The sequence below is a fragment of the Gymnoscopelus microlampas genome (genome assembly GCF_963454915.1).
Source record: "Gymnoscopelus microlampas genome assembly, chromosome: 7".
NCBI classification, from domain to species: Eukaryota; Metazoa; Chordata; class Actinopteri; order Myctophiformes; family Myctophidae; genus Gymnoscopelus; species Gymnoscopelus microlampas.
This window is the reverse complement of record NC_139944.1, coordinates 5,430,738-5,502,826: the sequence shown is the minus strand read 5'-3', so window position 1 is coordinate 5,502,826 and position 72,089 is coordinate 5,430,738. Positions and strand designations below refer to the sequence as shown.

The window sequence follows — 72,089 nt, the reverse complement described above, 5'->3', positions numbered from 1 at the left end:
TCAAGGACCCCTGGGGGTCCCCGGACCCCACTTTGAGAACCAATGCCCTAGAGCAGCAGGCATGGTAAGCTCGGGGTCTGGCTTTGGCCTCCTGGTTGCCCCAGACATCCACGCGTATAGCAGCTCCGGGCAGAGGCTATATAAGACAGAGGCCCGTCTGTGCTATAGCACAAGAACCAGAGGAGCGCCAGGAGCCTGCGGAGCAGATAAACGCGCTGTGAAAAAAAAAGTGCGTTTAAGAGGGGTGTGAAAGGGGGCCGGGAGGGCGACACACTGGGTTTTGTGTGCGGGCCTCCCCCAGTTACACATGGTCTCTCACACACACACACCCTTTCCCTTTGTCGCACACAGACACACGCCTCACACGGAGCCGTTCACAGTTCAAATAAACACAGGGCGGACAGCTAAGCTAGTGGCAGGCTGGTCCTGCTGTAAACAGCAGTGGGGGCCTGGGTCGTTTGGTTTCTCTGGTGGTTTGTGTTTTGCTGCCTTCCTCTCACTGCCTCTCCTAATGGGCCATGCTCTGAAGACGCTGAAAAGGACTCAGGAACTCGCCGGTGAGGCTGCTGCAATGCAGCCTCACAGCCGGCGAGTTCCTGAGTCCCTCAATTTTTGGGGGAAAAGTCATGAAAATGTGTGCAAATCTTAGAAGCAAAGATTTGAGTTAAATATTCGCTTTAAAAATGTAAATATATATATATACAGTATATATATATATATATATATATATATATATATATATATATATATATATATATATATATATTCAAAGATTTGCACAATTTTTCAAAAATAGCAGATCTACAAGATCTAAGAGCTTGTATATCTGCTATTTTTGAATAGCCCAAAGAAGTCAGAAATGGCATGCGTTCCCGGTCTTAATGGGTTAAGACATTGTAAACTCTGAAAGTCTTACCTTCTGTGTGTGTGTGTGTGTGTGTGTGTGTGTGTGTGTGTGTGTGTGTGTGTGTGTGTGTGTGTGTGTGTGTGTGTGTGTGTGTGTGTGTGTGTGTGTGTGTGTGTGTGTGTGTGTGTGTGTGTGTGTGTGTGTGTGTGTGTGTGTGTGTGTGTGTGTGTGTGTGTGTGCGTGCGTGCGTGCGTGTGTGTGATCCAGTCTAAAAAACAGCCGTGGGAGAGAGTATTTTTTAAATACAAGTGCAGCATTGTGAAACTGTGGGCCCACCAACATTGTTATGGAATGTTTCCGGTAACGTCACTTTGCAAAGAAGTGCCATTTGATCAAGTGCGATCCAACACTATAATGCACAGCGACCTTTGACCTCTATCACTGCCGTAGAACCCGTCTCATTCAAATTGGACTCTGCGTCCGTCGGTGGTGGAAAGCAACTAAGTACATTTACTTAAGTACGGTACTTGAGTACAATTTTGAGGCCTTTGTGCTTTACTTGAGTATTTCCAATTTCCAATACTTTTACTCCTACTCCACTACATCTCAGAGGCAAATTTTGTACTTTTACTCCACTACAATTATTTGAAAACTTTAGTTACTAGTTACTTTTCAGATATAAATTATGATATTATGAAACATACATTAACTTTAGCCCTATTTTATACCTAGGCTATTTGAAAATAGCAGATCTACAAGCTCACAACGCGTCTCTAGCTTGTAGATCTGCTATTTTCAAATATGTTAGTACTTTTACTTTTGGTACTTTAAGTGCATTTCGATGCCAATACCTTTGTACTTTTACTCAAGTCAATTTTGAATTCTGGACTTTCACTTGTAACAGAACACTTCTACATTGCAGTATTGATACTATTACTTAAGTTAAACATTTGAGTACGCTTTCCACCACTGCCGTCCGTCCGTCCGTGGTGCGACCTCGGTGCGTGCCAATCATCCCGCGTGAGTGAAGCTGCCTGGAGTCTCAGCCCTCTTGTCAATGATGTGATCAATACAGCCTGCGGCTCACCATCCTCATGATCAAACACGCCGTGAGCTGCTCACGTCCTGGAAATGCCATCGTCTCCCATCCATTCCATAACCTCTGCAAGTCCTTCAAAGACCCTATATATGGAGACTGAGAGTGCTCCGGTGGCTGAACCTGTATTGGTGTGTGACTGGGTACATACACACATGTCCTTTCGTGACCGTTCCGCGACCGTTTCCGTTCGCCGGAAGTCCCATCCACTCCCATGTTAAAAAAAAACGGGACCGTACGGTCCCGTTTTTTTTTAACATGGGAGTGGATGGGACTTCCGGCGAACGGAAACGGTATGAAACGGACGCGAAACGGTCGCGAACGGACATGTGTGTATGTACCCACTGAGTGACTGTGTGTGTGTGTGTGTGTGTGTGTGTGTGTGTGTGTGTGTGTGTGTCTGTGTCTGTGTGTGTGTGTGTGTGTGTGTGTGTGTGTGTGTGTGTGTGTGTGTTCATCATCTACCTTCCACAGTGGCACTGGATAAAGTACTAATTTTTTAAACACAAGTAAAACTATCAGTACTGCAATGTAGAAACATCTCTGTTACAAGTAAATGTCCGGTAATCAAAATGTACCTGAGTAAAAGTACAAAGGTATTGGCATCAAAATATACTTAAAGTGCCAAAAGTAAAAGTGCCCATTATGCAGAATGTCCCGTTTCACAAGTTGGCATATGTCTAAAATGTTTTAAGATATTTTTGAAAATAGCCAAAGTTTATCTATGGCTGAAGTTGTTTATATGTATGTTTTGTAATAATAATCTACAAAGGAACTAGTAACTAAAGTTTTCAAATAATTGTAGTGGAGTAAAAGTACAATATTTGTCTCTGAGATATAGTGGAGAGTAGAAGTATAAAGTATTGGAAATAAGGAACCTAAAAGTACCTAAGTACCTAAAAATTGTACTTAAGTACAGTACTTGAGTGCATGTACTTAGTTACTTTCCACCACTGATCTTCCGTTGTTTTCCCCAACTGCAACAAGATTAAATGTTTCAAATCTTTTTTTTATGTGAAGCACAGGGTAGGATTATACATTTCTGTTCATATACATGGATGGCTTCCTTTCTTTAACAAAAACAAACAGACATATAGATTAAAGGAAGAGAAGAAAACAAAAATCCAGTCTAAACCCACCGTGGTTATTGAGTATTGTTTTTTTTAGTATTCAGAGTCTGTGAATTTGCATAGCAGCCTCATCGGGTTATTCGTCTTAGGTTATTGGTTGACATGAAACAAAGCCAACGGGATTAATCTCTTAGTTGTGTTTACACTGAACAATCACGTTTCCTTCACAAACTAAAGCGATTATCCTTATCTTTTCCTCTTTTCTGCACAACTCTATAGTGCTGAATCAACTGACCACCCACCTTGGCCTCCGCTCTACAGTAGCCTGTACAAAAACACAATTACCCCGGGAGATACACATCGTAATGCACTGCTCTGTCGGGGGAACATTGGGGTGAGTGTGTGGGGGGCCGTTTCCAATGAAAGTGCAGTTCCCATTGCTGCATTTTCACCTGCGAAGTGAAGCTGTGATATCTTTGAAATTGAGTTGCCTTTAGGCAGTGGTGGAAAGTAGCTAACTAAGTACATGTAGCTAAAGTAGTGTACTTATAAGGACAATTTTGAGGTATTTGTACTTTACTTGAGTATTTCTACTTTCCAATACTTCTACTCCACTACATCTCAGAGGCAAAGGTTGTACTTTTACTCCATTACTATTACTTGACCACTTTAGTTACTCGTTACTTTGTAGATTTAGCTTACAAAACATACACGCCACTTCAGCCCTTAGACTTTGGCTATTTGAAAATAGCCGATCTACAAGCTCACAACGCGTCACATCGCGACACGTTGTGAGCTTGTAGATCTGCTATTTTCAAAGGATTTTTGTACATCTTATATACTCTAGAAAACTTGTGAAATGGGACCTTCTGCATAATGAGTACTTTTACTTTTGGTACTCAAGTACATTTTGAATTCCGGACTTTTACTAACAGAGTATTTCTATATTGCAGTATTGATACTTTTACTTAAGTAAAAAATGTGAGTACTTTTTCCCACCAATGCCTTTAAGTGTTCCCCTTTGCACATGAAAATGAAGCTGAGATCAATGTTTTTCTAACCACTTTCAATATGCACGGTACCTATTTTGGGCAGGTGTAGATAGAACTTGTCATTCATTTTCAGGGAAAAACGTGTCATTTTAGATTTTAGCGTTGGCTATTAAAAAATAGCAGATATGCAAGCTCACAGCGAGCTTGTACATCTGCTATTTTTGACATTCTTTGAATAATTTGAATTAAGAAAAAGTTTGAGAAGGCATTGGTAGAATCGGCCTTAGGTCTTAATGGGTTAAAAGATTACTGAGAATAGCAGCTCTACAAGCAACAATGTAACTTACGGGTCAATTTCACCACTCGGGTATTTACCGTGCAGCTTGTTGTAATTCGGTACTGTATAGTCAAATTGAATTGAATTAAGTGGTTAAATGAAATCAAGTTGTGGAATTCAATGTGAAATTTCATTTTTCCCCCTTAATGGACTGCAGAACATTATAAGCCAAAGGGTTATGTTTCTCCTTCAAAACATCTGTGAATTTCTTCCTGTTTCTTCTCTCTCTCTCTCTCTCTCTCTCTCTCTCTCTCTCTCTCTCTCTCTCTCTCTCTCTCCCTGCTTTGCCCTCTCCTTTCTCTCACACTCTGTCATATCGTTGCTGTCAGAAACCTCATATCTCCATATTTCAACTTTTAATTTCTTTTCGTTAGTTAATGCCCTACTTCATCATGCGTGAGTGCATGAAATAGCAGATCTACAAGCTCACAGTGCGTTCTGATGCGACGCATTGTGAGCTACTGTAGTAGAGCAGTTTTCAGTATTTTAAATCTGTTTTTAAATAATAAAAAAAAATGAAACAGTTATGGATTTACAAGGTTTTCACCCGACGGCAACAATATGTAACAGGAAACTACAGTAGTTCATCTTGGCCCCAGGTCCACACCCTCCCAGATCCCTTGTGCAGATTCACTGTGTGTGTGTGTGTGTGTGTGTGTGTGTGTGTGTGTGTGTGTGTGTGTGTGTGTGTGTGTGTGTGTGTGTGAGAGAGAGTGTGTACGAACACACACACGCGCGTGCCGTGTGTGGGTGCACCATTCTGGACAGACAAAAATGTTACTGATTATATTGTTGCCAAGATGCAGCCTATATTGGAGCTACCGTATCATTGTTGTCGGGTAGACCCCTCTAATCTCCATATATATATTCTAACTTTCTGTGTTTTTATGTAAATGAACGCCCTACTTGATCATACTACGCGAAGCGACGCGTTTAGAGCTTGTAGATCTGCTACGTTTGACGCTTTTGAATTTCAATCCTGACTAGTAACAGTGTTGGATATATGAGGTTTCCATCCGACAGAGACGATATGTAAGATTGATGATCAGTTCTCTATATTCCAAAGTTTATAGGTTCTGTGGAAATGGCTCAAATGAAAACACGACAGCCTGTAGAAGGCACATTAGACTAGTGTCTAAATATTTTGGTCTCATTCATATTTTTTGGTTGAACGCCACACACACACACACACGCACGCACACACACACACACACACACACGCATACACGCACACACCCAAACATTTAGCCAGCTGTATAGGTCATGCGAGGGAGAAGTCAAACGGCGAACATTCAACGTGCCGAAAGAAGAAATGTTCTGCCACTGGGTTCAATTGTGTTGATAACAAATTGCAACGCTAAACCCGAGGGCTGGAGGTTGACATGGAGGTTGACATAAGCGGAGCGCTGTGTTCTCGACCCGAGATTCTACGCCATTACAGAATGGATGGCGGGCCCTCAGGCCAGGCTCTAGCTGTCTGGCAGACCCATTCTCTCTCGCTCTCTCTCTCGCGCGCGCTCTCGTTCTCGCTTTCTCTCTCTCGCTCGCTCTCGCTCTCTCTCGCTCTCTCTCGCTCTCGCTCTCGCTCTCTCTCCAAGTGGTGTAAAGTAACTGTACTTAAGTACAGTGTTGAGGTATTTTTATTTTTACACAATACTTTTACTTCCACTCCACTACACCTCGGAGGCAGATGTTGTACTTTTACTCCACTACAATTGTATGAAAACTTTAGTTAGTTCTTTGTAGATTTTGAATTATTTTTACAAAACATACATTAACCACCTCATCCCTATCTAAACTTTGGCTATTTGAAAATAGCCGATCTACAAGCTCAGTGCGTAGCGGTGCGACACATTGTGAGCTTGTAGATCTGCTATTTTCAAAAGATTGTATTACATTCGATTTTATACATGATACATTCTGCATAATGAGTACTTTTACTTTCGGTACTTTAAGTATATTTTGATGCCGATACTTTTGTACTTTTACGCAAGCAAATTTTGATTACCGGACTTTACTTGTGTACTACATTGCAGTATTGATACTTTTACTTAAGAAAAGCATTTGAGTACTTTTTCAACCACTGCTGTTTGGCAGACCGATTCTCTCTCTCTCTCTCTCTCTCTCTCTCTCTCTCTCTCTCTCTCTCTCTCCCTCTCCCTCTCCCTCTCCCCTCTCCCTCCACCACCGGCCCTCTCAAACTAAATATTTAAACATGGCAGCGTCGAGTGTTGAGGGTTTATTTAAGTCAAAGTTTGGGCTTAAAACCATTATAGGAGAACACTCTGGAGAAACTGCAGCCCAAAACCACCGCCTTGGCATCTAGGGTTTAATGCTATAAAACCCTGACTGTTTAGGTCGTCAGTTGTCTTTATTTTTCATCTCATCTCATGTCTGAAGTTATAGTACCTGACTTCAAACTTTGTCGTATACGACTGTGTCCCTCTATGGTACAGTACTTAACAGATTTTCGACTTTATTGCTCATTCCCCTTATTTTTTTTTTATTCATTGCATACTGTACCAATCTTAGTATTCTTACCGTGTGTGTAATGTATTGACAAAATGTTTATCCCACGATTTTATAAACCATTTTTTCACCCAGTGCCAATTGCCTATGTAATCATGGGTGCTACTCTCCCTCTTCCAGCCTGGGGAGAGCCCAGAACTGAGCTCATGCTTCCTTCGATGCATGAGGAGTGAGCAGGCCGCTTCTTATCACCTAACGGGGGGGAGTTTCCCCGGTAGGACGTAGCGCGTGGAAGGAACACGTTATTCCAACCAGTTCCTTTTCCCCTCCATCAGGCGCCCTGGCTGACCAGGGGGAGGCAGTATAGAGACCAGGATTACTGCATGTTTTTTGTGAGGGTACCTACCCTAGGGGACACGCGGAGAAGCATGCAAACTCCACACAGAGTAGGCCGTTTCACCAACCCCACCCAGGGTATGGGTGAAGATGACGCGGAGGAGAGAACACGCCCCCCAGAGTCCCCGGCGGGAATCAAACCCAGGACCCTCTAGCTGTGAATGTTGCACATTCTTGCGGACCAACATTTTACAGCTTTTTCCTGGACGCATGACCTCATGATTCTTGATTCTTTACCCTTTCCATCCTCCTCACTTTTGTCTCTTAAATTATTTGTCTTTGTCCTACTTTGAAATGTCCAGTATTACGGATCTTTGATTTAACACAAAATTCACTCTATCGTGCAAGCCTCTTCGGACGCTTAATCAACAACGTTTTTCCACATTCAACACGCGCTGCTCAAATAGCGTCTTCTCACCTCACGTCCTCATAGATAGGTTTGACTCGCCTTTGCTTCTGCCATTGTACTTTTAATGTGTCGAGGAAAAAGGCTATCAATGGCTATTGTGTTGGCTTAGCTTCATGTGGGCCCTCCCTCGCACAAAACAACAAGACTGGGGTAAGCTCACGTTTCAACGCGCCGCGGTGGCTGCCACCGCGTGGCGACCGTGGTCCGACTTAATGAGGATGCTAATATCCATTATTAATGGAACATCTGGTCACTCCGCATGGCGAGTAGCAGCCGCTCGGACGAGGGCATGCATGGTGATTTGTTACCGAGGGCTAGAAATAGAATTCAGCCAAGCCTTGTGGTTAATGACAGAAGAGCAGCCGTGGAAAAAGTAGGCTGCTAAATGTTTTACTTAAGTAAAAGTATCAATACTGCAACGTAGAAATGCTCTGTTACAAGTAAACGTCCGGAATTCTAAATACACTTGAGTAAAATTACAAAAGTACAATATTTGCCTCTGAGATGTAGTGGAGTAGAAGTAAAAGTACTGCAAATTGGAAATACTCCGGTGAAGTGAAAATACCTCAACATTTTACTTAAGTACAGTACTTGAGTACATGTACTTAGTTACTTTACACCACTGCAGAAGAGCCAGCACTGTGGTTAGAGGGACACTTTCAACCGTATCTTCGTATAGTAACTGGTCCTCATTATAGGATTGCCCAACTTCAACTCTGTGTGTCATCGGTGGGGCCGGGGACAGTTCAGAAACATGCCAATGACATTATCGACGGGGATTCCAAGCTAATGGAAACTTCAGCCTTTCTCTCCCTGGAAAAGTTAGAATGCTGAAATTAAAAAAAAGCCATTGATCTTGCATTAATAATGATGATGTCACTGGCAGCTATCAACCGTCCACAGCCCTCCCATGAAGACGCAGGGCGAGTAGACGCAATAATTGGTTGACATCTTATAACGAGCGTTAGTGACGTTCAATTATGTGAAGGTAGGTTGAAAATGGGTGAAGTGGTCCTTTAACCCAGTGGTTCTCAACCAGTGGTCCTTGGAAGGGATTCCAGGTGGTCCCCAGCTAAATGACAGATAGTTAGGAACCAAATGGACCCTTATGGGTCTGTAACTCTGAGAGTGTACAAATGGAACCAAATGTGTGCCGCGCTATGAGCTTGTAGATCTGCTATTTTTGAAAAATCGTGAAAATTAATTTTGTATATTTTTTTCAGAAAAATTGTTAGGATTTGGAATTTTTTTAGATGCGGCCTCAGGTCTTAATTGGTTAACCCATTAAAAGCTGGAAAGCATCAGTGACATTTTAGATTTGAGCTATATATATATATATATAGCAACATACTGTAGGTTTTTCTGAAAACTCTTAGGATTTAGAACAGTGGTTCACAAAAATAGCAGGTATACAAGCTCACAGCAGGAGAGAGAGAGAGAGAGAGAGAGAGAGAGAGAGAGAGAGAGAGAGAGAGAGAGAGAGAGAGAGAGAGAGAGAGAGAGAGAGAGAGAGAGAGCGTTGGCTAACTCCCACGGCTCTCATCTGGGCCTCATAATCACTAGGTGAGGGAGATGAACATCAGCGGAGGCTGAATGAATGAGCGCGCTGAGTCAGAGACGTGGCTGTATGGGGCCGGTGGGCGCGAGATGTGGGAGGACGTTATATGAGCTTCAGTTTGACTCTGGCTGTGTAAAAATGGAGCCGTAAGGGTCCATTACGGGTCACTTTTCACACTCCCATATACCCTTATGGGCTCCATTTTTAGACACCCATTTTCTGCTGTGCAGTAAGTAGGCGGTTCATTCAGATATTTCTGTGTCATGGGAAAGGGAAATGAGATTCTGTGTTATGCTTATATGAGAGGCGTCTTTTCTCGCGCAAAACGGGAGAGCTGCAATTATCTGTTCTTTACAAAGGTCTCTTTGCATTCTTTAGGTCGATCTTTTTCATGTCAAGGACCCCCAAGTTCGTGTGTATTTGACTGCGGACCCCCCCCCCATCAGAAAATAGTGTGTGCCAGGGACCCCCATTATACACGATTTGTGTTGTAAAATGTTTCAAAACATACATACAGATGTGTCAAGATTTCTTTGAAAACGGCAGCTCCAGCTATCAACAGGCGTTGTGAGCTTGTATTTGAACTCAGATTTAGCGTAGGCTATTCCAAAATAGCAGATGTGCAAGCTCGCAGATGTGCAAGCTCGCAGCGCGGCGCGAAGCTTGTACATCTGCTATCTTTGAACATTTTTGAAAAATCTTGAAAGTGTGAGAACTATACTGATTTAGAATCGGCCTCAGGTCTTAATGTGTTAAAATAGCAGATGTATGTATAGGGTTAAAGTGGCTGAACTGATTTTGACGCTATATTATCATACTTGGCTGGGGGGGGGGCCCCTGGAACCTCCTCAAGGACCTCTGTGTGGGTGGGGGGGGGTGCCCGGACCCCACTTTGACAACCACTGCCTAAAGATGTGAATATGGGGGAGCAATATAAATGTCAAACTCATTTTTCATTGTCTCTCGCTCGGCCATTCCTCGTGTCCCCGTGCCTCCTCTACATAAAGTCCTCACACCCCTATGACCCTGTTCCCAGTGGCGGAAAGTAACTAAGTAACATTTACTTAAGTACTGTACATAATTACAATTTTGAGGTATTTGTACTTTACTTGAGTATTTTCAATTTCCAATACTTTTACTTCTACTCCACTACATCTCAGAGGCAAATATTGTACTTGTTACTCCACTACAATTATTTGAAAACAGTTACGAGTTACTTTGCAGATACAAATTATTACATTACAAAACATACATTAACCACTTTAGCCCTATTCTATAAATAGGCTATTTGAAAATAACCGATCTACAAGCATCGCGACGCGTTGTAGATCTGCTATTTTCAGAGATTTTAGTACTTTTACTTTTGGTACTTTAAGTACATCGTGTTACCAATACTTTTGTACTTTTACTCAAGTACATTTTGAATTCCGGACTTTTACTTGTAACGGAGTACTTCTATATTGCAGCATCGATACTTTTACTTAAGTAAAACGATTGAGTACTTTTTTCCCACCACTGCCCGTTCCTCACTACTCTTCAAAGAACATGCAACGTTGACCCAGTTGTGCTTTACGAATCAGAATCCACACGCCTGGGTGAAACGCTGCCGTTGAAGGGTGTGCGTATGTGCGGCAGAAACCTGGAGAACGGAGCCTTGTACTGTAGCCTAAGCCAGTGGTTCTCAAACTTTTTCATGTCAAGGACCCCCAAATTGACACTTATTACCCCACGGACCCCCATTTGAAAAGATAAGCCAGGGACCCCAATAAGAGAAGGTTTTTATGGCTCTCTAGCAGTGATTCTCAACCATTTTAATTTCAAGGACCCCCAGTTTAACATGCATTAGGCTACGGACCCCCATTTAATGGCATTTATATCTCTGGGACCCCAATTCATATTGTAAAATTCAATGTTAATTTAACTCTGAGAGTGTACAAATGGAACCAAATGGACCCGTTAGGGTCCATTTGGTTCCATTTGTACACTCTCAGAGTTACAGAACCATAAGGGTCCATTTGGTTCCTGTCCATCATTTAGCTGGGGACCCCCTGGAACCCCCTCAAGTACCCCTAGGGGTCCCCGGACCCCACTTTGAGAACCAAGGGCCTAAGCCCACGGAGGCCCGCTGTTATCTGTCTACCGGTGGAGATGGATAGCCTGATGGACAGACGGACGGACGGACGGATGGAGGGAATGGGAGTTCGTTTCTCCCCTCTGCGCTGTGGTGGAGAGAGAGAGAGAGCCCTGGTGGAAGTGGGCCAGGAGGAGCCGAAATAGCCCCGGTCCCCCTTGAGGAGTCAGTCCGCAAGGTCACCCGTGTGCCCTCGGCCAGCCCCTCCAATGTCCAAGCACTCGCTCTTTATTTTCCTCTGCCTCTCTCTCTCTCTCTCCCCTCCTTCTCTCTGTAGCTTAATGGCATACCCAGACCTGTGTGTGTGTGTGTGCACTCTGCAAGGCCACGTAGAAGGACAGGGGGGGGGGGGGGACGGAGTCGCACAGAGGGGGAAACAGAGTTTGTGTGCTAACGAACGAACCCCCCCGAGCTAATTAGAATTTCAGCCAAGCTGGCTACTCTGCTCATTTCCCCGGTTTCCTCCCTTCGGACAAATACAATTTCACCCTTCAGCCGGAGTAGAATTAATCCAGTTAATGTTCAACACGAAGTGAATAATGGCCACTTATCTGCCGGGACGGCTGTGACAGAGGGGCTCTTGAGTTAAGAAACCATGACCCCCCCCCTCCCCCTCCTCCCCCAGCGTTGTGTCACGCTAAATCCGCTTTATGGAGAGGTTAGTCGGGCTATACTGACGCTATACAGCCCGGTGTAGAGGCCGGCAGAACTGTGATGGCAAAAAGAGAGTTCTGGAATGACACCGACGACGAGCCCAAACGATGCCTTGCTCAAGTGGAATACCAGAACATACTTGCTTCCCGCAGAACTGGTCTGGCTGAACGGTTGATCTTCAAACCTTGCCCCTGTCACGTTCTCACTCCAGCATAAAAAATGTGGTTGGTTCTCTCTAATTCCACAGAGGCAGCTACACCAGAAAGAGTGTATAGTCTCTCTCTCTCTCTCTCTCTCTCTCTCTCTCTCTCTCTCTCTCTCTCTCTCTCTCTCTCTCTCTCTCCTTCCCTCCATCCCTCCCTCTCCCTCCCACCATGTCTTGGCTATCAGCTGTTGGGTAGAAGTCCCAGCTGCCTTGGTGTTGACTCTAGAATGATAGCTATCAGCATTTGCTACATGAAAGGGGAGAAGAGGTTTGGGTTCTCGAAAAAGCTGATTTAGGGAGGAAAAAAGCGTAGGGAGGGTCATTTTGGGCCGGCGCTGGACACATTTGATATCTCGATTATGGGATTCGTTTTAGCAGGAGTGTTTTTGTTTTATTTCATATCCTATGGGGGGGAGAGTACATAAATCAGTTCCTTCTCCTGGTATGACTTGAATAATGTTCTGGCATGATAAGATCCTTGTGAGACCCTGCGACTTTTCTAAATGATTAAGATTGGTTCGCGGCCTCAGGGGCAGCAAGTACACACAATATCGCTCATCCTGTGCTTTGATATAGCCACAAAAGGCCCCGATATGCTTATGCATGCTTCGGAAGGGAGTAAACCTGTTTGGCTCGCCGTCTAAAATTACCAAGCAGAGGCTCTCTGCGCATGCCAAGAGCCAAGTCAATGCTATCTGTGGCATGTCCCCCAAAGCTGGCCTCGGTGCGTTGTTATTCGGCCCTCGGCACGACATTTTCAACGACTCGCCGCAGCCCTGAGACCGGTTTATTGGGGGAAAGGGCACCGCTTATTGGAGAGAACGGCAGGCCCCAAACCAGTTGACCCGTTCCGTGGTTGTAGGACGCTGTCACTTAGGGATCCTCATAAAAACCTGTGGAGAGAGGCCCTAAGTACAGGCCAGACTGTAATTGATACTCTTGTGTTTGTAAGGGGGCCAGGATTCTATGTTCCTCTGTGTGAGACTTAAGAAGTATAGCAAGAGCCGTCCCGCCACGTGTGAGCGAGGGGGGAATCCAGGCCAGAGAGAGAGAGAGAGAGAGACGGCTTTCACTATGAAGCGAAGCGAGCCTTCAGGCTAACTCTAGGGAAGTCACTCAGAAGAGACCGCGCGCTGGTGTCCTCACAGTGTCCTCATTTGGAGCCACACTGTAAGAGTTACTTTAACTCTGCGGGTGTACACATGTAACCAAATGGCTCACTCTCAGGGTTACAAATGGATATCAGGTTTACAAATGGATTTTTTTTTACCGTGCATCGGCTATTTTCAGCAGTCTTAGAATATTCTTCCTCGCGTATAGTTTGTCCCCCGGCTGATTTTTTCAAAGACGGCTTTTTCCCCTTATTTTTCTTTACTTCCTCCCTTTCTCCTGTATTTTTTCCACGCATGCACCAGAGGGGGATTTTAAGATGAAAAAAGAAAGAAGAAAAACTAGCACAAATCTTGATTTAATTAGTCCCTAACCCACTTCCATTCCATCCATCCTCCAACTTGCCTTTTTGAAATCGTCCATAAATCTGTTCAGTGTTGCTTGCCAGCAAGCTCTTATTTGGGGGGGGATTTAGACTTTTCCCACCCTTCTCTTGACACATTTCTGCAAAAGACAAATAAGCAAATAATCAACAGCAGCAGGATATTGTTAAACGCTCTCCTATTGTGAGAACAAGCACAGATTGCGTTGCGGGGCATTACAGGCATGCGAGTGTGCGGGAGATTAAGTGGGGGACCAAAATAGACCAAGATGGTGGTAATCTGTCAGAGAACAATTGGGGTGTTCACGCCAGTAGTCAGGTTTTCCTGACTGCGCACATGCATATCGATATCGACTGTTAATTTGGAAAAAAGCTCACCCCTGGGTGGCATTTTAATGTAGCCTAATAATTGCACCAGTATGTGATTAGATGTTCTCTGTCATAAATTATTATGAGCGTCCATAAACTTTATAAAGTTTATGGACACACTCATAATAATTCCCACAGAACACATGTTGCCTGTTTGACATTAAAATGCCAACCAGTGATCCAAATGGGTAGCCTCACCAGCACCGAATATGAAAGCACAGCAGTGGAAACATGCTTGTATTCTGTGTGATTGAGTGGCAGTGGTTCAGGAGGTACAAAAGGGCCGTCTGGGAGCCTGAAGGTTCCTGGTTCGATCCCAGGCTCCTCCTGACCTGGCATGTCCTTGAGCAAGACACTGAACAACTAAGGTGTTCCATGGTGAGGAGGGTTGCCAGTGCCTTGCATGGTTTCTTCCGCTGTTGCCATGTGGATATTATGTAGGCCTACCGCGTGTAACACAATGTGTAACTGTGTTCCATCATTGTGGTGTGTGTGTGTGTGTGTGTGTGTGTGTGTGTGTGTGTGTGTGTGTGTGTGTGTGTGTGTGTGTGTGTGTGTGTGTGTGTGTGTGTGTGTGTGTGTGTGTGTGTGTGTGTGTGTGAATGGCTGACATTACATTGTAAAGCATATTTGAGCGGTCAGATGACTAGAAATAACGCTAGATGAATGCAGTCTTACCACACAACAGACAGTATACATCATGTTTAACCCATTAAGACCTGAGGCCAATTCTACAAATGCGTTGTAAATCAGTAGTTCTTTTCACTTTCAAGATTTTTCAAAAATGTTCAAAAATAGCAGATGTACAAGCTGTGAGCTTGTATATCTGCTATTTTTGAATAGCCAACGCAAAAATCTAAAATGATACTGATGCTTTGCCGGTTTTAATGGGTTCAACTGTATTTGCTTTATTTTGGGACCATAATAATGTCTATGTCGGGCAGAAACCATACTGTATCTGCATATTTCAACATTTGTGGTTAATTAATACCCTACTTTGTCGTACAAGACTGTCATGCAAGAGTAGCAAATATTGCCAATTTTGCGATGTGTGCGCTGTGAGCTTGTTATTTTTTAAACAAATAAAGACAAATAGCATATAGTCACGATAAGATGTTATCATCACGATATCAGTATCGAGGTAGGTTATTTGTTCAAAAATATTGTTATATATTATATATAATAGGCCCATTAGATTTTGTCCATAAGGCCCAGCACTAGGCCTGTGACTGTTAACTTTAGTGTTGGATATCTGTGCCAGCAGGCTTATAGGCTCATGCAGAACTCATAATGTTAGACAAAGTTAAAGCAGTCAGTGAATAGACTCACTACTACTGTTGTTAAATGCTATTTAGCACTTTAAAATGCTCTTTGATACTGCGAGTGACCTTTTCAATGCACTACAACACAGTCTTAAGGAACTTTAACTGGTTCTGTTTGTAAGCCATGGTGTCCTTTCTCCTGCTAATGGCCATGTGTTATGTTAAACACCGCCGTTTTGTTTACGGCAGCTCATTCATGGCTCCTTTTCCTTTCAAAACGCAGCGTCCTGCGGGGGGGGGCTCTCTTTTTTTGCCATTCAGGCCGATATAGCTCCGGGGCAAAGCAAAAACTCACTGGTTTTGGGGGGGGGGGGGGGGGGTTTACTTTAACATGTAAATGACGCCAAAAAAACACCAGTCATTCACAACGCTAATTATAGCAATGTTAGGACGGTGACTTGGTGACGTCACACTGGGTTATTAGAATACAGGGAGGGGGAGGGGCAGCCAGCGAGGAGAAACCGCTCCTCGATCCGCTCGTCCAGTCAGCGTTGCCAGGTCTGCTTATTATAAGCGACTTTGAGCTTCTTTTTTTTCCTGTAGCTTGTACATATTGTTTAGTTGAGGGTTGCGTTTTTTGGGGGGCGGCTTGTTTCTGAATGTCGTTTTTAAACCAGTGGTTCTCAAACATTTTCATATTAAGGTTATTGTCCGCATATCCCATAGGCATATATCCCCATCTGAAAATATGTTGTGCCATGGGTGATAAGTTTTGTGTTGTTAAACTCGTGCTGTTTGCATTTTTCTCTGGTAAAATATTCAATCAATCAGATCGGCTATTTTTAAATTGTCGATTGGTTGGTTTAAAGCCTAAAGGTCTCATGTAGCCTCAGTGGTGGAAAGTAATTAAGTACATTTACTTAAGTACTGTACTTAAGTACAATTTTGAGGTATTTGTACTTTACTTGAGTATTTCCAATTTCCAATACTTTTACTTCTACTCCACTACATCTCAGAGGCAAATATTGTACTTTTACTCCACTACATTTACTTGAAAACTTTAGTAGTTACTTTTCAGATATAAATTATGATATAATGAAACATACATTAACCACTTTAAACCTATTTTATACATAGGCTATTTGAAAATAGCCAATCACTCACAACGCGACGCGTTGTGAGCTTGTAGATCTGCTGTTTTCAAATATTTAGTACTTTTACTTTTAGTACTTTAAGTACATTTTGATGCCAATACTTTTGTACTTTTACTCAAGTACATTTTTAATTCTGGACTTTTACTTGTAACAGAGTATTTTTATATATATATAATTTTTATATTGCAGTATTGGTACTTTTACTTAAGTAAAGAATTTGAGTACTTTTTTCCACCACTGTGTAGCCTACAGTCGCTTCTTTTGGGCTTGTTTTCCTAGACCCGGGCTGCTTACTTCTCTCACACAATCTGGCAACACTGTCTTCACTCCAGTCCTCTCTCCGTGCAGCCAGTCAGTCACTGCGCTCCCTGCGCACTGGAACAAACTATATATCTACTATCTACCCAAATGGATCGGATCTGCACTGCTTACTAGTGTTTAGCCTACACCCAAGAAGAAGATATTTCCACGTTTCTTTCGGTTTGGATTGCATTATATGAACTGGATTTGGTCGTTTTGGGACCTTGGACTTTTTTTGCAGCTATTGGTGGGGGATTTGTGCGTAAAAACACGTATTTGGGCTTTTTCTTTCGAGACCACCGCGATCGCACATCAGATCACCACTTCCAAGGAGAAGAATCCCGGCGCTTTGGTGGATGTGTTTGCGGAGAGAGGGGGGCTAACACTAACAAACGGGGCGTTTTTGGGGGGGGGTTGATCGTGGTGGGACAGACAGACAGATCAGCTTTGCGTCGTATAGGCACAGATCTACCAGAGAGAGACACGGTCAGATCGGGGATTTAACTGCTGTGGCCAAAGGAATGGTGTGATCAGACCCAGCAATGAGCAAGACACGGGTTCAAACTATACACCGATGATGGGGACATGATGATGATGATGATGAAGGGCTCCGATCGCTTCTAGTTTGTAAAGAAGGTAAGGAGAATCGGTCCGTTATTTAGTGCGTGTCGTTGCTGAAGAGCTGACTGACCTGGTGCCTGGTTTGTCCCGAGACCCCCCGACCCCCGCACACAACCATCTAGTCCGTCCGGGGCTTTAAACTACAGTCACAGTGAAGAGCGGCTGCTACGCTAAAATAACGGTTAAATGTCATGAATTGCTCATGTTTTATCCCGTATCACATGCCTAAGTGTGAGTGAAAAATAATAAACAGAGGTAACTTTGGGCTGTCTGACTTTTACTGTCATGTATCTAGATTATGCAAATGTCAGAATCGATTAAATACATCTATGATAGTCTTTCTTGATCCAAGGCTATGTGTGATCAGTGACATTTCTACTGCCTATACCGTTTTCCTCTCCATTTGAAGAGAGCTGTGTGTGTGTGTGTGTGTGTGTGTGTGTGTGTGTGTGTGTGTGTGTGTGTGTGTGTGAGGCTAGACCTCAAACCATTACAAACTTAGCCTACTTTTTTCCTTTTTAAAATTGAGAGGTGGGCACAGCGGTTAAAACGGTCGCACCCGAATCTCCCCCCACTCTGTTTACAACCCCCCCCCCCCCCCCCCCTCCCACACACACATTTTGTCTGCAGACCCCCATCTGAAAACATGTTTATGCCAGGAGGTGGACCCCCATACAAGATTTGTGTTGTCAAAATGTTACAAAAATATTCCACATTTTACTCTAGATTTGTTTTTGTTCTTTTGGGGAAATATTGTGAGCTTAGATCGGCTATTTTCAAATAGGTTTAAAGGGCTCGTGAAGCTTCTTTTTTTTTAGCTTGTTTTCATAGACCTGGTTGCTTGTTTCTCTCTGGCACACACACACACACACACACACACACACACACACACACACACACACACACACACACACACACACACACACACACACACACACGACCTCTCCCTCCACACACACACACCCATCCATCTATTGCTGTGTGGAGGAGCATTGGTCAAGCTGACTGACCAGTGTAAGAGTTGCCTTCTCTAGCTGCAGGTCTTTGTTGCTGTGCAGCTCTCCTGTGGTCATTATGGATTGATTGGGTTAGTGGGCCTACGGGTCACTGTGGATTAGCATAAGAACAGGGGCCAAGCAAGGCGGGATCATGAATAATGTCTGCATGGGCTTCATGCAGCTGACTGCAGAGTCAGCGGTGGAAAAAGTACTCAAATGCTTTACTTATGTAAAAGTACCAATACTGCAATATAAAAGTACTCTGTTACAAGCAAAAGTCCAGAATTCCAAATTCACTTGAGTAAAAGTACAAATGGATTGGCATCAAAATGTACTTAAAGTACCAAAAGTAAAAGTACTAAAATGTTTGAAAATAGCAGATCTACAAGCTTGTAGATCGTCTATTTTCAAATAGCCTAGGTATAAAATAGGGCTGAAGTGGTTAATGTATGTTTCATAATGTAATAATTGATATCTGAAAAGTAACTAGTAACTAAAGTTTTCAAATAATTGTAGTGGAGTTAAAGTACAATATTTGCCTCTGAGATGTAGTGGAGTAGAAGTAAAAGTATTGGAAATTGGAAATACTCAAGTAAAGTACAAATACCTCAAAATTGTACTTAAGTAAATGTACTTAGTTACTTTACACCACTGCTACAGAGTCAGTGGGCAACGGCCATGGCAGCTCTAAAAAGGATAGCAAAGTATAGCCCAAGTATCAAACAATGACAGGACTTTACATAGGCTACTGCTCATAATTGTTTGCCTTGGAGTACAACAGTACTGCATAGGCAGTGATGGAAGAAGTACTCACATGTTTTATACTTAAGTAAAAGTATCACACTGAAATGTAGATTTACTCTGTAAGTAAACGTCCTGTATTAAAAGCGTACCTGAGTCAAAGTACAAAAGTGTTGGTATCAAACTATACTTGAAGTACCAAAGTAAAAGTACTCATTACGCAGAAATGTCCCGTTTCAAGTTTTCAAAATGTATAAATGTTTTTAAAAGTTGCAGATTTACAAGCTCACAATGTGTCACATCGCAATGCATTGTGAGCTTGTAGATCGGCTATTTTCAAATGGCCGGAGTATATATATATATAGGGCTGAAGTGGTTAAGGTATGTTTTGAAATAATAATCAAAATCTTCAAAGTAACTAGTAACTAAAGTTTTCATATAATTGTAGTGGAGTAAAAGTACAATATTTGCCTCTGAGGTGGAGTAGAAGAAGTATTGAACATTGTAAATACTCAAGTAAAAATACCTTTTTAACATTTGACATAAGTGCAGTACGTGAGTAAATGTACTTAGTTACTTTACACCACAGTAAAGGTAGTAGTCTTTACTGGCCTCGATTTTTCCATCTTGGAAAACCTTTCCCTTCAGTGGCTCCACTTCACTTCCAGTGTCACTTTATGGAGCAAGTCACTTAATGAATAAATAATGTGTTCTGCGTCTCAGACATAGAGGTCATTGCTGGAAAGCAGTTTGATGTTACAAAAAATATCTACCTCCCTCTTCCACATCCACCCACGTCCACCCACGTCCCACAAATGACCTGTACGTTTGATTTCAAAGAGAGAGAGAGAGAGAAAGGGAACATTTTCTATTCGACTGCAGCAGCGAGAAAGAAGACACTGGACTTTTTTCCCCAACTTGTGCTAATGTAACAAATTCTTGCATGTAGAATTGCATGCTGAGGTCGTGTACTTGTATAGTGTAGACTACCATACCATAGATTGTGTTGCATGTCCTTGCCTGCTTGTAAAAGGATAAAAGTGCATGTGTTGGATGGGGAATATGAGTGAGTGTGTGCGTGTGCGCGCACGAATACACACTTATTAGTGGTACCACATTCATTAGTCACTACTTGATTATCATTTATTCCGGCAGTTGGACACAGTAATCTGTATCAGTGGGAAGATGGAGCCACACTAATTGGCTGCTAATGGCAAGCACCTTTGTCAAGTTTGATTCTTGTCCAAAAGCACCTCCAGACGGTGATTAAATCCAACCGTACCTGCTTGAATTTCAAAATACAGCCAGAGGCCTATCTGTAAACGCGTTAACACCTGGAAGTCTGGTCTGTGGTACGTGTAGCGTTACCCGGACCGCAAAAAAAGCGTGCAAATGTCAGCGTCGGCTTCAACAAGTCTTTTCGAAACAGTGAACGGAAATGTCTTGTTCTCGCCCGAACAAAAGGCTGTTAAAAAGGAAAGTGTCCTCCTCTTTTTTTTCTCCCCCGTTGTTCCAGTGAAAACAAAAGCAGGGGTGAGAGAGAGAGAGAGAGAGAGAGAGAGAGAGAGAGAGAGAGAGAGAGAGAGAGAAAAAGAGAGAAGACTTGGCTGCTGCCTGCTCCCAGCTGTTCGCCCGACCTCTCCTCTCCTCTCTCTCCATCCCCGCCTCCTCTTTTCTTGCAGAGCTGCCATTTAATGATGGGATTTTAATCCCACTGTCCGGAGTGATGCCATGGAAAAGTTGCAGTTGCGGTTCTGGGAGTCACTTAGGAATGGGCGCGCGGAACGGGGCTTTTTCTGGTGGATTCCGCTCCCCAAACCCACCAAGGCTGCGCTTCTGCAGCGCGGCTGTTTTTTTTGCATAGAGGGGTTGAATCGAGTCAGGGTTCTTTTTTGTTTTCGTTAGAGCGAGCCCGAGCGGAGTCTCGGGGCACATATTTGGCTTTCTTTGCCAACATCGTTCGTGTGCAGTGGGGCCTGTGAAAGCTCAACTTGTTTCAGAGTTCCCGCGTTACCGTTTCTTCCAGTGATTCCTGCATGAATTTAGGTTAACCATCTTTTCCGCTGATGCCGATTTGCTAACCTGGAGGATTTGGACAGATGTTGTTTTTTTTAAGCGTCAAACTGTGCAAACTCACATCATATGCGTCAGGTGCACATTCACCCATTAAAACCGGGAAATCCTTTGTGATTTTAGCTTTTTATTGGCTATTCAAAAACAGTAGATATACAACCTCATCTACATCTCCTATTTTTTAAACATTTTTGAAAGTGTGACAACTACTGGTTTAGAAGGCATTTGTAGAACCTGCCTCAGGTCTTATAATGAGTTAAGACACTTTTGTGATGGATGTTTCCTGGGTTGTTGATCTAAAAGCCACTGAACCAATAGCCAGCGTTTGGTCGGTGTCTGGCTGTTTAAGGGTCCCTATCACACTCTGGTTATCTATTAAAAACAGCCATCGTCTGGGTTACGGGGCTAATCCCGAGCAAACAGCGCGACGATAATTAACCCGACGTAGTGAATGATTGTCCGGCTGAAATCGCGGTTTCGCAGAGATTACTGTCCGAACCACATAGTTACTACTCGTTTTGAAAACGAACCTCATGTTCCATCGTGAACAGAGTGATAGAGCTGAATTTATGTCTCCCCCCGGAGAGGAAAGGCCAATCTTTTAGAGAGAGGAAACAGTCCACTTCTCTCTCTCTCTCTCTCTCTCTCTCTCTCTCTCTCTCTCTCTCTCTCTCTTCCCTCGCTTTAACTTGGGAGTCATTTATGAGGCGCGTGTGATGTGCTTGACTTGGACTACCAAACGAGAGCCGCCGATCTGTCCTAATTGAAATCACGTAGATGACATGGAAAAACACAGGTTCTATTTCACCGGGGGAGGGGGGGGGGGTGTTCCCTCGACATGTGCATGAATTGATGGTGGTGTGCGTGTGTGTGTGTGTGTGTGTGTGTTTGGGGGGGGGGGATTTCCTCGACATGTGCATGAAGTGTGCTGTAAATCAGGAGGGATGGAGAAAGGGAATATACAACGAACGACAGGCCCCTGGAGGCAAATCTTTAACCAATCCTCATGTGGGGGCGAGATCAGATGCGAGATCAGTACTGTACTTGAGTAACATTTTGAGGTATTTGTACTTTACCTGACTATCTCCAATTTCCAATACTTTTACTTCTACTCCACTACGTCTCAGAGGCAAATGTTGTACTTTTACTCCACTACAATTATTTGAAAACTTTAGTTACTAGTTACTTTCAAGATTTTTTGATTATTATTACACAACATACATTAACCCCCTCAGCCCTATATGCATTTCAGCCATTTGAAAAAATAGCCGATCTACAAGCTCACAATGCGTCGCATCGCGACGCATTGTGAGCTTGTAGATCAGCTATTTTCAAAAGATTTATATACATTTGAAAACGTGATATGGCACATTCTGCATAATGACTACTTTTACTTTTCGTACTTAAAGTACATTTTGATGCCAATACTTTTGTACTTTTAATCAAGTATATTTTTTAATTCCAGACTTTTACCTGTAACGGAGTATTTCTGTATTGCAGTATTGATACTTTTAGAGAGAGAGAGAGAGAGAGAGAGAGATGCTCTTGAGGGCCAAGCCGGCGCTCCTGAACCTCCATGGCCGTATAAGCACAGAGAAAGCGCCATGCATGGCTGTGTGTTTGGACAGTCCGGTTTGTGGTGTGTCGAGCAGGAATGCGGTGTGAAATGCTTTCCTTCAGGTCCGACCTCTCCTCGTGCTCCTCCGGGGGCTATTTATATACCCCCTATCTCCAAGCTTGCCCCTGCCATTCTGAGGCAGAATCGACTGCAAGCCGCCACCTGGCAGCGTGTCAAAAAGAGTGGGAGATGTGCGCCCGCGTGCTTCATGTTTCATGTGTTTTTTTCTTCTCTTTCCTTTCTTTTCCGTCCTCGTGTTTATCGGTGCCGTTTGCCATGTTGGCAAGGCCAACCGTCAGCTGCGTTCCAGCACAGTTGGCGGTGGTGGTGATGCACGTATGTGCGAGCGTGTGTGTGTGTGTGTGTGTGTGTGTGAGGGGGAGAGTCTCTAAGGAAACGGGAAAGCAATAGTTTATCCGTTCTGTTGGAACGTGTGTACTTGAAGCTGTGAGTGGCCTCTTGAGTGTCATCCCAGCTAATCACCCATAAATAAATGATGATGCTGAAGGTGCTGCGTTGTAATGAGATGAGGGCCTCGAGATGCTTGCTTGCCCCCGGGCTACAGCGCTTGACGCCACACTGCGGGACAGGGTTTTTTTTTTCCGGCTGATCGCCCCCTTCCTCTGTCAGCCAGGACAGCTGCTTGATGACTTCAGTCCGCTTTAGCTAGCTGCGCCGTATACCCCCATCAATATTCATGGGAGTGATATCTGGGCATGTCACGTAGCTTGGCGTTAATATTAATGCCGGACGGTTTGCTGAAGCCTGTGGCTCCATCATGGTGATTGCCCTTCTTCTACAAGGGCACGCGGGGAAGTCGCAGAGGCCTCTTTGCTTGACGCAGCGTGTAGAAAGCTGAAGATGAGCGGGTAATTGGCTGCGGCGGCTTGCGGCCCCCGATGGCGAGGAATCCCCTCAGGTGACGATAGAGAATTCATCCCAAGTTAAATCCCAAAATGCGCGTATGTTTATTTAAAGGATCGCTTCTCATACCACCAGTCCCGGCCCTGTCAGCGTAATGTTGTAATCACTGCACTGAGTTACATGGGGATGTTTAAAAAGGTGCTTCCCGTGTAAATTCCATCATCTGCATCCATTAAAAGCTAAGCCAAGTAGCCCTCGTTGTTATATACATACACTTATGGGTCTCGTAAGGGTAACCCTCAGAGTTAAATGAACAGATTTGACTGTGTATATCATTTTTTAACCAAGCTAATATTCAGGCCCTGTCCATACCGCATTTCTTTTCTTTGTGTTTGGGCCTGTCATCCACAGGCAAACGAGTATTTGGCCCCTGAAAACTATAACTTTGTTCATGGTGAAGACATTTAAAAATGCGCATTTGCATTGCCATGTGGACCAGAAAAACAGAGTTTGTTCTGTTGTTAGTAGTTGTCTGCCACATCATAGTATGTGCCAGAGGTTTTTTTTTGTTGTTGCTTACTATCCCATCATATTGAGGAACAGGTGTCTATACAGGCTATGTAATATGTTACGTTCTAGGCACCGATGGAATGCACTGACGTTAATGAGACAAGGGTATGAATAAAAATCACACCCAGTGTGAAGAGAGTTGTGCCTTTTGAATTTGTGTAACTGGTTGCATCCTTGTGTTGCAATCAGCTGCAGCTGTTGAGGCCATGCTCAAACGGACGGACGGACGGACCCACACACACGGTCAAGTGTAGGAGTGGCTGGCACCACTCAAAAACTCTCTTTGAATGATCGCAACCGTTGTCAAACAATCGGTTCGGGGAAGTAAAAGAGGGGCGAACGCACTGTTCTCTGATCTCTTGTTTTTCCATGTGCTCGCCGTATTCTTGTATAGAGGTATCCACACAAGAGCACTGAGTAAGCTTCTGATTGGGCTGCATCATGGGCTGTCTTTGTGAGACTGCAGGTGATGACAGGCAGTCAGAGGACAGTCTCGCGATGACGCCCACGTTTTTGCATTTTCATATGGATGGAGATTTATTTCTAGTACAAAAGTATTGGCATTAAAATGTACTCAAAGTAACACAAGTAAAAGTACTAAAATGTTTGAAAATAGCAGATCTACAAGCTCACAACGCGTCACGGTGCGACACGTTGTAAGCTTGTAGATCGGCGATTTTCAAATAGCCTAGGTATAAAACAGGGCTGAAGTGGTTAATGTATGTTTCATAACATCAAGTTTTCAAATAATTGTAGTGGAGTAAAAGTATTATTATTTGCCTCTTGAGATGTAGTGGAGTAGAAGTAAAAGTACAGAAAATGGGAAATACTCCAGTAAAGTCAAAAATCCTCAAAAGTGTACTTAAGTACAGTACTTGAGTAAATGTACTTAGATACTTTACACCACTGCGTATATGTAAAAAAAACAAAAAAAGAAGATTGGAGGAGGAAATACCCATTTTTTTTTTTAAATCACCATTTTGACAAGGAGAACCAAGGTGACATTTGACCAAATCTCTCTCCGTGCCTTAAGTGCTTTATACGCTTAACAGAATCTCAGTCAAGAGACCTGTCAGTCTGTCAATCTGTCAGGCCCGGGGAGCATGCTCGCAAGGCAGACAGGCGTCTGTCTGGGTGGGTAATGGGATTGCCTCCCGGGGTTGGCCCGCCTGAGGGGCAGAGGGAGAGGTTAGTGGGGAAGTGACCTAGTCAGTGGCCACCCAGAGTTTCCCTGTGTGCACTAGAGCTCGGTTCGGAGCTGTCAAGGACACAGACAGGATTTGTATGCGTACGGTGTCTCCTGCCTTGACGTTATTGGAATACAAAACCAGAGCTGTGTGTGTGTGTGTGTGTGTAGGCCTGTATTTATCTTTTGTAAGCAGAGCTGCGACGTACAACGAACCGGGACACATTTTGTCTTCATTGTGAAGACGAAAGCATATATCGTTGCTGTCGGGCAGAAACCTCTTTATCTCCGTATTCCAAGTTTTGGTGTTTTTTTCGTAAATGAACGCCCGACAGCGTTCGCGACGTGTTTCGAGCTTGTAGATCTGCTACTTTTGACGCTTTTGAATTTTAATCCCGAAAAGTAACAGCTTTGGACCTATGTGGTTTCCACGAGACGGAGACGATATCTATTCTTTCATTACCGGACCCTCAGGTCTTCAAGTGCTGACCTACTCGAGGTGCCTAAAATGACATAAAAAATACGGTGAAGCAGCATTCTGCTTTTACGGACCAACAGTGTGGAATAAACTCCCATTACACCTAAAACAGGCAGCCTCTGTCGATAGCTTTAAAGCACAGCTCAAGACCTATTTCTTCACTCTTGCTTTTAGCTGACTCTTTGGTTGATTTTTAAGTCCTCACTGTATTGCCTATTTTAATGTTTTATGCTTTTGCTTTTATTTTATTTTATTTTTTGTTTGCTTTATTGTTAAATTGGTTGTAACTGTAACTGTATTCTTGCTCTGTAAAGCACTTTGCGCTGCATTTCATGTCATGAAAGGTGCTATACAAATAAAGTTTATTATTATTATTATTATTTTTTTTTTTTTTCTTTTCCAAGATTCTCAATTACACCTGGGCTGTATAGTTTTATCACCATGTTTACAGCAGTACTGTACGCTAGGTGTGGCGGTCTAATGTAAATATGACATGTGTCAGTTTATTGCTTTCTTAACATGTCTGTGAGATAAAAAGAGCAGCTGGGTATCTGATAAGTGTCAAATTGAAACACACCCAGGCGGCTTTTTCCCCTCCGAACACGGGATAGTTTCCATTTTATGGCTGGGTGGGTCTCTCCTACTCAACCTGACGGATGAGAACGAGGAGCGCTATCCTGGCTAAGCGTCTGCTAGCATTTGAAGCAAACCTTGTACAGACAGACAGCGTGTGCGTGTGTGCGTGTGTGTGTGTGTGCGCGTGTGCGCATTTATGTGTATTTACAGTACTGCTTTACATCACTGTCAGTGGAAGTGTGCTGGTTATTTCCCTAGCCTGTTTGTCATTACATCGTTGCTCGTGGTGCCCCGGAGGATTGTGGGGGATATAGTATCTGTGGGGGGGGGGGGGACCCGTTGGGTTTCACAGTGAAAAGGCGCCGCAGCAGGAAGCCTTGACTCGTGAACTCCGACCTTTGATCTATGCGGAGTTTACGTTTCACGTCCTGCACGGATGAAGGCTCTGCAGATGAAGCCAGTGGCTGGTTATCTTTAGCCTCATCTCTAGGTTTCATTACACGTAACCGAGCAGGTTTCAGCACAAATCTGGTGGTTGTTATTTTTCTCTCTCTCTTGGAAAAAACGTCATATCAATTTGATCAGGGGTGACTAATTAAAGGCTTCAGAGACTACCGTCAGTAACGGACCCTGTCGAAACTCTATCACCCCATTATTACTTGGTTTACATTACGCCCTTTTCAACCAAAACGTTCCAGGAACCTGGGAACATACTTTATAATCCGAAAGATATTCTTGTTTAGATTTGTAAACTGTGTTTTTTTTTCTCCAGTATAAACGTACAACATACTTAAACTAGCATTTTAGAGTTGGGTTAAGAAAGTTCCAAAAAGCTTACTTTCAAATCTACAGGCTGTTACTGTTCAAGTCTGGTCAAGTACATCATTTCCAGGTCATATCTCGAATGGCCTTTTCTCATAATCAACCGTATACCATTATTATTGATAGGACTAAAGACTGCGGCATTCACACCATTCACACGTGTCAATTTTGGCGTGAAGCAGTATTTTCCAAACACACACACTTGACTTCGCTCTGAGTTGAAAATGTTTTGCTTCGCTGCAAAATACCGCTCAATGTCTTTACATTGACTTTGTATTGAATCGCTCAAAAAAATCTCTTAACTCATTAAGACGTGAAGCCGATTCTACATGTCTCCTAAATCCTAACCGTTTTCTAAAAAAACCTATGTTTCTATATCTGTGGTGCTCAAGCTTTTTCATGTCAAGGACCCCCAAAATGATATGTATTTGGCCGCGGACCCCCATCTCAAAATATTTTGTTGCAGGGACCCCCAGCAGCAAAGATTTGAGTTAAAAATGTTCGCTTTAAAAATAAGTATAATTCAAAGGTTTGCACACATTTTCAAGATTCTTCAAATATAGCAGATCTACAAGCTCATAGCGCGGCACTCGCTTGTATATCTGCTATTTTTTAATAGCCAAAGTGTAAAATAATGCTTTTTAGCTCAAATCTAAAAAATGACACAGATGCGTTCCAGGTCTTAATGGGGTTAACAATGAATCGTGTCACATCCGGTGCGAATGCACCACAAGCGTTCGACAAAAAGATACACTTTTCCCCACCTAACGACTCCGCTGTGTCTCTGAAAACCTCCTTTTTTCCTGTTTGCTTGCTGTCTGTAGGAAGATCTGCGTTCACTGTAAGTGTCGCCGCGAGGAGCATGCAGTGACGGTCATGCCGGTGGAGATGGAGAAGACCGTGACCAAGCTCATGTACGACTTCCAGAGGAACTCCACGTCGGACGACGACTCGGGGTGCGCCCTGGAGGAGTACGCCTGGGTCCCGCCCGGACTCAAACCCGAACAGGTAATAACACCGTCCGCAGCGCATACCCGTTCTCACACAAACACGCACACACACACGTCACACTCACTCTAGAGCAGTGGTTTTCAACCTTTTTTCATGCCAAGGACCCCTAAATTGATATACATTTGGCCGCGGACCCCCATCTGAAAATGTTTTGTGCCAGCGACCCCCCAGAAGCAAAGATTTGAGTTAAAAATGTTTGCTTTAAAAAATATGCATTCAAAGATTTGCACACATTTTCACGATTTTTCGAAAACAGCAGATCTACAAGCTCATAGCGCGGCACTCGGTGCCGCGCTATGAGCTTGTATATCTGCTATTTTTAAGTAGCCAAAGCTAAGTGGTTAAAATGATTGTGACGCTAGGTTAACTCATTTGTGCTAGGGACCCCCTGGTACCCCCCCCCCCAAGGACCACTGGTGGTCCCCGGACCACTGGTTGAAAACCACTGCTCTAGAGGAGTGCTAGATTTATTTTTGATGACCATAATGTAACACTCTGTACGAATGTGATCTCCCGCAGTTTTCCAATATTGTCTGGTAAGATTGGAGCATGTGGCTCTACGGTGCTATATTTAGACTACTGTCTCCGCATCATGTCTAGGTGTAAATGTCTCCTATCTGCCATATGTGCTGTCTGCTGTGTACAGCATACGGTTTGGTCCTTCTCATCAGAATTGCACATAATATGGGGATATCATTCAATCCCTTTTTTGTGCTCTTAGGGGGAACTTCTAAACCTAAGAAGTATGAAGGACGTCAAAGTACTTTGTATTGTTGAGAAACACACAGCTGAGGCATTTCTGCTCGCAAGGCTAGCTTCCTTAGTTATTGGTTAGATATTTCCACGCGTGTCTCGCTGTACATGAGATGCTGACTCAGACCTCACCCAAACATGGATTATTCATCTCCATATTTAATTAACCCATTAAGACCCGGGAACGCATCTGTGTGGCATCTTTTAGATGTCTTTGGCTATTCACAAAATAGCAGATCTACAAGCTCGTAGCGCGGCACCGAGTGCCGCGCTACGAGCTTGTAGATCTGCAGTTCTTTTTAAATGTCTTCTTGACAATTTGTGCAAATCTTTGAATATAGATATTTTTTTAAAGCAAACACTTGTAACTCATATCTTATTGCTTCTGGGGATTCTGCAAATGTCTCCTAAATACAGTTGTTTTGAAAGATGTTTCTATATATCAGTGGTTCTCAAGGACCCCCCAAAATGATATACTGTATATTTGGCCGCAGACCCCCCATCTCAAAGTGTTTCGTTCCAGGGACCCCCAAAAGCAAAGATTTGAGTTAAAAAAGAGTTGCTTTAAAAAGATATATATATTCAAAGGTTTGACACATTTTTATGTTTTTTTCCCCCAAAAAATAGCAGATCTACAAGCTCATAGCGTGGCACCGAGTGCCGCGATATGAGCTTGTAGATCTGCTATTTTTGAATAGCCAAACGAAATCTTAAAACGTGACGCACAGAGGCGTTCCCTTGTCTTAAAAGGTTAATTAAGTAGGACAAACGAATATTGCCGTGTCACTGTAATGCTCTGCTCGCCAGTTATTCTCAAACAACCAGCGAGGGGATATAAACAAGGATTATGTGGCTCCAGTGGTCATATGAATCTCCGATTTGTTCCGCTGGCAAAATGTTTACTGTGGTCTTCGTGTTTCGACGGGGGCCTCGAGTCGACTCGGCTAAGCCTAGCGTAATACGCAAACATATTATATGGCCCCATGCGCATACTAACCAAATCCCGGGTTTACAAGGCTCAGTTGGACCATAGGTGTACACGCGTGGGGAGGGTCTCCTGGCTTTTTATAGGACAATGAAAGCGTTTTTATGGATGGCGGTTTCATTTCCTTGGACGCGCTGAGAGAGCGAGCCTTATTGCCTGAGCAATGGGGCCGGTCAATATGCTGTTAGCCCTTTAGGACCTGGAAACGCATCTGTGTCACTTCTTGATTTGAGCTAAAAAAGCATTATTTTACACTTTGGGCTATTCAAAAATAGCAGATATACAAGCTCATAGCGCGGCACCGAGTGCCGCGCTACGAGCTTGTAGATCTGCTATTTTTTGAAAAATCGTGAAAATGTGTGCAAATCTTTGAATATATATTGTTTTAAAGCAAGCATTTTTTAACTCAAATCTTTGCTTCTGGGGGGTCCCTGGAACACGATATTTTGAGATGGGGGTCCGCGGCCAAATACATATCATCTTGGGGGTCCTTGACATGAAAAAGTTTGAGCACCACTGATATAGAAACATACGTTTTTTTTTCTTCAGAATACTGTTGGGATTTAGAAGACATTTGTAGAATCGTCTTCAGGTCTTAACGGGTTAGTTCGGCACCCTGCTTTCGCCCTCGCAGCGCTGAGCGCAGCTATTTCTCATCCCTCCCCGCTGGGGTCATTCTTGTCTGACCCCTCCAAGTCAATTAGGTTCTCGTCTAGCGGGCGGGGGGGGAGGGGGGGGGGGGACGTGGCCACTGGAACGGCCTCGCTGAAACGGTACCTCTGCTGTACCGGGGTTTATATAGCGCCAGAAGAAAGGAATGCTGCCGGGGTACTAAAGAATAATGATGTTTGATTGATTCATTGCATCTGGACCAGTGGTGGAAAAAGTACTCAAATTGTTTTACTTAAGTAAAAGTAGCGATACCACATTATGACAAATGCTCCGTGTTCAAAATGTTGCTTGAGTAAAAGTATTGGCATTAAAATATACTTAAAGTACCGGAAGTAAAAGTACTAAAATGTTTGAAAATAGCAGATCTACAAGCTCACTGTGAGCTTGTAGATCTGTCTATTTTCAAATAGCTTATGTATGAAATAGGGCTAAAGTGGTTAGTGTATGTTTTATAATGTAATCATTTATATCTGCAAAGTAACTGGTCACTAAAGTTTTCAAATAATTGTAGTGGAGTAAGAGTACAATATTTGCCTCTGAGATGTAGTGGAGTAAAGAAGCAACGTCTTTTATCGCCTCGTGCTTTGTAAAGCTACAATCTGTACGTTGCCTGCAGGTGACAGTATGGCGGGATCTAGTGTCCAATCTGCTTGAATCACCTCCTTCAAATAACTTTATTGACATTGTCAACCAGTCAACGTGTCCTACCGGACACCACAGTCTAAACTATCGCAATGGAAGAGTAGCAGTTCTATTGTATGAAGAACACACTCTGCCATACAGATTGGTTAAACTAAAGTTGTATCCATTATTCACATTCCTGGACTGCAGCTTTAACGCAACGGAGATGGGCCGGCCACGATAGGCAGAGCGTTCCATAAATGGCACACATGACAATAGCGTCTATTGTGATCCAAGTGGCATCCATAGCCAGAGCCGTTCCTTAGTTCTCCAACACCCAAGTACAAGTCATTCAAGCTGTGGAAACATGTTGTTGACCTCTCTCGCTTTGGAGCGGAAGCGCGTCTGCTGTGGGGCTTTTCAACGCCCTCCTGTAGCTGCAAGGAACAAGGACACGGAGAGAGAGAGAGCGAGAGAGAGAGAGAGCACGAGAGAGAGACAGAGAGGAGAAACTGTGAATATGAGCTAATCTCCAGGATCTGCATGCTAGGTTTAGGTTACCCCCACTGGGAGCAAAGCCTATCCGCGCTCCGCGCAGAGGGGTCTGCTTTTCAGTCTCTGCTGGTATCAAATCGTGCCTCCGTAACGGGAGATTTAAGACCCCGAACTGCGGCATTCAATCAAATCCTGTCGGCCGGATTATGACGGATAACTCAAACATTGCTGCTCGTAGGCCCAGGGAGTAATATTCACGTGCCCTCCGACTGTGTGCGCACGCGTTCCGATTCGCATCAAACAAAAACGTCCGTTACTGAAAAGAAGGTATCGTTTTCCATTTAACCCATTAAGGCCCGAGGCCAATTCTACAAAATGTCTTCTAAATCCCAACGGTATTCTGAAAAGGCGAATGTTTTTATATCGGTGGTGCTCACACGTTTTCATGTCAAGGACCCCCAAACTCATATGTATTTTGCCGCTGACCCCCATCTCAAAATATTAAGTTCCAGGGACCCCCAGAGGCAAAGATTTGAGTTAAAAATGTTCGCTTTAAAACAATACGTATTAGAGATTTGCACACATTTTTCACGATTTTTCGAAAATAGCAGATCTACAAGCTCGTAGCGCGGCACTCGGTGCCGCGCTACGAGCTTGTAGATCTGCTATTTTCGAATGGCCCAAAGTATAAAATAATGCTTTTTTTTTAGCTCAAATAGAAAAAAAAATACACAGATGCGTCCCAGGTCTTAAAGGGTTAATAAATCTTCACCTCCGATTGCGTTTCATAAGCCCTATCCCTGTAACACAGAACTCAATGAAATAATTCCCCCCCCCCCCCCCCCCCCCGTGTGTGCATCCAGCGCCGCGTTCCACCCCGTATCTCCCCAAAGATGGCCTTTATTGAGTCCGGTGGAGGAGTTTGATTGGGCCGCAGCCCCCGAGCCCCCGAGCCTGTGCCAATAACGCCGTATTCTCTTTCCTCATCTGTCCCCCCCCACCTCCCCTCCATCGCTGTCTAATAAAAAAACGCAGGAAGTTGCCAGGATACGGCTAGCGGAGGCCAAGAATGTCACCGACGACGAGTGTGGGCCCTGTCGCTGATAGTCTATCTCTCTCTCTCTCTATTGCTGCATGGGAGATAATACGAAGCTGTGGTTTTGCTGTAGAGCAGAGTGGGTTCTCAAAAGTTTTCATGTCAAGGACCCCCCAAAATGAATGTATTTGGCCGCGGACTCCCATCTAAAAATATTTTGTTCCAGGGACCCCCCCGGAAGCAAAGATTTCAGTTACAAATGTTCGCTTTAAAAGATATATGTTCAAAGATTTGCACGCGTTTTCTCGATTTTTCAAAAATAGCAGATCTACAAGCTCCTAGCGCGGCACTCGGTGCCGCGCTAGGAGCTTGTAGATCTGCTATTTTTGAATAGCCAAAGTGTAAAAGGTCATAATTATTCTGATGCTATATTTACACATTTGTCTGGGTACCCCCTGGAACACCCTCAAGTACCCCTGGGGGTCCCCGGACCCCACTTTGAGAACCAATGCTGTAGAGTCCCCACTGTTGATATATATATCGACTCGTTTCGAGATGTAGCATTAGAAAAGGAACATTGTGTGTGCGGCACACACAATCATGTAGAGACCAGGCCTTATCAGCCATGGTGGAGAAGGAGAACTGATTGAACATTCTTAGTGTTGATTTCACAATGGTAACTGGCTATTGAAAGTTATAGACTGGCGGAATTGAAAGGTTATTATATATACCACTGCCGTCCGGCAGGAACCAGCTAACTCCAAAATGTTCATTTTTCAGGAAATTAAACAAAAAAAGTGGAGTTAGGAGGTTTTGTTCATCATTGATAAGAACAGCTGAATGGACTTCCAAGCTCACACAATGAGGTTGGAGGTCAAAAGGGGGTGGAGCCTGGAGTCAGCTAAACCAGCTAACTCCGGTGGAGTTAAGAGGTTTCTGCCCGACGGCAACGACATGAAGTTTTACATGGAAAAACACACCGAACCGACCAATTAAAATCGATTAATGGCCTATAAGTGGACATAGCTGCATAGAATAGAATAGAGCCTTTCCTGCTGGGTCACTGAGCTTATTACCCTGACCTCACGCACCTCGTCATCTCCTCTCGGTATTCCTAGAAATTGCTCACTGCTGCTCAACCTGTTTTGCTGTTACTACTGGCTGGTTTCCCTCTCGTAATATTACGTCTAGTGTGACCAATATAAACGCTCCCGAAGTGGCTCGTTGAGAGCGTCAGGACCGCTTGTGTCATCTCTCTCCTGTCTGTCTGTCTGTCTGTCTGTCTGGCCGGTTGGAAGGCAATAGAAACCAGCTGTACGCGGAGCCTTCACCCCTGTCAGTCACCCTCGGCCCGGCTCTCCGCTGTGAAGCCCTGCCATTTGCTTTAGCTTTTTCAAAAAACACGCCTTTCTGTACAGTCAGTGGAGGAGTTTTCGCTTCGTCTTCAGTTTCGTCTGCTTTCGATTACAGTTATTATCACAAGCTGCTTCTCCTGGCTCTCTCGCCAAGGCTGTGTGTGTGCGTGCATGTGTGTGTGTGTGTGTGTGTGTGTGTGTGTGTGTGTGTGTGTGTGTGTGTGTGTGTGTGTGTGTGTGTGTGTCTGTGCGTATGTGTATTTTCCTTTAGAACTTTGCTCAGGGCAGTGTGTCTTTCACCCCTAGAGTGTAAGCCTGTTATTGTTGGAAGTATGTTGCCTGATTTATCTGTGTGTGTGTGTGTGTGTGTGTGTGTGTGTGTGTATGTGTATGTGTATGTGTATGTGTGTGTGTGTGTGCGTGTGCGTGTGTGTGTGTGTGTGTGTGTGTATACAAGTCTTTTAACACTACATCTGTATGTGGTTGTACATGATTGCAAGTGTGTGTGTGTGTGTGAGTGAGAGCGACTGCGCACTTGTGAGATAGAGACTGTTTCCTCACGTGCATAATATCAGAGCTCTGTGATTTATCGGCTCTTGACCATTGAGTTGTTTTTCGGGGGCTATCCAGAGACCCCCCCCCCCCACCCCAGTGCCCCAAGCTATGCTGCTGGACACAGATCCGTCACCCCCCCCCCCGGCAACACCAGTGGAAGCCAACAAAAGCAGAGCATGAGGAATTGAGTTACACTGAGAACAAGAGGCCCCTGCCGCAACCTGGACCGGCTATAAATTCACTCCCAACAACAAACATGTTGACATAACGCAATTTTCATGAAGCCCCTGGCGAGAGCTCGGCTTCGCTTTATTATAACAATATATATTCAAAGATTTGCACACATTTTCACCATTAAAAAAAAAATAGCAGATCTACAAGCTCGTAGCGCGGCACTCGGTGCCGCGCTACGAGCTTGTAGATCTGCTATTTTTGAATAGCCAAAGTGTAAAATGTGAGGATTTGGGGAAAAAACGCAGCAAATGGTTGTGAATGCGGTCCATCGTGCAGTTGTTTTTCCGCGGCGTGTTCTTGCCTGTGTGCGCGTGTGCAGTTTTTGCTATGTTCTGAACCGTATAGATTATTTGAGTAGTGTGTTTTTGTCTGTATATGTGTGTAATGTGTATAATCCTTGCTGTCCGGAAGAAACCAGCTAACTCCTCTTTGACGCTTTTGTATTTTTTCCCATAAATCAGGGCCATTGAACACCCTTCACGTCCGTGTGTTGGTAAAGAAAATATTGAACCAATGAAAAGCATTAAAAAGCGCTTTGGACAAAACCAGCTAACTCCATTGGATCCTCAAACCTTCTGCTAAACCAGCTAAGTCCACCGGAGTTAGCTGGTTTTGCGGACTACAGGCTCCACCCCCTTTTCGACCTCCAACCTCATTGTGAGCTTGGAGGTCCATTCAGCTGTTCTTATCAATGACGAACAAAACCTCCTAACTCCACTTTGTTTCATTTCCTGAAAAAATGAACATTTTGGAGTTAGCTGGTTTCTGCCGGACAGCAGAGTATGTATACATTTATATATGACTTTGAATGGTAGAGAGGGCTTTGCCAAGGACAGATGTGATGAGTTTCCGTCAGTAGATCCATTCATTAGAAAGATAGGCCATTAAGATTGGCTTGGCGCTAACCTAGTCAGCACCTATTGATTGTTTCTCTCTCTCTCCTTAACCGCTGCAAAGAATACGCTGTTTGAAAGTGTTCGCCTTTAACTCCCTGCCGACAACAACGCGTTGCATCCAATCTTTTCAAATTCCTCACCTTTCGAACCCCCTGTCCACTCTATGCCTCTCGTTCTTTGTTTTGCGTTTCTGTCACCTTCACTACTGTACAAAAGGCCGCCAGTGAGAGAGTGAAGTGTGTGTGCTCGTTAAAGGTGTGCACGGGTCATCATGACCCTAATCCTGCTTGAACGCACCTGCGGTTGATTAATGAGCGCACCTGTGGGTAATTTAGAGAACGAGGCTTTTCCCTTCATGTCCTCTTGCGTCAGTCAGATCCGGAAGAGTGTCCGGTTCACATCAGACAAGTTGCTCTGACTGTTCAGACGGTCAGAAGTGTGTTGTTGCAGTTTGTCACAAATACATTTAGACAGCCTTTTGCCGTCGCTCTGTTTCTATCCCTGTGTTCACCTTTCTCCTCATTCTCTCGCTCTCCCCTTCCCTCGACCTTTGTCTTCTTGCTCGGCGTGTAAATCCCATGACTGTCCCCCCCCGACCTCAGTCTTTCTTATGTGACCGCCGGCCCCCAATTATACTGTAGCCCCTCCGCTACAGTGTAATACAAGCGCTGCAATAAATAACAGGGAGAGGACATTAGTTGTCGGTCCATTGTAATGTAAGGAATGTCCAAAGTAATTGGGAACGGTGAGATTAGCATGAATTCCTCCTTGTCACACGTGCACGCCCCCACATGTATGTTAGCCTGTGCATACATTTTAAATTGTGCGCGTGTGTGTGTGATGGGTCAATAGTGCATTCCTACGTCAAAGTGCTGGGTGTGAGGCTAGATTCCATTAAGTCTCCGCAGGCTGACCATAAATCAAAGTGATTGTGCGTGTGTGTGTGTGTGTGTGTGTCTGCCTTTTTGCACGTGTGGCTCCACTCGAGCAGTGATGGGAAAAAGTACTCCATTTTTTTTTACTTAAGTAAAACTATCAATACTGCAATGTAGAAATACTCTTGTTACAAGTAAAAGTCCGGAATTCAAAATCTACTTGAGTAAAAGTGCAAACGGATTGGTATCAAAATGTACTTAAAGTTCCAACAGTAGAAAGTACTCATTATGCAGAATGTCAGAAAGTTTTTCAAATGTTTCAAATGCATAAACATCTTTTGAAAATAGCAGATCTACAAGCTCACAATGCGTCGCATCGCGACGCATTGTGAGCTTGTAGATCGGCTATTTTCAAATGGCCGAAATGTATATAGGGCTGAAGTGGTTAATGCATGTTAAAGTAACAAGTAACCAAAGTTTTCAAATAATTGTAGAGTCAAAGTTACAATATTTGCCTCTGAGATGTAGTGGAGTAGAAGTAAAAGTATTTGAAATTGGAAATACTCAAGTAAAGTACAAATACCTCAAAATTGTACTTGAGTACTTACACTTTCCACCACTGCGCCTCAAGGACTGCATCTTCAGACTTTTTTTTTGTCTTGAGTCGTTTACATTTGAAAACATGTTGCCAATGTGCATCATGACTGGCTCTGTGAAGCTCTTATGATAAAGTGCAAGATCGGACTAAACGGCATTAACCCTACAGTCAACAAACTGGGTAAACGGCCAGGCAAATAGAGGGCTAAACAAAAACAAAGTAACCAAGAGATACCAGGTAAACATGAAACCTAGCATCTGTCCAAACAACATAAAGGACATTCTTTGCATTTGTGGACAAGCAAGTAGTATACAGAATGTCTATCTCTTAACCCGCCCGAGGCCTATTTTGTACTTTGAAACATGTTCAGAAATACCCAAACTAGCCGATCTACAAGCTCTCAAAGAATCACGTTGTGACGTGACGCGTTGCGGGCCTGTGGACATTCCTGGACATTCCTGTAACATTCCGAGCATTTGTGGACAAGCACAACAGTATTGTCTATCCCTTAAACCACTTATGCCCTGTGTCTACCTCTTTACTACTTAAGCTCACAGCGCATCACGTCGCGACGCGTCGGGGAGCCTAGATCTGCCACTTTCTCTATTGTTTTAAGCCTTTTGAGAATGTTTTGCCTATAATCGGTGGTGGAAAAAGTACCCACATTCGTTACTTAAGTAAAAGTATCAATACTGCAATGTGGAAAATGCTCTGTTACAAATAAAAGTCCAGAATTCAAAATGTACTTGAGTAAAAGTACCAAAAAGTATTGGCATCAAAACATACCTAGAGTATTAAAAGTAAAAGAAGCCAAATGTCCCATTTCACAGGTTTCAAATGTATACAAATAGCCGATCTACAAGCTTACAACGCGTAGCGATGCGACGCGTTGTGAGCTTGTAGATCGGCTATTTTCAGATGACCGAAATGTACATAGAGCTGAAGTGGTCAATGTATGTTTTGTGTTAATAATCAAAATCTACAAAGTAACTAGTAACTAAAGTTTTCTAATAATTGTAGTGGAGTAAAAGTACTGAAAATTGCAAATACTCCAGTAAAGCAAAAAAAAAACTCAAAATTGTATTTAAGTACAGTACTTGAGTAAATGTACTAGTTACTCTCCACCACTGCCTTTAACACATCAAGACCTGGAAACGCATCTGTGTCACTTAAGATTTGTTTGGCCATTCAAAAATAGCAGATCTACAAGCTCGTAGCGCGGCACTCGGTGCCGCGCTACGAGCTTATAGATCTGCTATTTTTGAAAAATCTTGGGAAAAAAATGTTTTAGATTTGTTTCAAAAAACTGTTAGGATTTAGAAAACATTTTGAAGAATCGCCTCAGGTCTTAACCCATGAAGACCTGGAACGCATCTGTGTCACTTTAGATTTCTTTGGCTTTTCAGAAATAGCAGATCTACAAGCTCGTAGCGCGGCACCGAGTGCCGCGCTACGAGCTTGTAGATCTGCTATTTTTGAAGAAATGTGTGAAAAAAAAAATATTTTTTTTTTCTTCAAAAAACTGTCTCTTGTGTGTCACCCATAGGTGCATCAGTACTACAGCTCCCTGCCCGAGGACAAGGTGCCCTACGTGAACAGCCCGGGAGAGAAGCATCGCATCAAGCAGCTCCTGCACCAGCTTCCCCCCCACGACAATGAGGTGAGACACCATCAAAGACCCTCCTCCTATAGCCCTGACTGACCCCCGACCAGCCAACTCCCTGCCCCCAGGCACACTTTCTACTGGTGGTGCAACTAGTGGTATTTTCACCCCATTTGAAACGATGGATTGTTTTTCTGGTTCTTTTTTTAGGCCATAAAAGTGCATTAGCCCATCAAGACCGGATGTGTGTCATTTTAAGATGTCTTTGGCTATTCACAAAATAGCCGATCTACAAGCTCATAGCGCGGCACCGAGTGCCGCGCTATGAGCTTGTAGATCGGCTATTTAAAAAAAAAAAAACATGAATCTTTGAATATATATATTTTTTAAGCGAACAACTGAAATCTTTGCTTCTGGGGGGTCCCTGGAACTAAATATTTGACAAATGTTTGCCTTAAAATAAATATATATTTAAAGATATGCACTAATTTTCACGATTTTTCTCAAAATCTTGCAGATCTACAAGCTCTTCAATAGCGCGGCACTCGGTGCCGCGCTATTGAATAGCCAAAGAAAACAAAAAATGAGACAGATGCGTTCCCGGTCTTAATGGGTTAAAATAAGGTAGAAAATGATGCTCAACACAGGTTATCTGAACCCAAACAGATATCCTGAGTTTACCCAGTAGTCAAAAACGTACCGTTTGTATTTAATAATATAGAACAAAGACAAGCGTTCCCATTTCAGTGAATGTGTATATAGCACATTTTACATGACACATTGAAACAATTTGATTGCCGGCTATTCAGTTACAAAAGTTTAACTTTATACATTTTCTGTTGATCAGTTATTCGATTAATCGCGTCACCCCTGCTTTATAAAATCACGTGTACCTCTTCCCTCTCAGCCCGTAGCACTTGACCTAGCCTTGACAACCTTGCAGGCTTATGCAAAGGCTAAAAGGTCATTTAGATAGCATCCAGGGTTGCCAGATCTGCTTATAATAATTTCCCCGCAAGATTTTATTTGAAAATAGCTGATCTACAAGCTCACAACGCGTCGCATCGCGACGCGTTGTGAGCTTGTAGATCTGCTATTTTCAAATAGCTGATGTACATGTTAAAGTGCTCATGTTGCTTGTTTCTCTCACAACATCTGGCAACACTGATAGCATCTTATGTAGACAGATGCCAGGTAATTTGTAGACCGACCTGGTTGCTTGTTTCTCTCACAACACCTGGCAACACTGATAGCATCTTATGTAGACAGATGCCAGGTCATTTGTAGACCTTTTTTTTAATATTATACTGTTTAGACTGATGATAGGTTCTTGGTTTACCTATGATCCTAGGTTACTATTCCTAAGCATTTGATGTAATTACCTCGTGTTTACCTTGCTTACTGTGTAAATCGCTCTGGATTACGAGCGTCTGCTAAATGCCTAAATTGTACAATTGTACGTGTCACGTGTCCCAGGTGCGCTACTGCAACAGCCTCGACGACGAGGAGAAGCGAGAGCTCAAGCTCTTCAGCAACCAGCGGAAGCGGGAGAACCTGGGCCGCGGCAACGTCCGCCCGTTCCCCGTGACGATGACGGGCGCCATCTGTGAACAGGTAACGATGACACACAAACGATGTGTTCGAGAGATTGCATTCTAAACACCCTAAATCCCTCTAGATTACATGTTATGTAGACAGATGCCAGGTTAATTTGTAGACATGGCATCCTATATATATGTATAGTTTCAAGTTACAGATTATAGATTTTTTTCCTGTGACGGTGACAGGAGCCATCTGTGAACAGGTAACGATGACACACAAACGATGCGTTCGAGAGATTGCATTCTAAACACCATCTCTCATCGTGAAAGGAAGCGAATGAAATGACAAACGCTCTGAAAAAAAAAAACGTCGCTCGGTTTCGAAATACCATTTTCCGCGTGGCGTTCCCGGTGAATCGAGCGCAACGGTATCAAAGCCGCGTCGTTCCGGCCGTTGCGGTTGGTGTGACAGGCATTCTGAATAGCGTTCTGCTGCCATTTCTGGCCTTTTGTTGTGATATATTAGATGCAGGGGGCTCTCTGTCTCTGGTGACTTCTAAAGGGCAACGATATGAACACGCTTAGCCTCTACAATAGCCCATTAAGACCTGAGGTTCAAGATTTTTCAAAAATAGCAGATCTACAAGCTCGTAGAGCGGCACTCCGATATATGGCATGAAATTTCACCAACGATAGTCATTGTATTCAATTCATAAACACATACAATTGCACCAAACAGTTCAAAATCATCATCACACAAATACAGAGTAAAAAATAAATTTAAAAAATCACAATTTATGATTGAGGGCAGGTAAAAAAAAACACAATTCCAGGAAGTTAGAAGAAGAAAAAAAACGTTTAAATCACAAGTTTATCGTGGAAACATCGCCATGTGATGGAAATATATGAGAGTGTACAAATGTAACCAAATGGACCCACGGGTCCATTTGGTTACATTTGTACACTCTCGGTATAAACCTTTTTACAACTTCAGCCCCATCAGGTACACACGCACGCACACACACACACACCCCCACCCACCCCAGGGGCGAGGGAGCAGATTGTTGTGTATTGATTGCATTCCCCTCCCCCCATGACCTCCCCGCAGCCGTATGCCGTGCACCAGTTAGGTAACCCGATTGTAACACTCTCTCCACCTCCTTCCATCCATCCCTTTCCCCACCTCTCTAAATCTCCCTCCTGACCTTTCTGTCTCTCTTTTTGCTCTTCCTTTTCATTTACACCTACCCCCCCGTCTTTTCCTCTTGCCACCATCTTTCTTTCTTTCTCGCCCCTCTCATGCACCCCCCCCCCCCCCCGCCATCATCGCCCGCCCATCTTCATATGAACAATTCTCTCCATCACTCTCTCACCCAATTCTCTCCGTCTGTCCTCGATATCTCTCCTCGTTACTGTCCTGACCTTCAGGTCTGTCGTTTTTTTTTAAACAGTTTTTTGAAAGATATCTTTAAAAAAAATGTTTTCAAGATTTTTCAAAAAATAGCAGATCTACAAGCTCATAGCACGGCACTCGGTGCCGCGCTATGAGCTTGTAGAGCTTTTAGATCTGCTATTCCGCCGCTACCGATAAACAGCATTTTAGGCAGTGTCGACAAAACTCAAATCTTTGCTTCTGGGAGACAAAACATTTTGAGATGGGGGGTCCACGGCCAAATACATATCATTTTGGGGGTCCTTGACATGAAAAAGTTTGAGCACCACTGATATAGCAACATACGTTTTTTTCAGAAAACCGTTAGGATTTAGAAGACATTTTGTAGAATCGGCCTCTGGTCTTAATTGGTTAACACATGATGATCGCATTAACGCTCTCTCTCTCTTTCCCCCTCTCTCTCTCTCTCTCTCTCTCACCCTTTCAGTGCGGAGGCCAGATAAACGGCGGGGACATCGCGGTGTTTGCGTCGCGGGCGGGCCACGGCGTGTGCTGGCACCCCGGCTGCTTTGTGTGCGGCATCTGCGACGAGCTGCTGGTGGACCTCATCTACTTCTACCAGGAGGGCAAGATCTACTGCGGCCGCCACCACGCCGAGAGGCTCAAACCACGCTGCACGGCCTGCGACGAGGTACGCCCGTCTGTCTGCACGCGTACAACACACTGCACCGTGGCGCATATGGCCGCTGTCGGGTTGAAACCTTGCACGTCCAAATCCTGTCCAAAATCCTTATTATTATAGCGTTGTTGTCGGGCAGAAACCTCTTGTCTCCATATTCTAACTTTTTGCGTTTTTTTCCCGACTCTACAAAATGTCTTCTAAATCCTAACAGTTTTTTTGAAAAAACTTATGTTGCTATGTCAGTGGTTTTCAAACTTTTTAATGTCAAGGACCCCAAAATGTATGTGTATTTGGCCGTGGACCCCAATCTCGAAATATTTTGTCCAGGGACCCCCCAGAAGCAAAGACTTGAGTTACAAATGTTCGCTTTAAAAATATACATATTCAAAGATTTGCACAATTCTTCTTGAATTTTCAAAAATAGCAGATCTACAAGTAGCGCGGCACTCGGTGCCGCGCTATGAGCTTGTAGATCTGCTATTTTTGAATAGCCAAAGTGTAAAATAATTATTTTAAGCTAAAATCTAAAAATGACACAGATGCGTCCCAGGTCTTAATGGGTTAAGCTGTTTTTGAACCCTGAAAAGTAACAGTTTTGGACATATGAGGTTTCCTCCCGACAGAGACCTTAAGTAAAGCAGTGAACGTAGCCGATCTACAAGCTCACAACGCGTCGCATCGCGACACGCTGTGAGGGTGTAGATCTGCTATTTTCACTGCTTTTTGCGCGACGCTCTTGAATGAAGAAGTTGGGAATTGATTTATGAGGGAAAAAACGTTTGAAACATGGAGATCGGGAGATAAGGTTTCGCCTCGACCGTAACGACACACACACACACACGCACACACACACACACACACACATACTGTACATGCTGTACATAACATGCATACATACATACGTACATACAGTATGCATGTAAGTGTATGCATGCATACACATAGTTTACATGCATAGATGCATATACATATAACATACACACTATACATACATGCATGTATATACATACAGTAAATAACTCTGAGAGTGTACAAATGGATAAATTAACTGATATACGATATATCGTCCCGCGATACGTTTTCGTGACGATATGTATCGTTTTGGGGGGGAAAAAGATCGTTTTCAAAAACCTGAGGTGAAAAAGATGACAACATATTGGGGTTTTTTTTCGGCTCAGGTGTCACACAATTGCCCTATTTGGATTCAAAACGGCTATTGTAGCTGAAAAGCTACAAGTTTGCATGTCTGAATAATGCAAAAACAGAAGTATTTGTTTGCATTTGCTTTCCCCCCCCCCCCATATATTTTCATAATAAAAAAGTGCCATATATCATATCGATTCGTATCGATTTGCTGAGCCCACTATCGTATCGTATCGTTTCGTGAAATTAGTGTCACATCGGCACACCCCTAATATACACTATACTGTGTCCATATTGTAAAAGTGGGGAAATGTGTTACTCTCTCACTCACACTGACACACATAGCCTACTTTGAGCCTAGCTTTAATGTGGGACAGTGGCACTGTCACGGCTATTTATAACAGGTGGACACACACACACACACACACACACACACACACACACACACACACACACACACACACACCCTCTGTCTCTCTCTCTTACTCCTTCATGGGGTCAGCTCTCAGTAACGTGGTCTGGCCAGGATGACCCTCTTAAGAGGGTGACAGGGACATCGCGCTTCAGTGGACATGGCACTAAAAGACAAATCAAGAGTTTTAATAGCACCATCATTAAAAGTAAAGGCACGATTAGCGATTCTCCAGATCCCCACTCCCCATTAGCCACCCACTGCAGCCAAATCGTTGCTGTCGGGCAGAAACCTTGTATCTCCACATTTCACACTTGTGTTGTTTCTTTCGCGAATGAATGTCCTACTTCGCCCTTCAATGGTGTCGCACAGAAGTCGCGAAAATAGCCGATGTACAAGCCCACATCTTAACACATTGAGTGCCATAAACGGCCCTGGCCATTTTTCATAATCCAACCATTGAGTGAAAAGAATATATATAGAAAAAAAATTGTTTTCCTTCACAGCACCAGGAGATTTCATTTATCAAATATTTATCAAAGATTTAGACTCCTATCCACTTCCTGGTTAACTTATTACTTTAAAGGCCTGTATCTCGGCTCCTGTGTACCTTTTGTTTTTTACTATGTATTTTCGACTGCAACTATGGAGCGGATTACTGAATGTTTTTTTTTTTTTTTTTTTTCTACGAGACCCCTGTGTGTGTAATGAGGGGATCACCGTGAGGACGGTGATCACAGAAAATATTTTGTGACTACTTGAAAAGGGTAGAAAAAATGTTAAAAACGCTGGCACTGGCTGTTGTGTTAAAAAATAAAGATAAAAAAAAAAACGGTTTCATACGAGGTTTCCACCAAACGGCGACGCAGTGACAAAGGATGAGCTAATAACAGCATTGCAGAGCGGAGAAAGTGGGACGGGGGGGGGGGGGGGGGGGGTGGCTTGGTTGGTTGGGTGGGTGGATGGATGGGGGGAAAACCCAAGAATTACCAGCACCCAGCAAAAGCCTTTTGTCCTGTTATTCACCGGAATAAGCAGGAAGTGTTTCCCTCTAGGGATTTGTGATAAATGACAAACCCCCCCCTCCCCGTCTCATCCTCCCGTCTTTCCTCTTTCAGATCATCTTTGCGGACGAGTGCACCGAGGCGGAGGGCCGCCACTGGCACATGAAGCACTTCTGCTGCTTCGAGTGCGAGACGGTGCTGGGCGGCCAGCGCTACATCATGAAGGAAGGCCGGCCGTACTGCTGCACCTGCTTCGAGTCCCTGTACGCCGAGTACTGCGACTCCTGCGGGGAACACATAGGTATACAGCCGGCCACAGCCATGCCTTTGTACATGAACCCATTAAGACCGGGAACATTTTTGAGTGGTGCCAGCCACTCCTACACTTGACCGTGTGTGTCGGTCCGTCCGTCCGTCCTTCCGTCCGTTTGAGCACGGCCTCAACAGCTGCAGCTGAGTGCAACACAAGGATGCAACCAGTTACACTAATTCAAAGGCACCACTCTCTTCACACTGGGTGTGGTTTTTAGATTTCTTTGGGCATTTCAAAAAATAGCAGATCGACAAGATCTGCTATTTTTTTTGAAAAATCATGATTTCTTGTGCAAATCTTTGAATACGTATATTTTTAAAGCGAACATTTTTTAACTCAAATCTTTGCTTCTGGGGGGATTCTACAAATGTCTTCTAAATCATAACAGGTTTTTGAAAAAAAAACGTATGTTGCTATAATCAGTGCTTCTCAAACCTTTGTCATGTCAAGGACCACCCAAAATGATATGTATTTGGCCACGGACCCCCATCTCACAATATGTTGTTCCAGGGACCCCCCAGAAGCAAAGATTTGAGTTAAAAATGTTTTAAAACAATATATTCAAAGATTTGCATTTTCATGATTTTTCAAAAATAGGAGTGCCGTGCTACGAGCCAAAGTGTAAAATAATGCTTTTTAGCTCAAATCAAAAAGTGACACAGCATCACTATTCTGGGGGGGAACATTGGCCTGAAAATGGCAAAGCTTGTAGATTGGCTGTTTTCGGGAGAAGAGGTTTGGTGTAGAGGGGTAAATAGAGCAGATCAGATTAAAAGTACAGATTAAAAGGTCAAGTACAGATGGTTTAAGTGGTTAAATGTCCGAAGCATTAACATGAATCCAACATATTAGTAGAAAATATGATTATGTTTAAACAAACAAAAACAAAAGGATATTATTAAAGGGATATTTCACCCAAAACAAAAAAAAATTATCGATTGGTCACCTCATGGAGACTTGATTTTATGGATATTTTTTTGTTTTTGTCGCATTCCTAAGCCAATATTTTGATGACCAGCGGTTCCGGTAGGAGACACAAAGGAGGCTCTTTCTGTCTCCTACCGGAACCTCTGCCGGTCATCAAATTATTGCCTTAGGAATGCGACAAAAACAACAACAAAAAATCCATGAATTCAAGTCTCCATGAGGCGACCAATCGATAGAGAAAAAAAAGTCCTTTCGGTGGTGAACCATCCCTTTAACTTACACAACACTGATAGTGCTGTCAAACAAGTCTACGAAGCTATCCGTGAAATCTATGAACAAGTTTCATCTGAAACACATTTTATGCAACACGCATAAAGTTGAAGCAGGGGGTCCCTGCTTCAACTCTCTCTCAGCTAAGGGGTCCTTGGCCTGAAAATCGTTGAAGAACCCATGATGTAAGAGGAATGGGCGTCTGCTTCTGACGTAGCTGGAGTGTTATTGTGCGAGAATAAGTTTTTTGGGGGAATTAAACGAGTTCGAGGAGACGTCATGTGGCCTATAGCTGATTTGTGGCTTTTTCTTTTCACTTTTTGTACTAATGACTGATATGTCATCAAATGGCGGCCACCTGTGGTGGCCCCACAGGTAAGGCCACGCAGCTCTGGATGATTAGCTTACAGGTGTGTAGCACAGACATGTAACATATCACTTAACCCATTAAGACCGGGAACGCATCTGCGTAGCCACTTTAGCCATTATTTCATGCTTTGGCAATTTAAAAATAGCAGATCTGCAAGCTCATAGCGCGGCACCGAGTGCCGCACTATGAGCTTGTAGATCTGCTATTTTTGAAAAATCTTGAAAATGGGTGCAAATCTTTGAATATATATATACATTTTAAAGCATTTTTTTTTACTCAAATATTTTCATATGGGGGTCCGCGGCCAAATACATTTAATTTCGGGGGTCCTTTGACATGAGAAAGTTTGAGAACCACTGATATTATTATTAACTGTTAGGATTTAGAGGACATTTGTAGAATTCGTATCTCAGGTCTTAATGGGTTAAAATAATCGACATGATGTCAGATATCTTATTATTCATAATCTACATTGTAGATCATAGATAACCTCAGGGACATCATTTACTAACCTAATATTTTCATGAGGCAAATACTGTAGTATTGAGCAAGCCACTTACAAAGTACAACAGACTTAGATATTTTTTGGGGGAGTGCTTGTACAGTGTGTGTGTGTGTGTGTGTGTGTGTGTGTGTGTGTGTGTGTGTGTGCGCGCTGTGCACCTATAGCCCTCTTCAGGATGCCCAGCTGTGACTTGGCACGTCCCACTCGACAAATTTGCTCTGTAATTATTCGTCAGACAGGATACAGGAAAGTATTTGGCTCGAAAAAAAAAACCCCAACTGATTATAAATTGGAACCATCGGAAAACATACTGGAACCAGATGGCAGCCATTAGCAAATAGCTGCTTTTTCTCTCCCCTCCGACAACTCCAAACATACTTAAAATGCAATGTGTTTATACAGCGCTGGGCAAGCTTTGTAATGAGTTTGCCCCTAAACCCAGATAAGTGTTAGTGCTGCAAGGCTCCGCTTTCTCACCCCCCCCTCTCAGTCAAACACCGACTTGTAATATTGTACTCCGTTCCCATAAAAGTGCCTTTTTAATTAAGCACATTTCTAACTCTAGCTCCAGTGTTTTATATGGAGCTCTTGGATAATGATATGGGCTCAAGTCAGTGTTCCATTCCCTGTGGACAAACGCGCATGCCTCTCTGCAGTGGTGTAAAGTAACGAAGTAGATTTACTCAGCTTAAGTTCAATTTTGAGGCATTTGCACTTTACTTGAGTATTTCCAATTTCCAATACTTTTACTTCTACTCCACTACATCTCAGAGGCAAATATTGTACTTTTACTCCACTACAATTATTTGAAAACTTTAGTTACTTTGCAGATAAAAAATATGATATTATAAAACATACATTAACCACTTTAGCCCTATTTTATACATAGGCTATTTGAAAATAGCCGACGCGTTGTGAGCTTGTAGATCTGCTATTTTCAAACATTTTAGTACTTTTACTTTTGGTACTTTAAGTACATTTTGATGCCAATACTTTTATACTTTTACTCGAGTAACATTTTGAACACTTGAACTACTTTCACCTGAAATAGAGTATTTTTATAATGTGGCATTGCTACTTTTACTTAAGTGAAAAAAATGTGAGTACTTATTCCACCACCGCCTCTCTTGTCTTTCCCCCCACACACACACACACACAGGCATTGACCAAGGTCAGATGACGTACGACGGGCAACACTGGCACGCCACGGAGGGCTGCTTCTGCTGCGCGCGGTGCAAGCGCTCGCTGCTGGGCCGGCCCTTCCTGCCCAAACAGGGCCAGATCTTCTGCTCGCGCTCCTGCAGCCTGGGGGAGGAGCCCAACGGCTCTGGGGACTCCTCGGACTCCGCCTTCCAGAGCGCCCGCTCCACCAGAGAGTCGAGGCGGGGCAGCTCCAAGGCGGGAAAGAGCGGAGGAGGAGGAGGAGGAGGAGGAGGAGGAGGAGGAACGGGCGGCGGGCAGGCGGCGAGGTTCTCCGGCGAGGTGGACCCGCTGTCCCTGCAGATGGATCTCCTCAGCCTCTCCAGCCAGACGCCCAGCTTGAGCCGCGAGCCGCCCGCGTGGCAGAGCCAGGACCACGGCGGCGGCGGCGGCGCCGACTGCTACCCCTACGAGGTCCGTCGCTCCCAGTCCGATCCCGCCGCCGCGGGCGCCAACCCCACCCCTCTCCAACTCCTCAGCCAGTGCAACGTCAGGACTGCCTATAGTAACAATAACAACCCCGCCTCGTGCGGGCAGAACGGCCAACAGCAGCAGCAGGAGCCCAGGGTCAAGGAGAACGGAGGCGTGATGAAGAGGCCGCCCATCTCGGCCCTGAAGGGCCACTCGCTGAACGAGACCTGGTTCCACCACCAGCCGGGCGGACCACCGGAGGACTACTATCCGCCCAAGCTGAGGGGCCAGCAGAGCTTCGGCGACATGCCCGTCGTCGCACACCACGGCTCCCAGCATCATCACCACAACGGCTTCTCTCCCGACAGGCGCTCGGTCAGCCTGCACGGGTTCCAGAGGGACAGAGACGTGCCGCCGGCCGCCCAGCAGGGGAGAAGCAGGAACCCCATCAACGCACTTAGCTTCGCCGAGCAGCTCACGCCTCTGGAGCAGACCCCGAGAGGATCCGTGGAGTCTCTGGCCCTCTCCAACGCTACAGGTTGGTTTACAGGGCTCTGTCTGTCTGCATTGGTCATGGGTTAGATTTGTCAAGGAGAGATGGGGAAGATGTTTGAGAATAGGTGTACCGTAGCTCTGGTCCATAGCGTTGCAAGGAGTTCTCCTTAAAGTAATACTAGGTCACTTTTTCAAAAAAAATAAAGTTACGTTGTATATCTTTTGTGAGTGGCAAATGTTTCACAACACCCATTGCATGAATTTTACCCCCGAAAGCCTTTTATAAAGATATTTTCTATTGAAAGTGGACAGGGGCGTCTTTCCCGTGAAAATGACGTCATCCGGCCGGCAAGAGGAAACGGAAATGCACCGGTTTCCTCTTTGTCCCGGAACTACCGCGCTATTAACAAAAAGGAATTTCACGCCGTTTTTTATGGCATTATAGGATTTGAAAACAACAGCAAAAGAAAACACAGCTCACGGTAACTAAAGCTCCACTGGCTAAGAGAAATGATCCGCAGAGAGTATAAATCAACAAAAAGAATGCTTTTTGAAACGCTTCCACCTTACGGTGAAAACAAATGGAATTCTGGGTAATGCAGGAATCCGCTAAAGACCTGCAATGATGGTAGTGACCCGCAGAGATTACTAAAAATCGTTATTTTGGGACTGGCACAGTACCCCTTTAACCCTATGTGACTTTTCGGGCATTGCCTGCATACAGCCGGTAGAGCAGCCTCACAACTTCTCGTCAATGACATTTTTCTATTGACAAGACCTGTTAGGTGGCGCAGTGGAGTAACTAAACAAAAAAATGTCCGGGGGAATATTTTATTTTCTGGCCAAAAAGTGTATTTTGTTGTGTTTTGGTTGCAAAAGTGCATGCTTTATTTTTACTAAAGTTGAGAGACTGCGCTACCGGCAATATGAAAGAAATGCCCGATGACTGCGAGAGTGTGTGTGTGTGTGTGTGTGTGTGTGTGTGTGTGTGTGTGTGTGTGTGTGTGTGTGTGTGTGTGTGTGTGTGTGTGTGTGTGTGTGTGTGTGTGTGTGTGTGTGTGTGTGTGTGTGTGTGTGTGTGTGTGCGCGTGTGAGCGCTAATGCATGTGGTGTGCACGAGAGTGTGTAGGAGACTGGTCTCCCTGCTATCTGTCATCTTCTCCATCTGTCTAATGCATAATGAATGAGAATGTCAACAGAGGTTGAAAGAGTCACATAGCGTTAAGGAGAAGCTAGGTGTACCGTGTGTTACGTATGTATTGCTATTGCGATGAGTACGTTCTGCTGGATTTCATGGTCTTCTCATACCAGCATATTGTCACGTTGAATTTTGATTTCACTTTTATCCTTCCACTTGAGCAAAACATTAAAAAAATGTTTTACAATGAACAAAAACCTATTTACTCTTCATCTTCCAGGGAACTCGGCAGACAGGGGCGGCAACAAGCGTCAGGAGCACCTCTCTCGTTTCTCCATGCCCGACCTGAGCAAAGACTCCGGGATGAACGTGTCGGAGAAGAGCATCGCGGGCACCCTCAACTCCTCGGCGCAGTTCCGCAGCTCCGAGTCCCTCCGCAGCCTCGCCGCCGGACCGCCCTACATGGAGATGGAGCCCCCCAACCACGCCTCCTCCTCCTCCTCCTCCTCCCGCCAGCAGTACCCCGTGCAGTACTGCGACCCGCCCGGCATGGGGGGCGTGGCACACCTGCCCCCTGGCTTCACCTACCAGGAGGAGGACCGTGTCAGCCTGGTGAGCAGCGCCAACGCCGCCCGCCTGCCGCCCATCGCCGAACGCCGAGACGGCGTCGGAGTCGGAGGAGTCGGAGGAGGCAGGGGAGGAGCCGGGATCCGCATCGAAGACCCCGGGGAGACCCCGCAGAGGCGCCGGCACCACCACCACCACCACCACCGCTCCCGGAGGTCCCGCCGCTCCCGCTCGGAGAACGCCCTGCACTTGGCGGCGGAGCGGCGGAGCGAACGGCCCCCGGAGCGGCCGCAGCTGCGCGTCCGCGAGGACTACGACCGCTTCCCGCCGCCGAGAGGCGCCAATAACAAGGACCAATTCGGGGGCGGGGGGGTCGTCGTCCGCGGCGGCGGGGACGGGCGGTACCAGCCGCAGCCCTTCCGGCCGTGCCCCCGGACCACCTCGGACCTGACCCTGCAGAACGCCGGCGCTCACCACCACCGCCGCCGCGCGCAGGGCCTGAGTCAGTACTCGTCCTGGGACGACTACGACGACGAGGACGACGACGACGACTGGTGCTCCACCTGCTCCTCGTCCTCCGAGTCGGAGGACGAGGGCTACTTCCTGGGCGAGCCCATCCCCAGGCCCGTCCAGCTGCGCTACCTCAGCAACCAGGAGCTCATGCACAAATACAACGGCAACGGTGGCGGTGGCGGCGGCGTGGGGGGCGGGCCCAGCGGCCGCGCCGGGCAGCTGCACACCCGCAAGCGGCGGAAAAGCAAGAACTGCATTATCTCCTAACGTTCTCTCTCCGAACACACACACACACACACACACACACACACACACACACACACACACACACACCGACGTCTGGGCTAAAGGAAATGTCGTGTGTGTGTGTGTGTACACTAGTATATTTCATCTGAAACTAAAAATGTTTTAAAAAAAACAACTTCACTTCTTTTCAGTGTTGATGAGTGTTGAGTGTCGTGTGGTCGACAGTGGTATACTTACTGAAGTCGGGTAAACAGTGTAAAAGCACCAATGTTTGCATGTTTATCCATCTAACGCAGGGGTCTTCAACGGTGGGGTTCCGGGACCCCTAGGGGTTGCTCAGAGTTACTACAGGGGTGGGGGGGACGCCAAATCTTTTTAACATTAACCTCTTGAACTCCAGCATCCCTTTTCTGAGGAGAACATTAGCAAAAAAAAATGGCAGATCCACAAGCTCACAACGCCTCGCGCTGCGAGGCGTTGTGAGCTTGTAGATCGGCTATTTTTTGGGGCAAAGTGGTTTGGTGTGGAGGGAAAAAGGAGCAGACTAAGTACGGAGGGAAACGTCAGGTTTACTAGGTATTGAGGGTTTTAAGTGGTTAAATGCCTGAAAATACACATCAAACATGAATCCAACGCTGATGACAGTGCTGTCAAAAAAAGTCTATGAAGCTATCTATGAAAAAGTTTAATCTGCAACATTTTATACAATATGTAGTAGGGGGGGGGGGGTCCCTGCTTATTCTCTCTATCTCTCTCTGCTAAGGGGGTCCTTGGCCTGAAAAACGTTGAAGACCCCTGATCTAACGTGTCAGAAATACTCCTGAGTGTTTTGCGGCTAACAGTACACGCGCAAATCCTATAGTCAAGGCAAAAATGCTTCTGAAAGCCAATGCAGTGCAGTTAATATACAATAACGTCCTTTCCATGCAGAAAGCCGTGTTTATAAGGTACAAGTCACATTAGTACGGTCCCGCTTTTCTCATGCGTATAGTGTGGTTTTAGATGATAGGATATACTGTACTATTGTATTCGGTTCATAGTGATGTACATAGGTAAATGGATGAATAAATTCACTTAAGTTAAGGAAGTCAATGTAAATATGATTGTACAGTAAAAATGAGGCCCCACATATTTTTATATTTTGTATGGATAGAATCATTTATGTATTGAATATCTATAATGTAGAGGTAGAAGACCATGACAAACACAACGCATGCATTGCTTCATTTGGCTGACCTGATCCTGCAGTTGGAATAAAAAAGAGTATTTCAGAGAGATCTTGAGAGTGACGTGTCGTGTTTGTGACGTGAGAGAGAGAGCGTGTGCGCGCGCGCGCGCGTGTGTGTGTGTGTGTGTGTGTGTGTTTGTGAGCACGAATAATAATGCATGTGGTGTGCACGAGAGTGTGTAAGAGACTGGTCTCCCTGCTATCTGTCATCTTCTCCATCTGTCTAATGCATAATGAATGAGAACAGAGGTTGAAGGAGTCACTCTTCAATAGCCTACTAACCAGAATAGATACAGTAGATAGATAGATAGATAGATAGATAGATGATGGTACGTTCAGTGACTTCAGAATTATCATCCTTAGGCGCTCGGGTGGTGCAGTGGTGAAGACCCTGCCCTCCACCCAGGGTTGCCAGATCTGCTTATTATAATTTCCCCGCAAGATTTGATTTGAAAATAGCCGATCTACAAGCTCACAACGCGTCGCATCGTGACGCGTTGTGATGACAAAATATGGGGGGGAAAAGGGGGATAAAAAAAAGCTACTCAAGAAAAAAAGTCCACACGTTCACCCTTATCTATTGTATTAGTAGGCATGGCAGGTCGAGGTGGCGATTGTAAGGGGTTAAGGCGCGCGGCGCACCGTAAATTGGATTCCCTCTGACGTCCATGTGGTCGGGGGGGGGGATTACTGTCGCCATTGCTCGCCAATGTCTCTCCCCCACCCAATAATCCACACGCACGCTTGGAGCCCAGGTATTCTAACCTCAGCCTCTTGATTAGAGGCGATGGGGCACTAATGCTGTTGACATGAACTGGCACATTAGTGGGTTTACTTCTACCCCTATAGCCTCGACTCCGCCGCCATGTGTTCCAGTTTTCGTGTTTACTTTGGGATAATCAAATAACTCCCCGAAGGGGGGGGGGGCTGCTCATTTAGTCAGCCTTGTTATGACAATAACAGCTGCATAAACATACGCGATACATCATGTCACTCCCGCCGATGGGGCGGTGTGGTGCGTACGGGGCCCCGCCCGACTCGGGAGTGGATCCTCAAAAACCTTTAACGACTGCAGCTGAGACATGGAATGTTTATCGCGGTGATCGTTTTTTTCTAAATTAATGAGATCGCTCAGGAATAAGACAAACATACACCCAAGCAAAGCTGTATACTTTCAATCACATGTTCTTCTGGTTGCATCTGGGTCTCTATACATACAAAGGTTTGCCTTTCTCTCAAGTCACAAACCAGGCGGTTTGTATTAATGTATCCCACACACCTCTTCATGTTTTTTTTTATGCACTTAACCTCATGCGTGTGTGTGTGTGTGTGTGTGTGTGTGTGTGTGTGTGTGTGTGTGGGGGGGGGGGTCATTTGAGTTGGGACAATGCAGTATATATTATCGATGTAGTGATAGTGACATGATATTGTTTGGGACTTGGTTAGATATAATTATATTGTGATATGGTATGAATGTCGTCTTTCCCTGGTTGTAATGACTTCAGCCCTATTTTTATTCTTTCAAGATAAATAATAACTAAAAAAAGATCTACAAGCTCACAACACATCGATGCGTTGTGAGTCGGGAGATCTGCTATTTTCACTTTAAAAGGAAAAAGATTATCGTCCCAATAAGATGTTATGGCCCCCACAATATAAATATTCAGGTATTTGGTCAAAAGCATTGTGATAATTAGATTGTGTCCATATCGCCCGGAACCCTAATAGGCTCTATGCACAGCAGCCATATTGGAAAGAAATTGGGCCTCTTCTTACTTCCTTCACAGGTGTTACCAATGATACTAATGAAGGCTCTGTTCCATTCTGGTCAGGGTGCTGATATCGTGCATGTTGGCTTACTAGAAACACTCCATTTTGGTTCCCAAATGGCCCCTTATGGTGGGTGTGTAACTCTGAGAGTGTACACATGGAACCAAATGGACCCGTAAGGGTCCATTTGGTTCCATTTGTACACTCTCAGTCTTATGGGGATCCTTGAAAATAAGACAACCACTATGCCACACTAAATGGAACAGAGCCTTAATTAGTATCATTGGTAACACTTGTGAAAGAAGTAAGGAAGGGGCCCAATTAATTCCCAATATGGCTGCTGTGCATAGAGCCTATTCCAGTATGGTGTGTGAGAGAGTAAAGTCTGTAAAGTGTACTGTGTGTGTGTGTGTGTGTGTGTGTGTGTGTGTGTGTGTGTGTGTGTGTGTATGTGTGTGTGTGTGTGTGTGTGTGTGTGTGTGTGTGTGTGTGTGTGTGTGTGTGTGTGTGTGTGTGTGTGTGTGTGTGTGTGTGTGTGTGGCATCTCCATGTGTTTAATTAAAAGCAAGTGGAGGACATATAGTGAAGGGGGGGTGCCACAGATTGCAGCCATATGCTTTGTGGGCCGTGCCATATTATCCAAGGTATCGGGGGGGGGGGGGGTTAATCCCTGAGTCGTGTTGAAGCACCCAGTAAGTGACAGTGTGCCGTTGTCCGGCTCAGGACTCCTCAGGGAAAATCTAATCCACGAGTGGTTATAAACCGGACACACACAAAAGAGCCTTCATATACTGTATACCAGTGGTGGGAAAAGTACTCACATTTGTTAATTAAGTAAAAGTACCGATACTGCAATGAGGGTATATACTCTGTTACAAGTCAGGAATTCAATATTTACTTGAGCAAAAGCCCACAAGTATTGGTATAAAATTGTACTTAAAGTACCAAAAGTAGAAAGTACTCATTATGCAGATTTTTTTCATATGTATAAACATCTTTTGAAAATAGCAGATCTACAAGCTCAGTAGCTCGGCTATTTTCAAATGGCCGAAATGTATATAGGGCTGAAGTGGGTAATGTATGTTTTGTAATAATAAGTAAAAGTAAAAGGAGTAAAAGTATACTGTTTGTCTCTGAGATGTAGTGGTGTGGAAGTAAAAGTATAGAGAATTGGAAATACTCGGGTAAAGTAAAAAAATACTTCCAAATTCCAAAGTACAGTACTTGAGTACATGTACTTATTTACTTTACAGCACTGCTGTGTATAGTCTAGATTAGAAGACTCTAGTCTAGAGCTGTGGTTCCCAAGCTGGGGGTCGGGACTCCCAGGGGGGGTCCCCAAATTATTTTGGTGGGTCCCCAGTTGATTAGCTCACTGTGCAACATTGTTTTCTCACTCAATAGGCCAAATTGTCAAATATTATGTAAGAAAGAGGCAAACATTGTGAAAATAGCCGATCTACAAGCTCACAACGCCTCCCAGTAACTTTCCGCTTCTACCCCGGATTTGAACCCGGTTTCCTGTGCAAGTGCTGACATGTTTACCATTGAGCTAATAAAGCCTGGCTGCTTGCTCAGGGGATGAATTGGGGATTTCCTTGAAATCTGTGGTTCTAAAACCTTTTGTTGTCAACCCCCCAAATTGACATGTATTTGGGCAGTGGACCCCAATGTGAAAAGTAACACATTTATTTAAGTTATTTGTCTTGTTTGTTGTTCAAGTCAAAGCACCAGGAAGGCTGTATTTCTTGGCCAACAGTTAGCTCAATGGGTTGAGATGCAGTATTCATGATCCAGAGTCCATGAGTTCAAATCCCACTGGTGTCTTTACTGTGATGCTTTCCTTTGCAGACTGGCTTCCAGAAGATCAAGTGAAAACCACCAGGAAGGCTGTATTTGTCATCCAACTGCTTAGCTCAATGGGTTGAGATGCAGTAGAGCGTCTGTCCAATAACATGACTTGACTTGACTTGACTGGGTTCAATTCCCACTCGAGTCAAGTGTCCCCGGTAACTTGGGGCAACGGATAAATTGACTGATATCCTTAGTGATGCTTCCCTTTGCAGACTAACTTCTAGAAAAACAAGTTAATTCTAGAAAAACAAGTTAAAACCACCAGGAAACCTGTAACTCTCAGCCAACAGCATAGCTCAACTGGTAGAGAGTCTGTCCAATAACATGACTTGACTTGACTGGGTTCGATTCCCACTCGAGTCAAGTGTCCCCGGTAACTTGGGGCAACGGATAAGTTGGCTGATATCCTTAGTGATGCTTCCCTTTGCAGACTAACTTCTAGAAAAACAAGTTAATTCTAGAAAAACAAGTTAAAACCACCAGGAAACCTGTAACTCTCAGCCAACAGTATAGCTCAACTGGTAGAGCGTCTGTCCAATAACATGACTTGACTTGACTTGAGTGGGTTTGATTCCCACTCGAGTCAAGTGTCCCCGGTAACTTGGGGCAACGGATAAATTGACTGGTATCCTTAGTGATGCTTCCCTTTGCAGACTAACTTCTATAAAAACAAGTTAAAACCACCAGGAAACCTGTAACTCTCAGCCAACAGCATAGCTCAACTGGTAGAGCGTCTGTCCAATAACATGACTTGACTTGACTTGACTGGGTTCGATTCCCACTCGAGTCAAGTGTCCCCGGTAACTTGGGGCAACGGATAAATTGACTGGTATCCTTAGTGATGCTTCCCTTTGCAGACTAACTTCTAGAAAAACAAGTTAATTCTAGAAAAACAAGTTAAAACCACCAGGAAACCTGTAACTCTCAGCCAACAGCATAGCTCAACTGGTAGAGCGTCTGTCCAATAACATGACTTGACTTGACTTGACTGGGTTCGATTCCCACTCGAGTCAAGTGTCCTCGGTAACTTGGGGCAACGGATAAATTGACTGATATCCTTAGTGATGCTTCCCTTTGCAGACTAACTTCTAGAAAAACAAGTTAATTAAAAAAACTAAAAAAACAAGTTAAAACCACTAGGAAACCTGTAACTCTCAGCCAACAGCATAGCTCAACTGGTAGAGCGTCTGTCCAATAACATGACTTGACTTGCCTTGAGTGCGTTCGATTCCCACTCGAGTCAAGTGTCCCCGGTAACTTGGGGCAACGGATAAATTGACTGATATCCGTAGAATAACTTGTAGGAGTGTGCTGGTTCAAATCCAGTTCAACCCAGGACCGAGCGGTCCTGGGTTCGATTCCCACTAACGTCAAGTTCCCGGTAAATTGGGGCAGCGGATAAATTGACTGATATCCGTAGAATAACTTGTAGGAGTGTCCTGGTTCAAATCCAGTCACCACCTTAGTAACTGAAACCGAATCTGGCCAATTCGGTCTCAGTTACTGAGATAGATAGATAGAGGGTGGTAGAGTAGGCGGAGTAGATTAGTGAGTAGAGTAGGGGTAGAGTAAAGAGGGAATATAGTCGGGGAGTAGGGGGAGGAGTAGGGCCCAGAGTAGGGGGAGGAGTAGGGCACAGAGTAGGGGGAGGAGTAGGAATAGGTTCCAGAGTAGGGGGAGGAGTAGGAGTAGGGCCCAGAGTAGGGGGTGGAGTAGGTATAGGAGTAGGGCCCAGAGTAGGGGGAGGAGTAGGAATAGGTTCCAGAGTAGGGGGAGGAGTAGGAGTAGGGCCCAGAGTAGGGGGAGGAGTAGGAATAGGGGCCAGAGTAGGGGGAGGAGTAGGAATAGGGCCCAGAGTAGGGGGAGGAGTAGGAGTAGGGCCCAGAGTAGGGGGAGGAGTAGGGCCCAGAGTAGGGAGGCGGAGTAGGAATAGGGCCCAGAGTAGGGGGAGGAGTAGGGAGGCGGAGTAGGAATACTCCTACATAAGAACCCAGGACCGCTCGGTCCTGGGTTGAACTGGATTTGAACCAGCACACTCCTACAAGTTATTCTACGGATATCAGTCAATTTATCCGTTGCCCCAAGTTACCGGGGACACTTGACTCGAGTGTGAATCGAACCCACTCAAGGCAAGTCAAGTCATGTTATTGGACAGACGCTCTACCAGTTGAGCTATGCTGTTGGCTGAGAGTTACAGGTTTCCTAGTGGTTTTAACTTTTTTTTTTTTTTTTTAATTAACTTGTTTTTCTAGAAGTTAGTCTGCAAAGGGAAGCATCACTAAGGATATCAGTCAATTTATCCGTTGCCCCAAGTTACCGAGGACACTTGACTCGAGTGGGAATCGAACCCACTCAAGTCAAGTCAAGTCATGTTATTGGACAGACGCTCTACCAGTTGAGCTATGCTGTTGGCTGAGAGTTACAGGTTTCCTGGTGGTTTTAACTTGTTTTTCTAGAATTAACTTATTTTTCTAGAAGTTAGTCTGCAAAGGGAAGCATCACTAAGGATACCAGTCAATTTATCCGTTGCCCCAAGTTACCGGGGACACTTGACTCGAGTGGGAATCGAACCCACTCAAGTCAAGTCAAGTCATGTTATTGGACAGACGCTCTACCAGTTGAGCTATGCTGTTGGCTGAGAGTTAGATGTTTCCTGGTGCTTTTGTTTTTCTAGAATTAACTTGTTTTTCTAGAAGTTAGTCTGCAAAGGGAAGCATCACTAAGGATACCAGTCAATTTATCCGTTGCCCCAAGTTACCAGGGACACTTGACCCGAGTGGGAATCGAACCCAGTCAAGTCAAGTCATGTTATTGGACAGACGCTCTACCAGTTGAGCTATGCTGTTGGCTGAGAGTTACAGGTTTCCTGGTGGTTTTAACTTGTTTTTCTAGAAGTTAGTCTGCAAAGGGAAGCATCACTAAGGATACCAGTCAATTTATCCGTTGCCCCAAGTTACCGGGGACACTTGACTCGAGTGGGAATCTAACCCAGTCAAGTCAAGTCAAGTCATGTTATTGGACAGACGCTCTACCAGTTGAGCTATGCTGTTGGCTGAGAGTTACAGGTTTCCTGGTGGTTTTAATTTGTTTTTCTAGAAGTTAGTCTGCAAAGGGAAGCATCACAGTAAAGACACCAGTGGGATTTGAACTCAAGACCTCTGGATCATGAATACTGCGTCTCAACCCATTGAGCTAACTGTTGGCCAAGAAATACAGCCTTCCTGGTGCTTTGACTTGAACAACAAACAAGACAAATACATTTATTTTTTCACCATTGTGTCACTACCGAAACGAAAGTTTGTCACTACCGAAACGAAAGTTAAATCCGAAAAAATCAAGTGTGGAGGCCAAAATCGTCCCCCCAAAAACCTGTTAGGAGTACGTTTCAGACAATTTAGAGTTGATTGGTAATTTTCGTTTTACCGAAAGGTAAAATTTATTTTACCGAAACGAAAGTTAAATCCGAAAAAATCACTAAGTGTGGAGGCCAAAATCGTCCCCCCAAAAACCTGTTAGGAGTACGTTTCAGGCAATTTAGAGTTGATTGGTAGTACTTTGTAGTGACTTTTTTTGGTCCCTAACATTGAATAACTTAAAACAAATGTGTTACTTTTCACATTGGGGTCCACTGCCCAAATACATGTCAATTTGGGGGGTTGACAACAAAACGTTTTAGAACCACAGACTCCAAGGAAACAGCTGTAGGTGAATGGATAGAGTCACTGACTAGTGAGCCGCAGGTAACAGTTTCAAGGCTCAGCCACAGCAACAAGTCAGGATGTCAAATCAAATAGGTATTATTAGGAGTGAAATGGTTGTGTTTTTTCACCCCAACTGCACAGGACAGCAGTTTTATATCTGTTTACATGTCCGTGATTTTCAGTGATGGAGACAAACCGCACAGACGTTCACTGTACTTTAGTACATTTTGTAAACTTATGACTCTGAGTAGAGCATAGCCTGACTTAAACAAACAAATAACAACTTAGTATAGTCAGACTTTTTTTTACACAACTTACATTTTATAAAGCTTGACTCTGACTCAGTATAGTCAGACTTTTGTTTCCTTTCATTTTTTGACATGATGTTAATCAGAGTGCCATAGCAGAGTGGTTAGTGGGCCTGCCTGGTGAACCAGAGGTCCTGGATGTCCTGGGTACGATTCCAGGTCAAGTCAACAATGTGGCAATCTTAGAGTGATTTGAGGCTTGGTTCATTATGAAAATGTGATGGGATGAACTGGACACCATATTCTCAGTAGCCTACACTATTTAATGGGAAACTGCAACTCAGTAACTGTTGTTTACACACAAACATTGACTGTATTGACCTCAGAGATGACTTCTGTGTACTTATACTGTATATTATTTAACTCATCATGAGCAGAGCTTTCATTAGAGCCTAATAAGAAGGCTCTGTGACGATTTTGAAAGAAAAACCTTTTGGAGCTCATAATTTGCAGCCATCTTGCATTTGAAGGTCAACAATAGGTCAAATCATTATATAAACACCAAATATGTATTCCTTGACCAAAATAAGCTCTGAAACCATGTATTGTGCATCTTTGTAGGTCAAACCATTAAAAAGTTCATTTTCACGGTCGCCATTTTGGTCTCTCCCCGCCCCTTTTAAAAATACACCCCGGCTAAATTTGTTTAATAACCCTCCTAGATGACAAATCCATTGCGAAACGGACCTTCGCTCTCCACGGTCACGGAAGTGCCACAGATGACCCAACTATGACCTTTGACACAATCTAAATGTCTCAATAGAAGAGCAGGGAGACAAAATACAACCACCCCAATTGTATAAGTTATATTTTATTAACATACTCTACCATACAGATTGGACAAAATCACACATGACACAAAGAAATGAGCTGACAAAATTGGAACTGGAACACTCTAAAATAGTAGCTGATAAATGAGTACTCTCTCCTGATTGGCTGAACGTTTGTCACCTACCCAAAAATGTATTTTCTGTTCATTAAACTGAGCTGGAGAGACGGGGAGACTCCTGTTAATGAACAAATACTAGCAATGAGTACTATCACAATATATGCTTTAACCTAAGAATATCACTTACTACCCTACCTTTAATGTATGTTTTGTAGTAATAATCAAAATCTACAAAGTAACTTGTAACTAAAGTTTTCAAATAATTATTGTGGAGTAATAAGTAGGCCTACATTTGCCACTGAGATGTAGAGTAGAAGTATTGAAAAATGGAAATACTCCAGTACGGTAAAAAAAAAAATAGGCCTACCTCAGAATTGTACTTAAGTACAGTACTTGAGTAAATTTACTTTCCACCACTGTATTTCATTTTTTTAATTTTCCCCCAAAAATATTAAAAATAAATGAAAAAAGTTATCGAAAAAACACGGCCCCCTCGCGTATTAGGAGGGCAGGGTGAGTCACCAGAACCAAGGGCGGGTGTTTTTGATGAATCTAACATGTTAAAAATGGAGTTTGAAGTTACAATGGGTTTGTATAGGAAGGGGGCGTGTCTGATAACATGATTATCAAATATCTAAATACTGAATCAAGCAACTTAAAAACTGTCTTGGGGGCTGAAAAAAGCCCGAGTAGACGATAAAATGACCCAAAGTCTTTTTGAAAGTGAAATATCCCTTTAATGAATCTTTTTTTCATAAAGTGGTTTCTGCACAATGGAGAGATGGAGAGCTTAAACCCTTAAACCTGAGCTGTGAGATGCTGTGTATCAGCTTAATGGCATGTGCCCCTCGCCACCCCCAGCAAGCTTGCAGCTTTTTAATTTAACATGTTAATTGCAGAATTAATCAGACCAATAACCTTGTCTGATGACAACAGAACATGTCTACCTAATAAGTCTGAAGCACATCGGCTCGGCACTGTCGGGCAGAAAACTCTTATCTCCATATTCTTGCTTCAAAAGTAGCAAATCTATATACAAGCAAAACATTACAATTACAAGCAAACATTACAGCCCATAATACGTACAATACCTCCATCAAACCAGCTCTTGAGATGGTCTTTTTTTTGCAGCTGTTGAAGTAGCAAGGATTATTATTTTGTCTCTGAATGTGAAAGAATAACATTGGGATTATATCCAAACAGTAAAAGGGATGGACAGAGTGAAAAGGCTATATGAAAATAGCTGATCTACAAGCTCACAATGCGTGATGATGCGAGGCACAGTTAGCTTTTAGATCTGCTATTTTCAAAACATTTGAGTTTTTTTGAGGAATATTTTTCAAACATTTTAACAACACAAAGTTTGTATGTATTACAATACTGGGTATAGGACAAATAACTTTGAGATAGCAGCTTTAAGCTTCAATATCTCCCTTGGTATTTTATTGTCATCTTGACTATCACGAAAGCATGCTGAGTTCCAAGGAAGAAAACTTGCATGATTCCCCCCCCAAAAAAACTTGAGTTTTTGCGCTATGAAGAATGTGCGTAACTTTTTTACACAGTCCCTCAGTGTCAATTTATCCACTTGTAACAAAATGTTTACCAGATCCATTCGGTGGAATTTTTGTACAAGGCTGTTGGATTGGACTGTGTATATCTATCTTTAACATTCCTCTGGCTCGGCTGTGCACAGACAGAAATCGTTTCATGTGACCACCAAGTATAGCATGCAGTCACGATGCAAAACGCAATTGAGAGTCTGAGAAATAGCTGCAGTTTAGTTTGCTTATTCACGGTTGACGGCGATGTCAGTGAAAGGAGAACAGATCACGCTCTCTCTCTGCAGTTAACTCTGAGGTATGTGCTGGATGAGCTGGCGTGCGCGCCAACGCGCACACCAGCTGATCCGGCCTGTGTAAATGGACACGCACTGGGCCTCTCTTTGGGACTGCAGTCAAACTTCTGCACAAAGCCTGTTTTCTGGTTTTTGAGATTGTTAAAATTCCATGCAATATAGGAGAGGAATGCTTTCCAGTCCCTTGCACACACAAAGGCGGTGGTGCTCAGCGGTGGTGAAGTTATTAGGGTCAAAGTATAGACACTCCTAGCCAAATATTATTCAACTACAAGTGAAAGTCTATTTTGTACTTGAATTAAAGTACTGGAGTGCTTGCTTTAAAACAATACTTAAGTATTCAAAAGTACAGCTTCTGAGCTTGTAGATCGGCTATTCACTACTAGAGGTTTCAGGGACGTGCACAGATAGACTCTAGGTGGTGCTAGAGCACCTGCCCTTTGCCCTCTTGACCAGAAGTGCCCTTTTGAAAAAAAGAAAAACAAAAGTTTTTTTTCCCAGTTTACAGCAGGGGTCTTCAACAGGGGGTCCGGGACCCCTAGGGGGTCCTCAGAGTTACTACAGGGGGTCCGCCAAATCTTTATGTGATATGATTTTTCTTTTTACCATAACCACTCGAAACCTAGCATCCCTCTTCTGAGGAGAACTTTAGCCAAAAATAGCAGATCTACAAGCTCACAACGCCTCGTGCTGCGAGGCGTTGTGAGCTTGTAGATCGGCTATTTTTGGCAAAGAGGTATAGGTGTAGAGGGAAAAAAGAGCAGACCAAGTAAACAAAAAAAAGTATAATTTACTTGAGCACCTGCCCCTCAAAATGTCTGTGCACGCCACTGGGTTTGGACATCTACTGTATAGTTCGGGCCGCTAAAAGGCCCTGCTAAAAGGTCTAAAAGGTAATCTGAACTCTATACGGTTAAAGGGGCTACACCATGAATTAAAAAAAAATATATTATATATAAATATTGCCCCCTAATACGTTTTAAACAGGTTTTAAGCCTAAAAAACATCCAGATATTTTTTCTCACAATCTGACTGTCTGTCATTCCAAGCTTTTTCAACTGCAATACCAAAACGTCCTATTGGGCAGGAGGGAGCTACTGAGCAATTCTGTCTGGCCATCATCAATGCAAAATCCGGGCAAGTGACATCACTTGCCCAGCCATTCTGAAATGGCCTGTTCAGACACGCCCATTCAGGAAATCCATGAAATGAGCATGAATGACTGAATGTTAAAAAAAAATATTTTTTTGGGTACAAGAGACACTGGGGAGCCCAAAAAATTCTAAAAACCTAAAAAAAAATGAAATTCATGGTGTAGCCCCTTTAACTATTTGGTTTTCACACTTAACTTCCATGGCTTAATTGTTCCATAAGCGATAATTGTCTTTACTTAAGTAAAGACAATTATCACTTTGTTTAATATGTACATTTCTTAAGCTCCTCCCTCTGGAGGTGGGGCTCCCTCCAAGCTCCTCCCTCTAAACGGAGCCCTCGCCTTACAAAGAGATAAAGATTTACCAGGACCAACCCCCAACCTTCAGCTAGTGAAGCCTCTCCTTTTCTCCTGTGCCTCCAGGCTTTTCACACTAATGAGAATTCTGAGGTTATATTTGAGGTTGAAGGGGTAGCAGGTCAAAAGATGAAAGTCCACAGCAAACATCTCTCCCCCTGACAGAATGACTGAAAACGACTAGATATAGCCTACCTACTGATTATCAGGGTTCTTTACGACACAACTGACATTTAGGTTACTGTCTAAAACATCTTTTAGAACATATACTCTTCACCCACATTTACTTTGTCATTAGAGAAGATTCGTTTTACCCTTAGTAATGTCATTACCCATTATTGTCATAATATATTAGTCATTTCAGGCTGTTATTGTCATATAATTTTGGGTTATAAAGTTTTCAACTAGTTGGTATTATGACCAAAACTTAGTTGGTCATAATACAAGTAAGTGTTGTATTATATACAACTAAGTGTCATAATACAACTAAGTGTTGTATTATGACCACAGTTCCTCTTTGATTGGCTGAATTAAGTTTGAAAATACCATCCACTCATGGCATGCAGCATATCAAATCAATAGTCAAGTATAGCCAGAGCCCCATACTTGGAAATTACATTGATTTGTTTTGTGCTATTCTAGTGACTCAGGGATGACAAATTAAGTAAACTGAATCCAACCTCTTCCATTTTATGCATGTATTTCAATCAATTAAATACAAAAACAGATCACAAAGGGAACAAAGTATTAGCCTTTGTCATAATGTGACGACAACAGTACATTTATTCTAAATATAGTATGACTTTATTTATTTAGGAGTACCATATAAGTGTGTTTTCTTTTTTTAACATTCACACTGATTTACATTTCAATAGTAGGCCTACAGTCTCATCGGACAATGAGCATTAGTTAATACACACCAGTGGTGGAAAGTAACTAAGTACATTTACTTAAGTAAAATGTTGAGGTATTTTACTTTACTTGAGTATTTCCAATTTCTAATACTTTTACTTCTAGCCTACTCCACTACATCTCAGAGGCAAATATTGTAGGCCTACTTTTACCCCACTACAATTACTTGAAAACTTTAGTTACTAGTTACTTTGCAGAAATGATTACGCTATAATACATTATCCACTTTAGCCCTATTTTAAACCTAGGCTATTTGAAAATAGCCGATCTACAAGCTCACAACGCGTCGCATCGCAACGCATTGTGAGCTACCCAACAAAATCGCGACCCAACCAATGGGTCCGCCGCGATCCATGGGTCCCAAGTTCCAACCTGCTGCTCTAAGCAGTGCACACGCCCAGCCCACGTCATGGCTCACCTAAATGTTTGACCCCTCCGGCCTGGAGCACACAATCCTTCACCTTCACCAATTTCGAGGTATTTGTACTCTTGAGTATCAAGCTCACAATGCGTCATAAAACATTTGAGTACTTTTTCCACCACTGGTTAAAACATTGACGTATGATATCAGAACAACATGACGGTCTACTGCCAGTGGAGACCAGATATATTATAACTCTATGGTGGAGACCAGAGTAAAACAAATGAAACGTAATCATTATGTGCAGTATGTGTATGACGTCACATTATCCACTAATATGCACCAGAGTACAAGAGTTTTTAAATAGATATGGTTAAGAGAACACTCATAATTGTACTACAAGAGCAAGTATTATGTCAGGGTTAGTTCCTGCAGTGCGGAGTAAAATGACTAGAAATGCCTTTTTGGGGATTTCCTTATAAAAGGATTTCCTTATAAAACTATCTACATTTAAGCACCAAACAAAGCCAATCGAAGGACAGGTTTATGGGCAGAACTAATGATGAACTTGTAGGCTGTTTAAATTAGTGCTTGTTTTATTGCTTTGGTTCTATTGGTGTTATTTTAAGTGATACTAGAGTTGTTGTTGTTTTGTTTATAGAGTATAGAGTTGTTTGCTTTGTTTACATAGTATTCATTTATTTCCATGTGTTTGTAATTTGTCTATTTTACACATAGGACCACTTGGAAATAAGTGTTTTAAAGGGAGATTTCACTTTCAACCATGTTTGGGGTCATGTTAACGTCTACTTGGGCTTATGTGAGCACCACAGACAGTTTTTAAGTTGCTTGATTCAGTATTTAGATATTTGATATTCATTTTATCAGACACGCCCCCTTCCCATACACACCCATTGTAACTTCAAACTCCATTTTAACCATGATTAATTGAAAACACCCGTCCTTGGTTCTGGTGACTGATACTGTCCTTCTGATGGAGGAGACCGTGTTTTTTCAATTACTTTTTACATATATATTTTTTCCTCCCATTATTATTTTTTTTAATTTAAAAAAAATATATATAAAAGATAAATGAAAAAAATCAATCAAAAAACATGGCCCCCTTGCATATTAGAAGGACAATATCTGTCACCAGAACCAAGGATTTTTTCTGTTTGAATCCTAATAAAATCAATCAAATCAAATCAAATCAAATCAAATCAAATCAAATCAAATCAAATCAAATCAAATCAAATCAAATCAAATCAAATCAATCAGTCAGTCTGTGACAAGTCCTGAGCACCTCCACTACAACAGCTTTGGTAGCATACTATCCAAAACACCACAACACTATTAAACGTCCTATCCTTCAACTATAAATGTGCATATCATTGCAGTTCTCAGGTAGCATCCATACTTACTCAAAAACTTGTTGAAATGTCTCACATACTCTCTTTTCCTCCAGGCTAGCGTGTTAGTTGGCCAGCCACAGCCCATCTTGTAATTATTGTCAGCTGGTTATGGTAGAAATACTGAGTGAAAACCCAGCTTCTAACACGCTAAGCTTCTTGTTTTTAACAGGGTTACACACTGATATATCCAGTGGTGGAAAAATACTCACATTTTGTACTTAAGTAAAAGTACCGATACCAAAATGCAGAAATACTCTGTTACAAATAAAAGTCTGATATTAAAAATGTATTTGAGTAAAAATATAAAAGCATTCACATTAAAATATACTTAAGTACTGAAAGTAAAATATCCCATTTCACAAGTTCATGTATAAAAATGCTTTGAAAATAGCAGACGCGTTGTGAGTTTGGTCAGAATTTATTGAGGGGATAGCCCCTTGAGATGAAGCATCTCATTTTAGAGGGGGTCCTATGCACATAAAACATTACAGTACAAGTACACAATACACAATACACACATCACACATGTACAGATACAGGTAGCTTGCTCACCCTCTCCCACCCACACCCCCATTCACCAACTCGTTTTAAACAAAGAAGTCGAGAATACAGTGAGCTTGTAGATCGGCTATTTCCAAATAGCCTCAGTATACATCGGGCTGAATTGGTTGTGTATGTTTTGTAATAATAATCAAAATGTACAAAGTAACTAGTAACTAGTCTTCAAATAATTGGAGTGGAGTAAAAAGTACAATATTTGCCTCTGAGATGTAGTGGAGTAGAAGTATTGAAAATCGGAAATACTCCATGGTAAAAAAAATACCTCAAAACTCACCCTAGCTCTGAATTCAGTGACAACATTTACCAGATTATTGAATTTATAGTAATAGCCAACACTTAAACATCACTGTTTTCACATGTTTCTCTCACGTGGTTCTCTCTTCCTCCTTTTTTAGTCCCACCCCATCTCAGAACCTGGTAGGTTGACTACAGTTGATTGACATAAGCAACCAGTCTGGATTCTACTAGTGGACATTGCTGTTTAGCCAACTGGTTAGTGCTGCTGGCTGCCTGTGATATGAAAGACCATAGGTTCAAATCCGCATCTTCATGCTTGTCTTTGTTGATTGATGCTAGGTTAAGAGTTTAAAAAACCTCTTCTACTTTACTTTTGTACCCTTTAAAACTGGGAAAGCACCCGTGTCATTTTAAAGAGGTGGTGCCATGGTTTTTGCACCTTTTCTGTTTTTCATGTGTCTATGAGGTTGATAGAACTTCATTAAGCCCCCTGGTGGTGTTTTTTATGGTGTTTTATGTCTTCTCTGACTATTTTGAGTTTCTACCTGGAGGCGCGCGTGCGTGCGTGCGTGTGTGTGTGTCCGCCTGTGTGTCTTTGAGCAGCTAATATCCGGCACCGCTGAACTAATCGGCGTGAAACTTTGCACTTATACTCCAGGGGCCAGCTGCACCACCTCACACAAAGTTTAAACTTAGCCTAGTTATAGCTTAAACACATTCAATCCGGGAAAGTATCTCTGTCATTTTAGATTTCTTTGGCTATTCAAAAATAGCAGATCTAAAAGCACCGAGTGCCGCGCTATGAGCTTGTAGATCTGGTATATGAAAAATCGTGAAAATGAGTACAAATCTTTGAATATATTTATTAAAAAAATATATATATATTTAAAGATTTGCACACATTTTCACATAAAAAAACAAAAAATAGCAGATCTACAAGCTCATAGCGCGGCACTCGGTGCCACGCTATGAGCTTGTATATCTGCTATTTTTGAATAGCCAAAGAAATCTAAAAATGACAGAGCTACTTTCCCGGCTAAATGGGTTAAATGGCTTTTTTAAAAGCCATTTAAGCTATAACTAGGCTAAGTTTGAATTTAGTGTGAGGTGGTGCAACTGGCCCCTGGAAGGCCAAGGAAGAACCTATGCTCCGTCTGCTTCTTCACTTGGCCTGTTATAGCGAAAGCCAGAAAACCAGGAGGCCGATTTTTGCAAAACTCATTTTTATATTACTACAGATTTGTTCTCAGATGTCTCATATTTCATCCTGATTGGCTATGATTGGCTTGTCTTCCAAAGTTTGAGGGATTGGCCCGTTTTGCACAAAATGCCTGTCAAGTAAATGTGTCTATTTTTCCACTTTCTCTCACATGCCCGGTCTGCATACCCTTAGGGGTACCTGTACCCCATTTGAGAAACACTGCACTAAGGCAGTGGTTTCCAAACAATGGATCGGATTGAATGTCCCTTTTTAACATTTTCTTGCAAAAACGTATTTCAAAAGATTCTCATACAAGCACATTCCATCGCGACCTGTTGTGACCTTGTAGATATGCTATTTTCACTATTAAATACGGCTAAGTTATTAATTCATAATGTATTATTGTATGTTTGGGTCTTGAGCTGAAAGGTTTGGGAACCACTGCATTAAGTTCCAAAATGCATACAGTATATCGCTCACAGCTGATACTCTAGATAATTTCTAGAATGCATCCAGGATTCAGCCCAACTCGCATAAATATTATTTCCCAACCAAGGACCTATGATATATATCTAATAACAATTTGACAAATAAACTCATTTCTCTCCCCCAGACGTTTATTTCGTTCATGAACTAAGGCATATTTCCAGCCAGCAGCCAGATGTACAGTAAGACACATATCAAATACAACAAACAGCTCCATAACAGAACATTCCATAATTGATATTAACTGGGGAAAATGGCCCAGATTGTATATACTAGACCGGCAACGGTCCACTCTGGAATGATGCAAACTGGGAATGCATGCCCCACCAGGTTATGAGTAAAGGAGTGTAAAACCCTACTCACTTTCAAAAATGCCCTAAAGATACACCTTCAGGAGGCTGCAATTCAAAAATGGCCCCTGTCCAAGTCCTAACCTACCCCATGTCCTAACCTAACCTACCCCCTACTCCCCCCTTTCTCTTTCTTCTTTTGTACATATTTTTCACTCTTCATACCAGTAACCTGTAAACTGATTGTATGACATTCTGTATAGTAGTGTGTATATCTGTCTGTCTCTTATATGCCATCATGATTTATGTACATGGGGATCTCATCTTAAACAAACTATGTGCTTAACTGAGCTATCCAGTTTAGTAGACCTTGTATTGCGAATTTGTACTTCCATGTACTGTCATGTACTGTCATGTACTGTTCTCATGTCTTACTAAATAAAGTACATCAATCAATCAATCAATGCAATACCCATTGTACCCGTTGTCAGAGTACCCGGTGTACCCGTCCGTCTGTCTCTCCGTCCGTCTGTCCGTCCGTCTGTCCGTCCGTCCGTCCGTCCGTCCGTCCGTCCGTCCGTCCGTCCGTCCATCTGTCTGTCTGTCTGTCTGTGTCCCTTTTGTGCCCATATATGGAGATCTCTGTATCTGTCTGTCCTTGTCCCTTTTATGCTCATATAAGAAGATCCCTGATGTCCTCAGTATATGGGCATATCGGTTGGATCGGCGGCTCGGAACAACCAGATCTCCATACCCTGTATGTCTATATATGCCTATGAGCATATCATTCAGATCGGCGGTTCTGGACAACCCGGATCTCCATACCATACATACTTACTTACTTACTTAGGCCCATCGCTCCCAGTGGAGCATAGGCCATCTACGACTCTTCTCCATCCAACACGGCTTTGGGTTGTCCTTTCTGCCTCCCCCCAGCTGGTTCCTTGTCTCTTGAGCTCCGCCTCGGTGTCCCGCCTCCAGGTGTTCTTAGGCCGCCCTCTCTTCCGCTTCCCCTGGGGATTCCAAGTCAGGGCCTGGCGTGTAGTGCTGGTTGTCGGTTTCCTCAAGGTGTGGCCTATCCACCCCCACTTTCGTCTCAGGATCTGCTTCTCTACTGGTTACTGGTTCCTGTCTTCCTCTCCGCCATAGTTCCTCATTCTTAATTTTGTTTGGCCACCTGATCCCAAAGATGCATTTCAGACAGCTGTTTATAAAAGTCTGTATCTTCTGCAATGTTCTTTTCGTCATTCTCCATGTCTCTGAACCATAGAGAAGGACAGATTTTACATTTGAGTTGAAGAGCCGCACTTTGGTTGTCATGGCAATGTCCTTGGAGGACCAGATGTTCTTCAGAATGATGAAGGCTGCTCTGGCTGTGACGTCGCTGTCTGTGCCGCCCTGCCT

The 72,089-nt window shown here is 43.6% G+C and overlaps 1 protein-coding gene across 1 annotated transcript; it reads left to right on the top strand.

Annotated features, from left to right (window-relative positions):
* Positions 1-16,817: 16,817 nt before the first annotated feature.
* Positions 16,818-53,361, top strand: prickle2b (prickle homolog 2b). The gene is made up of 8 exons (XM_084063215.1): positions 16,818-17,377; positions 28,113-28,296; positions 38,921-39,034; positions 40,454-40,591; positions 42,399-42,602; positions 45,267-45,453; positions 48,697-49,686; positions 51,062-53,361. The coding sequence occupies exons 2-8, from the start codon at positions 28,165-28,167 to the stop codon at positions 52,126-52,128; spliced, it is 2,832 nt and encodes a 943-aa protein (XP_083919341.1). The 5' UTR covers positions 16,818-17,377; positions 28,113-28,164; the 3' UTR covers positions 52,129-53,361.
* The last annotated feature ends 18,728 nt before the right edge of the window (positions 53,362-72,089 follow it).

Bases quoted from the DNA above. Each gene is read 5' to 3' on its own strand.
- prickle2b (XM_084063215.1), top strand. From the start codon at position 28,165: ATGCCGGTGGAGATGGAGAAGACCGTGACCAAGCTCATGTACGACTTC. The intron at 40,592-42,398 runs GTAACGATGACA...TCACCCTTTCAG, and splicing joins CGGGCGCCATCTGTGAACAG to TGCGGAGGCCAGATAAACGG. The intron at 42,603-45,266 runs GTACGCCCGTCT...TTCCTCTTTCAG, and splicing joins GCTGCACGGCCTGCGACGAG to ATCATCTTTGCGGACGAGTG.